At 36.6% G+C, this 61841-nt stretch overlaps 4 protein-coding genes and 1 pseudogene across 5 annotated transcripts; 4 read left to right on the top strand and 1 right to left on the bottom strand.

Annotated features, from left to right (window-relative positions):
• The first annotated feature begins 20047 nt into the window (after positions 1 to 20047).
• Positions 20048 to 20500, top strand: LOC113332328 (uncharacterized mitochondrial protein AtMg00810-like). The gene has a single exon (XM_026578878.1). It carries the CDS (start codon positions 20048 to 20050, stop codon positions 20498 to 20500), a length of 453 nt encoding a protein of 150 aa, XP_026434663.1.
• Positions 20501 to 24961: 4461 nt separating this feature from the next.
• On the top strand, positions 24962 to 25564 carry LOC113332330. Its single transcript, XM_026578879.1, has one exon. It carries the CDS (start codon positions 24962 to 24964, stop codon positions 25562 to 25564), a length of 603 nt encoding a protein of 200 aa, XP_026434664.1.
• A 4354-nt stretch (positions 25565 to 29918) lies between these two features.
• Positions 29919 to 30595, top strand: LOC113332551 (late embryogenesis abundant protein Dc3-like). Its single transcript, XM_026579093.1, has 2 exons — positions 29919 to 30279; positions 30420 to 30595. The coding sequence occupies exons 1-2, from the start codon at positions 30031 to 30033 to the stop codon at positions 30501 to 30503; spliced, it is 333 nt and encodes a 110-aa protein (XP_026434878.1). The 5' UTR covers positions 29919 to 30030; the 3' UTR covers positions 30504 to 30595.
• Positions 30596 to 35788: 5193 nt separating this feature from the next.
• On the top strand, positions 35789 to 39420 carry LOC113332532 (uncharacterized protein C1450.15-like). 2 transcript variants are annotated; one of them, XM_026579076.1, is made up of 8 exons: positions 35789 to 36032; positions 36139 to 36204; positions 36299 to 36341; positions 37869 to 37923; positions 38026 to 38074; positions 38269 to 38336; positions 38493 to 38601; positions 39038 to 39420. In XM_026579076.1, the coding sequence occupies exons 1-8, from the start codon at positions 35847 to 35849 to the stop codon at positions 39152 to 39154; spliced, it is 693 nt and encodes a 230-aa protein (XP_026434861.1). In that variant the 5' UTR covers positions 35789 to 35846; the 3' UTR covers positions 39155 to 39420. The 2 variants fall into 2 exon arrangements, with proteins under 2 accessions (XP_026434861.1, XP_026434862.1); XM_026579077.1 differs by lacking the exon at positions 38026 to 38074.
• Positions 39307 to 48134, bottom strand: LOC113332331 (annotated as a pseudogene).
• Between the last annotated feature and the right edge of the window lie 13707 nt (positions 48135 to 61841).

Here is a 61841-nt window from a genome sequence, read left to right on the forward strand (position 1 = left end):
TACATGATCCATATAAGCCGAACAGTTCTCTGAGTTTGCAAACTTTATTCTTACTTTGTTGTTTCCAAGTAAAAATTGTTTCTATCACTTCAATTCCTTTGATTTTTGAATGTGGTTCTTTGGATGTAGGTGTGGATATATGACCATTTCCCAATTTTGAACTTGGCCAAAGTATTTGATAAGGATGTCGATTATGTTGATACAGAGCCAACTGCAGCACGGTACGAGTACGAGGACTCGAAGAAAAGGAACAAAAAACACTTGGTGGCAAGTTTGAGAGAGACGTTAGACCTATTGGGTGTTGATGATGTCACTTTTCAACCATATGAGAAGGAAGATGAAGAAGATGAAGTTGTTGAAGATGAGGATATGCCGGTAGGTATCTATCATGGGCCATTGTGATATCCCGGTGGTTATGTTATATACGATCCTCGGCGAGTACTCCGTCAATTAGGATGCGTGCAAAAGGTTCCTTTATTTGATGAGAAATTCAGGTTGTTACCAAAGAGTGATACTGGAACTGAAAGCACCACTTCATCTTGGGAACCAAAGTATGATCCTGATCCCACCCTTGAGTTTTGGAATAACTTAGAAGATCACACATTAGATGCGTCCAAGTTAGCACCTTTACTTGATGATCCATGTGAAGAGGATCCGGGCTATATGGATTGGTATAACCAAATTTCTTATCCCTTCATTATCAATAAGAAAATTCAAAAGGTAGCTGATAAGGGGAAGGCGAAGGCAATCAAGATCACCAACAAGTCTACTTCCGAAGATGTAATAAACGCTTTCAAGATAATGGTAAGAATGACTTCACTTTATACTATTTTCATATATTAGTTATGGTAAAAATGTCTTCAACCTCACGGTTATAAGTTGTTGACAAATGAAAAAATAGGTTTCCGCGGGTAGGGAGATGTTGAAAAAAATGAAGGCCAAACTTGGTTGCAAAACACCAATGACCGTGGAAGAACAAAAATACCTCTACAAAAAGTGGGATGCAATCATCAACAAAGGAGAAGGACCCGAGGAACCCACACAAAAGCCTACCACTAAGAGGTCTCGACAAGTTGGTGAAGGTACAAACCAAGATGGTGCTACCGGCCAACCCGGTAATGATGCGTCGGAAGATGAAGACCAAGGTGGAAGAAGAGGTGGTCGCGCAACTAAGAAGAGGGGTCGTGGTTAAATGCCCTTTTATGTTTCCAAGTTCCTTTTAATGTTTTCTTAAGTTTTAAGTACACTTTTATGGTGTTGCAAACACCTTTGGTTTTATGTGCAGAACTTTGTTTTTAATGGTGCTGGGATTGTGTTATGGACACCTCGGATTTCATGTTTTAACTCTGGTTTGGCGTATCTTGTAATGTTAGTTACGCGCCGAATCCTTTGTCCTTCAGGTTCGGCTTAGATCTTCAAACTCGTATAAGCCGAATCTGTTAGAAGTTTTAAAATTTGAAATTCTAGCCATTACATAAACGGATTCGGCTTATGTTCAAACCTTCTTATGAGCCGAACATTGTCTATTTTTGCACAAAAATCTATGAACGACTCTTTTTTGAAATATATAGCCGTGGTAACCTGTATTATATATAGGCATACATGGTTTTTCATAATCTTCAGAGAATATACTAAAAAAAATGGCACCCTCAACTCATGAGTTTACTTTAGAAGAAGATTTGTCTCTTTGCACTAATTACGTAGCATACTATCCAAAGAAGGGTGAAGAACGACGAGTGAAGGGATTGATGAGTATGTACTACTTGGTTAGAATTCATGAAGCCTTCAGCACCGAAACGGGTAATCCTCACAACCGGGATAGTGCGGCCTTGTTTTGCCGAATTGGAACTATTAAAGAAACGGTGAAAGACTTTATAGCTTTAGTTCGGATTGTGAGTCTATATCGTCTCAAGGGTGAAAAAACTCTGAGATTGAAGATCGAGCTCTAGAGGAATGGAAGATGGAAAGGAAAAATTTCGAATACAAAGATCACTACTACATTCTTAGAAGGTTTCTCATTACCCGTTTAGGATATTAGAAGAATTCGATTAGAAATTTATTGTAACGCTATTATGTAACGGGTGTGTATCCACATTTTCTATGAATTTGAAAAGTATATTTGGAATGATATAATATTTTTTGTTCATGAATCATGAAAGGTTCGGCTTATCCTGTAATTCCAGTTATGCGCCGAATGTTGAAATCCATTGTTCAGCTTTCTTAAAAATATAATACAAACCGAACCTAGCCGAGTAACTCAGGTTTTTTTTTTGGTCAGGTTCGGCTTGCAGTGAAATAATATTATAAGCCGAACCTGACAAAAAAACTCTGGTTTTTTTGTCAGGTTCGGCTTTCATCAAAATAATACTCTAAGCCGAACCTGACAGAAAAACTCTGGATTTTCATCACTCTGTCGGGTTCGGCTTTCCTTGAACTAAAGTTACAAGCCGAACTCTCTGTGTTCATGGTTCCAGTTTCTAGAAAACAACACGTTCCATAACCAAAAAGTAAATCATTCAAGTATTTCGTTTTGATGGGTACATGTAATTGCAATTCTAGTCAAAATATCATCCTCATCATACACGAAAATCAAAAGACACAAAATACGCGGATAAATCCATGAAACATTTTTATGGAGATCCTAAACGAATCTCATCCTCTTCACTGACCTCTTTCTCATCCTCTTCACTGACCTCATTCTCATCATCTTCACTGACCTCTTGCTTATCATCTTCATCCTCATCACTTGAAAACGTAATTACTTGTCCACTTGGAGGCTGCACATTCAAAGATATCCAAAGATCCATTTCCGTCGCATAATTTGCACACCAATCCATCGCAAAATTATTTTCAAATCTAGGCCAAAAGGCTGCACTCATCAAGGGTGGTAATGGGCAAGCGGGTCTAAGTTTGAGGCCGATAAAATGACAATTTTGAACAAATCCAAGAACAAGTCTTCTATCCTTTACACCTTCATTGCAAGGTTTTGTTGGAGGCGCGTAAGTAAAGCTACTACCCGTCCATGAGAAACAATGTACGACGCAATCGAATGTCTCCGCTATTAAAAACCCACAAATGGGCATTGACATCCAATGTTCTTCGGTAATGATAAAATCCCATGCAAACACGTTCGAATGCAATGTACTCCGCTGCCACCCCTGCATCTCCTCTTGCACCTGTTCTCATCATTGTCTTATAGAAATCTTTGTTTTTACGTAGGGTTTGTAACATTCGTTTCCGAATATAGTTAACTTCATTTTCAGGGGGCACGAGATTGTTCTCTTCCTTAAAAGGACCAAGTTGTTCCGCGTGACGTGATATCCACAATTTCCATCACCTTGCACGTCGTCCATTGCTACAATATGCTCATGAATTATTGGCGATAGATTTCCAAGTAGTTATCGTATATAAAATTGATAGGCCTCAAATACTTACCGGACTTATCTCTTCTAGGTCCTCTCATCCTTTTTGTCACCTCCTTTCATGTACTCCTTCTCTTTATCTTAGTTTGTGAAGGATACATCTTAGCCTTCCTCTTGACATCCTCTTTACTATCCTTTGCTTGTGCCGAACAATCATTATTATTCACCTCTTTGTTACTTGTTTCGGCTTTTTGAATACTTGGACGACCTCGTTTTTTTGGAACTTTGACTTCTTCCTCATCAACTTCTCAATTTCCTTTTTTGCCTTTTCAATCCTTGCATCATGGTAGTCAACGCCGGATGGATCCCTCTTATTACCCAATAGTTCCTTGTTGGCTTGTCTAGTTTGAAAATTATTCATTTTCTTACTCTTCCTACCTTTCGGTTCACTCTTCTCCGGCTCCAAAATATTTTCTTGGGTGAAAGGATACATGACCGGCATCATGTTGTCCCATAGGAATTTCTTTTGACCTCGGCCCATATTCCTATACATCTCCGCCAACTTTTTGCCATTTGTCGTGTCCCATATCTCTAGATCATCTTCGTCTTCGGTTGGGAGAGGATCGAAGCTTAATTGTTTCCAAAAATGATCAATATCCTCAAATGGTATGATACCATCCTTGTACCGAAGTAGGTCGTGGCGGCATGGAAGTCCCATAGATGTCTTCATTTTACAAACACACTCTTCCTCCAAGTTGGCGCCTAATGTCTTAATCAAATCCACTTCTTCCATCAAAAGTCGATGCATAGATGTGAGACTCTATAAGTTAATTCCCGTAGCCATTTACTACCATAATTCTTGTGTCTGAACATAAGGTTATGCTCGAAGGCGGCTTTAATTCTCACAACATCACTTTTGAAATATTCATCAATTGCATCAAAAACCGTGACAAAAGTGTCAACACATCCAAAAAGGTTCTTCTTTAACCGATAATGAGCCGACTCTACCATACTTGTGGCTTGGTTTCGAAGTGTTTGTGCCGATTTGTGAAACAAAACACGAACCTTTCTTTATTAGGTTCCAACACATCTTTGACCAAGTAAGTAATGACATCGGGGTAGCCGGTCTTCCAATGCTTAATAAGCATTTTAAAATTTTCTTCGTAGACATCCTCGGTGATTGACCATACCAAAGCTTCCCATTCGCCTTGGAAAGAAGCCCACAACATCTCATTATGTTCATATTCTTTCAAGAATTCCTTCTTTTTCTTACTCGTGTCTCCTCCGGTTGGATTTTAGCAATATTCCTAATTCCTTCAACTTAAGTGGTTGAATTTTCGATTGGCATTTTTTCCTCACATTGCACCATATGTGAAACGTACAAAGAAAATTGAATGCATCCGGAAATACCTTCTTAATACCATACATCAACGATGAATCTTGATCGGAAACGAACACTTTAGGAAGAGCACCCTCCCGGAAGATTAACTTCAATTGTTCTAACGCCCAAACATAACTCTCTTTCTTCTCGTTTTTCAAGAAACAAAAACCACGGTGAACGGTGCCTTTGTCGAAGTATGCCCCACAATGTTCATCAACGGCATCTCATATTTATTAGTCTTGTACGTGCAATCCAATATAATAACTTGTGGGAAGCATAGAGCCAATTGGACGCATTCCGGGTGGGCAAGGAAAAGGTGTGTGACTTGACCGAACTCATCCAACTTCTTTTGGCAAGCGTAGTTATTCTTCACCCCTAACCACATTACTTGTTGCATCACCATCCTACCTTGCAAATTGAGTCTTCTAATCTTTTGTCTTGCATTGTAGATAGTTTGCATAGTCGACTTGTTATTCTTGTTGTCCGCCTTCAATTTGCTAAGAATCCTAGACGGTGGCAAACGTGCTCGTGTCATTTTATCCACTTCTAGCATCTCACCGGGTTTGAGTCACGCTACTTTCGCATGTCCATGCAGGTCTTTGGGACGTGGGTGGTTATGACGACAATCCATATCTTTATTCATTATCCAATATTGATCTTCTTTGTTCAAGGACTTATTCTTGAGGTTGAAAACGATCTTGAAAGGGAAATTTCTTTTCTTCGTCTTCGTCCTATTCTTTCTCCCGGTCTTGCCAACGTATACAGTACCCTTTTTAACCTTGCTAGCGCTGGTTCCACTACGCTCACAAATCATTTCAAACCGATCCCATCGGCTTTGTTGTCCTTTAACTAGTACACAATTTATCTTCATCGCGTGTTCCTCAGTCCAATCCAAAACTTCAGGTTTAGTTTTCCATCTCTGCGTTCATTCCAAAACAAGTAATTAGAAAGGTTCATTCCAAAATTTGGAATATTCCGACAACATTCCGACAACATTAAGTTAAACAAAAGGTTCTTACATACCAAATCATTTTGGAAGTGATCCTTGGTATCCTCGTGAATTATGTCTACTGGATCAGGTTGATCTTCCATGGGTACGATCTACAAAGAATATCACAAGGTTCAAATACTTGAAAGGAAAAATAATAGAAATATTCGGCTCATACGATAATCATAGTATGTGCCGAACCCTGAACATTTAAAGGTTTCGGCTTATACGATGTTCTCAATATGTGCCGAACCAATAAAAATATTTCAACCCAAAAATTAAAATTTTATGTTCGGCTCATACGGTAATCATATTATATGCCCAACTATGAACATTTAGAGGTTTCGACTTATACAATATTCTCAATATGTGCCGAACCAATAACAATATTTTAACCCAAAAGATAACAAATTCATGTTCGGCTCATACTATTTGCGAAATATAAGCCGAACCAGTAATTGTTTTTTTTCCGGGCTATTCATGATGTTGTTCGGCTTACTATCACTACGGGAAAAATCATCATTGACGACACAAGATAAGAGTTGCAGTACCCCTACGACAACTTCCATTTCATGCATTGTGGAACGGGGGTATTGTAGAAAGTCCAAGTTTTTCTACAATGGTTGACAAGTGTTGTAAAGGGTGATGTGATTCATGGTTCGACAATAGTTTTTCAATGTTGTGATTCTCTTTCGATTTTTTTTGATAACCTAACACAACTCTTATTAGTATTGTGAATATTACAGTTAGTACACTTGTTAGCATTGTAGAAGTACCTTGATACAACTATACTATGTGTAGTAGGACTATCTTGGACAACACATAGTTATGATTGTAAATAAACTATTTTACAATACTTGTGAATAAGATCAAACCCATATTTCAGAATATATATTTCACTTTTGTCACTACTATTTGTGAAATATAAAGAAACAACTAGATTAAACTGAAATGTAAATAAACAATTGGATTAAACTGAAAGATTCATTCAAATTAAACCAACCCCAGAGTTAAAGCATTCACATACCAATGTGATATACACAAAACATACAAAAAGTGGCAGTGATATGTTTGTTACCAAAAGTTAAGTCTCCAAAAAGATCACAGAAGATTAAGAAGTCTATTGGTAGATTATTCTATCTTTGGGCCATGTGATAAAATTTGAAACAGCATCATGAACAGTTCTGAATTCTAAAGTAGCTTGGTAGACAAGAGCATCATCCACACAAGAAACCTTCACACATACAGTGTAGGCTCCAAGACCGATTGGTTTTCCATGTATCTGCTTACTTGGATCTGTTTCAGCAATTTCAGCCTCTGCAACCACCTCGTCCTCCTTGTACCAGCTTAACAACTTACAAACTTGGAATCTCTTTGGCACTTGAACCTCATTTTGTTTCTTGACATGACTTGGAGTGGTATCAGTTGAGTCTCTTTCATTACAGATAACATTTCTGCTAGTGCTAGCCTCATGATTGTTGCCGGGACTTAACATGTGAGAGGGTAAGACTCCATTGCAGACACATTTTGATTTCGTTCCCTATATTAAGACCAATCAGCAGTATGAGGGGCATTATCGAGTTTGAGTTTATCAAGAAAAGGAGACCTAATAAAAGACAAGTTAAATTCTCACCTCTAGCTGCACCACTCGATCACTCAATGCTTTATAGGATTCTTGACACTCTTTATCATCATCTTATAGTGGGACTTCTTTAACTTCTTTCTTAACAAGCTCCCAGCAAAGACGAGTAGTAAGGTCCTCCGTTTCTGCAAAGAAAGAAAATTCGTAAGGTTGAGAAAAATAATTCTCAAAAACGTTTCATGTTAAGAAAAATAACTAGCCATTCGAGGTAGAATATCCATAAATACATACTGTGATGATACCTTTCCATTGTTCCTGCAAGGGCAATTCATGCTTATAGACCGTCTATGCTGCCCAAGCAAAATATCCTCCACCAAAGAGAAAAAAATTGATATCAGTATAAAAATCTGAAGTCATGACAAATTTGAAAGACCAATTTCAGTCTGACATCTTTGTCATTTTTCTAGCTAGATGAGTAGGAAACCAATATGATATCTTAGTGGAGATTTTTTAGAGATCACCAACTCTTGAGTTCAAGGAAACAAAGGAAAACAATTTGTAACCATCACTGTCATACTATATAAGTGCAACAATCACATTTCTCTGTTTTAATTTATAGTATTTCATCGTGCAATGACTTACCATCACGAGTCCAATTGATTCTGCACCTTGAAAAATGTATCAACTCGAAAGCCTGGCTTGGATACATCAAACGTCGTGTTGTGAAAACTTCCACCATTGCGGCACGTCACGCTCGAGAGCAAATTGAATCTGATTCTCATGAACTCTTTTGGTGTTATAGATAAAGCAGTCACATTTCTTGAAAGCAAAAAAGCTCCAAATGTGACTGCTCTATTTATAGCTCCGCATCCAACGTCCAATACAACTCGAGTATGATTACCAAATGCAAATTCAGGACCCATCTGACAAGATAACATAAAATCTGAGTTAAGTAAAATCATAATAACATTTTTGTCAAATGTTAAGCTACTAGATTAAAACAGTTAAACTAACACTTCATCCATTTGATAAGTTGTACCTTGTCTCAGCTTTTTAGCTATGGAATCGATGTTTTATAACCTTCCGTTTGCAGAACTAAACAATTCAACCTCAGTTGATCTAAGCTTATCGATCATCTATTCGAGGACAATGCCATTCAAATTTCTCCTATTTCTCAGTTGAACTAAGTTTATTGATCTCTTCAACATTATCCAAACAAGGAATATAATCTCTGAAACCCTCAGAACAGAAAGAAAACTTGCTAATTTTTACTTTAGGAATATGGTATTGCAATTGTTCTCTATAAATTGCTGTTGATTGGTGTAGAAAACAATTTGTTGGTATCCATCAGACCAATGTTGTCCCAGATAAAAGAATACGAAAGCAATTACAACAACTTCTCACATTCGAATACTAATTCTAGCATCCTCTCCCATAAATCTAAGCATCCAGCTGCAACTGCACCATGAGCTCAATCATCTCTTTTGCGGTTCTTTTGAATTTCTAGCTCAGCAGAACCACAAACCACATTTGCAAATTCATATAAAACCCATCTCAATTCCACCGTCACCCAATTTGGTATCACCACCAACAAATCAACCACTGGATGCAACTTCAAATTCATTACTGCAAAAACCCATTAATATCATAAATTCCTTCTCAGACTCTCAAATAGCCATCCATTTCATCACAAACCAACAGCAAAAACAAACCCTAGATTTTCTATTCTTGATGGAAACCAACAAATCTTCAAATCGTCACTGTCAAATCGAATCACACCAACCCTAGCTTCTATTCAGAGTAATCCTTCTCTTCTCCTCGATCTGTAGCAGTAGCAATGACAAAATCTCCACCCTATTCAATCCTCTCTATTCATCACTCGTTTCTCATCTTCTTAACAGCAGCTGCAGCAACGATTTACATATCGGCTTGATTTCAATCTCAAAACCCCCATACTCATCTTGAATCATTCCCATGAAAATCAGCAACAATCACCTTCTTCGAATCATTTCTCCACCATAATCAACATCATCTCAGACCCTTGAAAGTCATCACATCAGACAGAGAACGGAGTAGAAAAGAGGATGAAATGGAGGAAATGATTTTCTTCATCTGTTTATGTATTTCTTATTTAGATCCAATTTCTTAGAATCTGATAGATTTGTTGAAATTTTGAAATCCGATAGATTTAATGGAGTTTTTTCCATCCGACAGTTAGGGTTTTCTTCTGTTTTAGAGAGACGGAAGGTAAGAGAGGAAACGAAAGTGAGTGAAGAGAAGTGAGAGAAAAAAAAACTTTATTTATGTATAAGAATTTGGACGGTGAAAGATATGATTTAAGAGTGTCATACGGATTATCAAGATTTTTGGACAGCAAAGATTTGATTTAAGAGTGTCATACGGATCAAGGAAAGTGTGTTTTCTTTGTGCTTTCTCTTTGTGTTAGTACGAACTCATGATTTTGGTTTAATTATCAACCTTCCACATGGAAAAAAATCCAAAAAAAATATTAATAAATTTATGACATTGTTATCGACATTCTGATATAAAAATATCCAAAAAATGTATAAGAATGAATCGGGAAAATGAAAAAATGAATTTGATAATTGGTGTGTTTCTTTGTGCTTTCTCTTTGTGTTTTTGTGCTTTCTCTTTGTGCTTCCGGTTTGAATTTCGACTAGTCGCATAGGTCATGAAGTAATTTTGACAAGTCATCCAGGTCATGAAGTAGCTTTAGTTTACACTGGTAAACTAAGGTTATAAGATTACTAGAGATGGACCACGAAATTCTGGATGGTCCTAACTTCAAACTTAGCTGGATACATCACCGAAATCGATAAATATGAAGCGCAGTGTCCATTCAAACTTCAAATGTGGTATAACATCATACAAACTATGAGACAAGAAGCTCCGGGAGGGTTCTGACTTCAAACTTACCATTATACATCATCGAAATAGATAAATATGAAGCTTAGTCTTGTCGAATTAAAATGTGGTATAACAACATACAAACTTTGAGCCAACAAGCTCCGGGAGGGTTCATACTTCAAACTAGTCGGAAAATTCGTAAGAACGACGAATTAACCAATATTCGGTAGGATTCCATGGAGTATTCTCTGAAACCTTAACACAAACCCTTTTCTGGTGACTTCGAGAAAGAAAGTGGCTCCGAGCTCGAAACTTGGACTACTACAAGTCGAAAACTTCGTAAGAACGATGAAACCTTAAGCAAACCCTTTTATGGCGACTTAGAGAAAGAAAGTGGCTCCGAGATCAAAACCTGGCTGTGAGTAGACTACTATAAGTCGGAAACTTGATAAGAACAATGAATCCATATGTTCATATGTAAGATTCCTTCGGGATATCCTCCGAAACCTTAAAAAAAACCCTATTCTGGCACATTGTATGCATACTCTGGCTTTGAGATCGAAACCCAGTCGTGAGTGGACTACTATAAGTCGGAAACTTCGTAAGAACGATGAATCCGTCCATTTACAGGTAAGATTCCTTCGGAATATTCCCTGAAACCTTAAACAAACCATATTCTGGCATATTGTATGCATACCCTGGCTCCGAGATCAAAACCTGGTCGTGGGTGGAGTACTATAAGTCGAAAACTTGGTAAAAACGATGAATCCATCATCTACAAGTAAGATTCCTTTTGAATATTCTCCGAAACCTTAAACAAACCCTAGCTATTCTAGCATATTGTATGCATACCCTGGCCCCGAGATCGAAACCTGGACGTGAGTGAACTATTATAAGTCGGAAACTTCGTAATTAAGAACGATGAATCCATCCATTTACAGGCAAGATTCATTTGGAGTATATTCCCCGAAACATTAAACAAACCCTATTCTGGCATATTGTATGTATACCCTGGCTTTGAGATCAAACATAGCCGTGAGTGGACTACTATAAGTCGAAACTTCGTAAGAACGATGAATCCGTCAATTTACAGGTAAGATTCCTTCGAAATATTCCCCGAAACCTTAAACAAACCATATTCTAGCATATTGTATGCATACGCTGGCTCCGAGATCAAAACCTGCCGTGAGTGGAGTACTATAAGTCGAAAACTTGGTAAAAACGATGAATCCATCATCTACAAGTAAGATTCCTTAGGAATATTCTCCGAAACCTTAAACAAACCCTAGCTATTCTGGCATATTGTATGCATACCCTGGCTCTGAGATCGTAACCTGGCCGTGAGTGGACTAATATAAGTCGGAAACTTCGTAAGAACGATGAATCCATCCATTTACAGGTAACATTCCTCTGGAATATTTCCCGAAACCTTAAACAAACCCTATTTTGGCATATTTTATGCATACCATGGCTCCGAGATCGAAACCTGGCCAGGAGGGGACTACTATATAAGTCTGACAGTTCGCAAAAATGATTAATCCAACCATTCATGGGTAAGATTCCATAGGAATATTCTCAGAAACCTTAAACACACAAAAATTCGTCAACATCGAGAAAGAAATGCCTCCGAGATCGAAACCTGGTCAGGAGCGGACTACTATATAAGTCTGAAAGTTCGCAAAAACGATGAATCCAACCATTTACTGGTAAGATTCCATGAGAATATTCTCATAACTTCGAACTTCCAGGTTCACGATTTGGTCCTGAAAAAAGTTTTCGGATATTTCTACCAATCTTAATAACCTTAAGTTAGTGATTTAACCCACTTTTTTTTTTTTGCAGAAGTGAGAAATTTTTTGCAGAACCGGATAACAAAATATTTTTTGCTGAAGTGAGAAATTTTGGCAGAAGTAAGAAAAATTCTGCAGAAGTGAGAAAAATTTGTCGTATCCTTACGACGACTTTCTTAAGAGTTGTGGAAAGGGATGTAGAAAAACTTTCATCACAACCATCCATTTCCATCTAAAGGGTCTATTACCCAGATCGATCAGTAATCTACTGAGGATATGTGTTGACTTTGGAACTTAGTGTTTTGAAATTTGAGTTATATGGTTTTAGAAGGGAAGTTACATATTGAACTTAACCCTCTTTGGTGAAGTTGTTGTGATTGCAGAATGTGCCAGATTTTGCCAAGGAATAGGAGAGCAGTTTGAGAAGTATTTGTCTTATGCGATGCCAATGCTTACAGAGAAGAATGTATGTGATTGTTTACAGAGAAAAATGTATGTGATTGTTTACATAGAAGGAATGTATGTGATTGTTTACAGAGAAGGTATGTATGTGATTGTTTACAGAGAAGGCATGTATGTGATTGTTTACAGAGAAGGCTTCGCGCTGTTTGCGGCTCAGTCACCTGAGCATTATTTTTGAGCATTACATTTTGTTTTACAACTTTTATGAAGGGTTGTAATAAAGTTAGTGTATTAAAGAACCACAAACTTAACAGAACATGTGATAGTGTAGGTATGGTTAGTGGTGTATACTTCTATGCAGGAGGATGAGGATCAAATCCCCCCATCCTCATTTCTTCCAACGTTCTATATTTTTACTTCAACAACACTTATAAGTGTTGTTATACATTCTTATTAAAAAAAAAAGCCAAAAATTATGAACAGTAAGGATGGTTGATGAGCTAGACTTCCACAGTAGATTCATGTTCGAAATCTCCCCTACCTCATTTTTTCCAACATTCTATATTTCACTTCAACAAACACTTATAAGTATCGTATACGTTTTTATTAAAAAAAAAAAAAAAACAAATCAAATTGTCAACTTTAAGGATAGTTGATGATCTAGACTTCCATGCAGTAGTTCATGTTCGAATCTCCCTCTAACACTATTTTTCATCATCATATTTGGTTTCTTCAACAACTCTTGTAAAAATTGTGATAGGCTTAGTCACTTCCTTTATGGAACAGAGTTGTTATAGCTAAATGTCGTCACAACTCTTTTGCTTAAGGAGTTTTCGTTTGTTTTCTTAGCGCAACCCCTTGTTTCCTAAGGGTTGGCAGTGATGATATACGACAACTCTTCCTTTGAAACCAGTTGTAAAACATAGGACTTTCTACGATGTTTAGCGAAGAGTTGTAAATCTCCAGTTGTAGATGTATATTTTTCCCGTAGTGTATGAAACTTTCATATAAGCCGAACCGTTCATCAATTGGTAGATTCGGCTCATAGATGTGAGCCGAACCTCAACCTGTTTCGCCGAACCATGATCCAAAAAACCTAACTTTTGATAATTAAGAGCTATAGAAGTGAGATTAAGCATAGAATGGAAGTGTACTGTGTATCAAAAGCATTGGGTTCCTCATCAATGTCTCCATCATCAGGATTTAGCTCATAAAAATCATCATCTTGAGTTTGAGCTTGAGTTTGAGTGGGTGTAAAATCATTCTCATAATCTAAGAAATCAGCCATTTGGGAATCATTGTGTAGTTGATGTGTATTTTTCTAGGTTTTTTAGATGAATTATGACCCTCCTCATCCTCCATTGAATCAAGAATTAAAATTTTCTCATTTTCTCCTTCTTTTTCTCTCCTTCTCAATAAAAACTTTGATTTTTTTCTCCAAAATTTTTCATTTAAACAACCTTTATAATTCTGAAAATTATCTTAATCACTAAACAAAATATTTAATCACTAATTAATATTATTAACACTAATACGTAAAGGGCAGATTTGTCATTAAAAATATTTGGGCTAAGGGATTATCTGAATTTGCTATTTCACAACCTTTTTTATCTTTATTCAGTATGCCTAGAAAGATTTCAGTATGCCCAAAATCATAATTCTGTCTATCATTATATGCTCTCATTCTTGGTGGGTTCATGAAGCTAGGAAGAGTCTCACTAGCTTGAGCCTATTAATTGTATACCGAGTAAAATTATGTTTGAATGATATAGACAATCTGGTGAAGTTAATATCGTTGTCATGTAATATATGCCATGTATGTATTAAGTGTGACCCTGTATGACATATTTATGGAGTTTAGCCGTTGGATTGGATTACCAAAGTAACCAACCATCAAGGGGTAGACTTATGAATGATAAAATAAATAGTTGTTTGCTTCTTGAGCTAATTCAGTATCAAAAATAAAATAAAAAATGATACCATTAGGTGAAATAATTAGCTCATATATTCTTATGTAAAGGTGATCTTGATGCCCAAAGGTATCATGCTGTATGAACATTTAAGAATACTATATATATATAGCAAACTGACATTTTAGGTCATATATGTTGGATAAAATTTATGTATAATTCTTTTGATGTCCCAGTTTATCCATTTTCGGTGCATATCATGAATGTGACCTGAATGGTATATGGAGTCTTACCAGTAAAATTGTGCTGCCAAAATAGCAAATTGTAAGTGGTAAACTCTCTTAAGAATTACGGTGACAAAGTCGCTTGTATATCCTAATTATGTTATTAATGACTTGTCCAAAGACATCATTGGTTAAAGTAACTAGGTGAAATATTCTCTCTTAAGAGCGGTTTGATATCCAAAGGTGTCAGGCTAATGGTATAGAGGATATATGACAAGTTTGACATTTATGTTTCCATTGCTTTGGTTGCATTTGGATGCTCCGCATTTAAGGTTGGCATATTGATTGCATGTTGATGTCATCTGAACCGCATCGAGTTCAGCTAATAAGTTGATTTTGGTAAAATAAACCTTGAAAAATAGTGAACTCAGTAAGAGCTGTGGTTCGTGACGTTGTCAATTGCATATTCTAATTAATTATGGTATTAGTGATTTGTCCAAAGACATCGCTATGTGAAGTAATTAGTATATGCTGTCCTCATGGTCTTACAAACTAAAGAAGTTAAAGACCTTTTAGTTTTGAGGACGGATGATACATTGAAAATTAAAGTTAATGGGGCAATAAAAATGAAGGTTATTTACGTCGAAATTTCGTCCCAAAGGACAAGTTTTGACGGTATGATTTGTTTTGAAAATTTGTGTTTGTTGTCTGTTTGATGCTTATGCATTCAATTGTTTTGAATGTTGATTCTTGATCGCATCATGCTATTGTTATCTCTTTAATCTTGGTGTTTAATGAATTTCGTGCAACTGATTAGTTTTAGTTAGCACACAAAAGGTCACCTTCTATCATGAAATATGATAAGAGTGGGATCATACTTAAAAATACTAGGATATATTGTTGTAACTTATCCACATTATTGATATAGTGGCAAAATGAATGTGTCATTGTTATTTTTTAGTTAATGGATTTTATGTTTCGGTCCATGTAAAGTTTTGGTTCGAGATATAGCATGATTTAAGCAACACGGAAATGTATTTGCAATTGTTGGGATTAAATAATTTCTTGAGATTTCGTGATGACTGTTAGGGAATTTCGGTAGAATATTTTTCACCATATTCATCAATAAATTTCACATTATAGTTACATCTGCTTGATAGTTAGCTACATGTAGTAAACATGGATAGTAGTGTTTGTTACTGGGCTTGAAAGCTTGTCAGATGGAAAGGTGAAAGTAGTAAGTTCAGATGAAATGATGAATATATGTTTTCGAAAATATGACGAGCTAAAGATAACATTCTCGTTTTATAGATGGATTCCTAGAATTTTGTATTGTGTGAAATGCACAATGCTCAAAGTGCATAATTGTTTCCGCTAAGAGTAATTGTGCTATGTGTTGACATAGTTAATACCTACCTCTTGTATTGTGGGTGAAAACTTATAAAGTCTTTGCGGAAATCATAAACTTAGTTTCTGGTAAGTTTATCTCAAGAATGTTATCAGTTTTTGAGTATATGGAAACCTAGTTTAGGATGATTACATTGAGCGACGAAAGCTAGAGTTTTCCACCTACATGAAAGAATTGTATTAATAAAGACTACTAATACAAGGGGCATGTGTATACGATTATCCTGATTATAGTACAAATATATTTGAAATTAGAGACACTTGATAATGGTTAATCTAGTGGGAGTTGTAAACTATGAAATATAGTTTCACTATTTGAATTATTATTCCCATTATGATTTGATATGATCCAATGTATGAATAACTGCAATTAGTTGAGCTACTAAAATTTCAGAAAGTAAGGAAATTCGATGTTTCTTCTGATAATGTGGTATCTCTTCAAAAAGTGTTAATTATTGGATCAAACAAGTGTCCGTATTGAATTTAATGATTATTGAGTTTGATGACTCATAATTGTTTGGAGTTTCATCAAACGAGAGTAGGAACAATTACGTTTGTTTGGAATTTAGGGATAGAGAGACTGCAAAGGTTTCTCTGAATGGAAAGTTGACTTTTAGCATGTCATCTTACGTGATCAGTATATGAAATTCTAAAGATCCATCTTAGTAGTATTCTTCAGATTTGAGAAATTTTTTCTCGACTAAGTTATAAATCTGAAGATCAGTGGGAGTAAGTAAATATATATATCGATTTGTATGTTGATGACACACTAGTCATTATCCATTGGAAATCTTGGTTTTTTGTTCAAACCAGGAAAATCCTCTTTAAAAGAACTTCTGAACGAGATGAACTTGCCATTAGTGCAAGAAAAAGCATCTTAATAAAGGAAAGTTCTTATACTTATGACATGGACAGTTGCTCTGCTAGTGTTGAAATTACACATAACAGTAAGAAATCTCAGTCCTATATAATGAAAGTTTAAAATTCTCAACAAAATGCAAGGAATACCTTATGCTTCCGCAATTGAGAATTCATGTATAATGCGTTTTACATGAAATTATGGAATTCTGTAATAAGTATTCTTGGTTGTTACCTAAGTAACCCAAGAAAATAATTTATTAAGGAATATTAAAGTAAATGTATTCACCTTCTTATTATTGATTCTTTGAAGGTGGTAAATTGTTCAGACTCATCTTTGAAGCTCATGATTCATAGAGTCCTTATGTGATATGACTTTATGCTAATGTAGAAATGGTAACTACTTCATTGACTTTGGAGTCTGAATTTGTAGTATATGATAATTCCACAATTTAAGGTTGTGCAACTTTATCTCAAGACTTGGATTATGTTGACATTATAGCCAAGTGGTTGAGCATATGTTGTGCACGACAATCTCTTTCTGTTAAGCGATACGTGGTGAGACTTTATATGCGTATAAGCGTATGAAAATACAGTTTCCCATTGTACATAAAGAGAATCGGGAAAACAACGTGTTGATGTGGAAATGCGAGTACAGAAACTTGTGAATGCATACCCATTGATGAATACAAGGGTTATCACTTGATGCGTTAATATTGCATCCTAATGTACCTGACCCTTATAATAGTTGAAGTATGGATAAATTATCGATTTCCACATCACTCTTTGAGATCTCATAAAAAGTGTTATTTCTGCATATCCTGTTATTCCATATGTGCACACAATTATTGATAGAATTAATGCAACAAGAATATTTTGGTAATTCAAATTATGGTATTACGGCTTTCATGTGTTTAGCCTTATGAACTGAAAAGAACTTATGTTCTCATTGTTTTGTAATGTATTAATGTTGTAGTACATGGAAGGGAGTATGTCGATAAATGATTTATGACCGCCATGACTTGCATTAGTGCATTGCTAAATAATGATATTATGACTTATTGAAATGGAGTAAGCTCTTTCTTGCGGTTACACGCATAGTTTGTTTCACACCAAACCCTTTATGAATGTAACAGTTATGTATGGGTCATATGTGCCAAGTGGGAGAATATTACATTTTGTGGCCCACATGCCCATATCCATATGGGTTTTCTTTATGAATTATAGAGCATTATCCATTTTAAACTACAATTCTTATTATTGGCGGCTGTCAAGTGTGAATGTCACAAGAGGAGATTCTAGAATTGCGACTGTTAAGTAGCTTACTTAGATATTAAGTATCTTTGATGGAAAGAAATGCTACAACTATAAATAGCGCCTCAAGAGGTGATAAACCTATTCCTTGCCCTAGAAAGAAGTTTCCAGAATACCATCAACTATAAAGGAGTGGTGAGAGGAATAAAGTTTACAACTCTCCATAATCGTTTCAGCAGCTGAAAGAGATACAACGGGTTAATCAGAAAACTATGGATTATTAACCAGGTTTGTTGTCGAAACTTAATTTCAATAAATTTCATGAGCAGTGAACTTTATTGTCCTAGATCCATGATCATGTTCTGGAAAGTATTATTAGTGATTAACATGATAGAATTGATCCAACATGAGAAAGTCACTAGAGAGGAAATGCTTATTTCCGTGTTGGATAATGAAAAATTAATATATCAGATTGACCAAGAAGTTTGTTATCCCCAATGAGATTTATCTGTTTACACAATTTCTTGGCAGATATGTTAATGGAAGAAATAAACTTTGATCGAACATCAGAAACATCAAAAGGCTTGTGCACTCTAAAGATCGGCAGTCCAGATTTTGGTTCAAGCGGTGGCATATTATCCATTTTCCCCAAGATGTGGTTTCCATTGTACCTACAGAATCCAATAACAATAATCAGAAACCAAGGGAGGGAGCTTCAGTTCCTAACGAAGAATGAAATCATGTAACAAAACACATCAATAAATCATGGGCGGAGCCAGGTTTCCAAGTGAGGGGGTGCAGACAAAAATACACACTACAACAGAAATATCAAACCAATTTTCTTCTTCTTCCATAGCACATGAATAATTGTACTTCAACAGCAAATAGTGTCCGATAACAACAAAATATACAAAATAAGAGACAGCTTAACTAGTTAATTATCATGTAATGTACTCTTATTTTATGCTTATATGTATCGCACAAAAAAAAATTTAGAATTAGATCAAATATATGTTTCGCCTACGTTATTTGGACAAAGTTTCAACCTTGACTTATATTTTGGCCAATGATACAGAATAAACAACTATAAGATTCCCCGCAGATTTACCATCAATACCCTGTTCCTCTTCCACTAATTCAAACACTATTAATAAAAGGTCTAAAATGGGTACTAGGAAACCAAAGCTTTTACCTGATTATGTAACTAACTATACAGTAAGATATCCTGTTGCAGATGCTTTTACTTCTCTGCTACAGTTGGTTGAACCAAATACTTACAAGGCTGCAAATAATGATCCAAAGTGGGTTGTGTCAATGGGAGACGAAAATCAAGCTCTTAAGGATAATGATACGTGGGACTTAGTAAAATATCATCCATCTATGAATGTGTTGGGATGCAAGTGGGTGTATAAACTCAAATTGAATGCAGATGGTTCTATTTAGAGAAGAAAATTTAGATTGGTGGCAAAAAGATATAATCAACTTGAAGATGTAGATTATTCAGAGACTTTTAATCCAGTGGTTAAGGCTACTACAATTAGGTGTGTCTTAACAATTGTCTTATCTAGGAATTGGCTGGTTAAACAATTAGATGTATCCAATGCTTTTTTGCATGGACATCTAAATGAGTGTGTGTTTATGCAACAAACTCCAGGTTTTGTAGTTGAAGGAAAATAGGATCATGTATGCCATTTGAAGAAGTCATTGTATGGGTTAAAGCAAGCCCCAAGGGCTTGGTTTGAAAGGTTTTGAAAAACTCTACTTCAGTATGGTTTCAAACAGTCCAAGTGTGATCATTCCCTGTTCTTATTCAGTTCTTCAGAAGGAGTCATACTTCTACAACTTTATGTTGATGATATCATCTTAACAGGTAGATCTTCAGCTCTATTATCTTCTCTTACTACTTACCTTAGTAAAGAATTTGCCATGAATGACTTGGGGGATCTCCATTATTTTCTGGGCATAGAAGCTACCAGGAATTATTCTACAAATCAAATTCTGTTATCACAGAAAAAGTAACAATGGACTTATTAACAAAGGCAGATATGGTGAATTGCAAGCCCTGCAGTACTCCAGTTTTAAAAGGTCCAAGATGTTCAATTTTAGATGGAGAATTTTTAGAGGATCCTCTCTTTTATAGAAGTTTGGTGGGAGGATTACAATATGTTACTATGACAAGACCTGACATAGCATTTGCTGTCAGTTATGTGTCCCAATTTATGCATCAACCTACAACAGTACATCTACAACTTTTCAAGAGAATTCTTAGGTATTTTAAGGGTAGTCTTGGTTCAGGTATTACTTTGGGCTCCTCTGATCTTAATTCTCTTACTGCCTACACTGATTGTGACTGGGCTGGTTTCCCTGATACTAGAAGAAGCACTGCAGGATATTGTGTGTTTCTTGGTTCTTCTTTATTGTCTTGGACTTCAAAGAAACAACCAACTGTTTCTAGATCAAGTGCAGAGGCATAGTACAAGGTTTTGGCAGTTGCTTCTTCAGAATTACTTTGGGTTTCTTATCTGTTAAAGGAATTGGGTATATCTCTGCAATTACCTGTGACACTTTAATGTGATAATATGAGTTCTTCTAGTCTTGCAAGCAATCCTATGTTCCATGCAAGAACTAAGTACATAGAGATTGATTCCCATTTCATCAGGTACTTAATCATCTCAAAAATTTTGCTGATCAAGTTTGTTCCTTCCTTGAAGCAATTGGCTGATGTTTTTATAAAAGGAAGGCCTCAATCACTCTGTTACACACTAGTTTCCAAGCTTATGTACTTTACTGGTACACAACTTGGGGGGGACTATGAGTACATGTAAATGTTAGAGTATGGGTGTCTCTTATAATGTGTGCCTCTATCTGTTTATAGACTGCTTTAAGTATTTTTGTCACAGACAATTGTTGTGACTTTACATCTTCTGTAATAATGAATCTATAAATAGTTATGTAATAACTTTTCCTGAGTTAATGCTTTCGAAAATAATAAAACATTTCTTCAATTCATTTAGCTCTGATCACAGTTGGTTCAAGGACTCTATGTTAAAGGATTGTCTTTTTATTCTAATTGATTTTAGTTATATTAAAATTGAGAATATTGTTAGTAGAATTTTTAATGGTTTGGGAAGATAAAGCAACTAAATATAGTAGAAGATTCAATGTATCAAGTGAATGGTCGAACAATTATCCTCCACTCATCAATATATCTTCCTTTTTTATCAAAAAAAAGACAAACTAGCAAGTCAGAATATATGAAGCATCTCTAACATCTAATTTCTGCAAAAATATCTTCCTTTTCTATCAAAGAAAAAAAGAAAAAAAACTAGCAAGTCAGAATATATGAAGCATCTCTAACATCTAATTTATGCAAAAAGAAAGGATACTATAAATTAACTTACGCAAGGATTAGCTTTTCCTCCTCGGATAGATAAGCAAGAACAATCTCATCAATTTCCTTGCCTATTTCCATGACACTCAGCATCAGTGACGGACCTACAGCTGGGCTAAAGGGGGCTTTAGCCCGGGTAGGCTTCCCAGTCCACAAGCCAATTTTTTTTTTGCTCGAACAAGGCTTCTAGCCCGGGCCTTAAAAGAAAATTTATCTTTCCTGGGTTCGTCTCTGCTCAGCATCCTTCTAAATTTTTTATGATTGATCCCGAAGGATATTGGTTCATTTGTTTGCACCAGAACTTCCATCGTCTAAAAAAAACACGAGGCACAACTTTAGAGGAAACCAGAAAAATGCCAAAAAGGAAGCCTATCATGTTCACAATTCGATTGTTATCTATTTGACGATCTTATTGACATTCCTAAATCCAAGCACTATGGTGCCATATTTCTCTTTCCCATCCCTCGTAGGTAGGGAAAAACCAAAAAATCCTCCACTATGATCTCTCATATCCCTTCACTAAGGATATACCTCCCTACTACTCATAGTAGATCAGATCTGTTCCCTCTTGTAGGGAAAGGAAATGAGTTCCGTGTAAAACTCTGGTTTACGTGACTTTTTCTATGGAAACTAAATATTTGTTTCTGGTTTTCCTAGTTTTACCCTAAATCTTTCCTTTTACACTTTTTTTTTACTGAAACTTTTTTTTTTACCTACCATATCTCCCTTTTACCTATTATGTCTCTTTTTTTACTCTAAATTATCTTTTTTTTTAACTATACAAATTTCCAATGTAAAATAATTGGGTAAAAAAAAACGGATACTCAGTTTCTGTTTGGCACTATTCACACGAAAACAAACTGAGTTTCCATGTCATGTAGGGAAGGGATAAAAGGAAACCATAGTGAGGCTGCCATATCTCTTCCCTTTATTTGCGGATAGGGAAAGAAAACAAACTGAGTTTTCGTGTCATGTAGGGAAGGAATAAAAGGACACCATAGTGAGGCTGCCATATCTCTTCCCTTTATTTGAGGATGGGGAAGGGATACCCTCTCCCATAATGCTTGGCCTAACATCATCAACAACAACAACGATAAAATCAACAATCTCAGTCTTACCAGCCTAAGGATTAAAGCCTAATTCACTTTCCTTACCGGTCAAAAGGAATATGATGTAATAAAATAGAAAAAATTATACCTGGGGATGAGAAAGTCACCAAAGAGGAAATGCTTATTTCCGTGTTGGATAATGAAAAAATCAATATATCATTTTGACGAAGATGTTTGCTATCCCCAATGAGCTTCAACTGTTTGCACAATTTCTTGGCAGATATCTTAATGGAAGAAACAAACTTTAATCGAACATCAGAAACATCAAAAGGCTTGTGTACTCTGAAAATCGGCAGTCCAGATTTTGGTTCAAGCGGTGGAATATTATCCATTTTCCCCACAAATATAGTTTCCATTGTACCTACAGAATCCAATAACAATAATCAGAAACCAAGGGAGGGAGCTTCAGTTCCTGACGAAGAATGAAATCATGTAACAGAACACATCAATAAATCATGGGCGGCGCCAGGTTTCTAAGTGAGGGGGTGCAGACAAAAATACACACTACAACAGAAATATCAAACCAATTTTTTTTCTTCCACAACACATGAAAAATTGTATTACAACACCTAATAATATCCTGTAACAACAAAATATACAAACTAAGAGACACCTTAGCTAGCTAATTATCATGTATTGTACTCTTATTTTTTGCTTATATGTATCGCACAGTAAGCAATTGTATAGTGACACTTCATGAATCAAGGCAGATACGTTGTTGGATTTTAGAACTAGATTTTTTTTTATCAAGCATATTTTTAGAATTAGATCAAATATGATTCGCATACAGCATTTCGACAAAGTCTCGAGTTATATTTTAGCCCATGATAATAAACAAGTATAAGATTTCCAGCAGATTTACCATCAAATGTCCGGAGAAAGAATGAATCACCAACTTGAAATCTTAAACATGAAAAACATGATAAAGAAAACTAACAAAAACAAATGGTATAATCCAAAAAACATAACCCTTGCATAGGGTTAGAGATCTAAGATAACGAGCAATTAATAAGCATGGTCTTCAATCATAGAAAACTAAAAATCATGATCAAGAACATAATCGGCGATCAACAGATCAGAGAAGAGATGTATAATAGAAACCCTAACCTGAAACGGCGGAAACCAATGGCTTCTTCACAAATCTAATAGTTGACACGATAATTTACCGGGTTTTGACACATCGTATCGTTGGATTTGTCTATTTCTGTTCCTTAAAGGCAGTTTCTATGGCAATTGGGTCACGTGGATGAACAAACTGCATTCCCAACTATATGAATCAACGCAAAATGAATAAATCTTATATTTTTAGGGTCCCACTAATGATATTATTAACATAAACTAATAAAGGTTGGGTCCCACTAATGATTTTATTTATATAAACTAATAAGAGTTCGGTCCCACCGATTATTTAACTAATAAAATAAATAATAAAAATAAATCCTAATTATAATAACCATTTTGGAGAGAAAATATGTGAGGGGAGATCTTCCCTCCAACTCCAGCGGTCTTCCCTCCAACTCGGCGTCTATGGCACGATCGCCCGACCTTTCATCAAGCACGCGCTGGGTGTTCCATCTCAATGTTCAAATGAACATATTAGTTTGAACATCCATTTTTCATGTTTGTTTATTCCAAGTGGGAGCAAAATGAACAAACTTAGAATTTGTTCATTCCATAAGAATTGCTCTAAGATATCTTACTAAAGAACGCGGGCTTAAGCGCAATATAGCAATACCCTTGTAAAAATAGTCTACAAGCGCGTTTGTAAGAATAGTCAAGAACTCATTCTGCAACTTGTTAACATGATTTTCCATTCCAGGTCTAAGCAAAACACCATAGTACATGTTGCGGAGTTGCCGGCAGACACCCGATCCGCATCTTATCTACATCCTCCCAGTTAGTAGATTGGACACGGATGGACATGTCAAAACTCATTGGACACCCAATCCTCCCTATCATATATATAATTTATTTTTCCTATAAACTGAAGTAATAGATTAGATATTATCTTATTTCCTTTCTTAACATTATTCTCAATTACTGTGAGATACTCATTGACATTCTTTTGACATATAATAACGAATGAGAAAAGGGAAAGCTCTCATGGGAGTTTCACCATTATCCAAGATGGTATCATCCTAAAATCGATTCATCAATCCCTCTTCTTCTCTTACATAAAAAAATAAATAAATCGAATGGCCGGTGAAACGAAAAAGTTACATCCAGCCTTTGTTGTCACCAACATCAAAACTCTTATACCCATTCTCCTGGACATCAAACAGGACGAATATTCTTCATGGGTTTTCCTTTTCGAACTCCATCTCCAAGCTCATAATCTAGTTTTTCTCATTGACGGCTCAGCAACTCCAATAGATCTTGATGTCGCTACCGTAAAACAGCTAGATGCACTCAGTCGCCAGTGAATGTTCTCTACCATGGCCAAAGATTTGATGCTCACTGTTCTCAAATCAGGCAAAACTGCTAAAGAAATCTGGGATCACCTCAAGAAGCTCTTTCAAGACAACAAAGGAAGCAGCGCATCAACCCTTAAAAGTAAGTTTGTTAACCTTAAATTTAATGACTGTAATGGTGTTGATGATTACTGTGATAAACTTAAATCGTTCTCCGACCGATTAAGTGATCTCGACTTCCCGATGAATGACAAGCGTTTGGTTATTCAACTTGTCAATGGCCTTCCGGAGGAATACAACACTGTTGCATCTTTCATTCAACAGTCCATGCCTAGTTTTGATTCTGCCAGATCTCAACTGAGAACGGAAGAGATAAGGTGTTCTCAACAAACCCTAAATCATACACCGACGGCACTGGCTGCTGCTGCCTCCCCTGTGCAGCTCCAAAATCAGCGACAACATCCTCCCAGCAACAGCAAACGTGGTCCACGACCACCCTCCAGCGGTAATGTTAACTGGACCCAAAGCCCAGCGGCCCAACCACCTCTCCTGCCAACTCCCAACATGCATCGAATGGCCCAACAGACTCCAGGATACTCCCATCAGCCCAACTACCATCCTCACTGATCTCCCTACTGGCGTGTGCCTCCCCGCCCATACCCTACATCCCCTGCTTGGAAACCACGCCCTCCACAACAACACCAACAACGCTCCCCACGCGCACGGTCACCTAGATTAGGTCGTGGCCAAGCTTACTTCACTCCGACCACTGAAGTTCTCCAACCAGATGATATTGCACAGGCATATAGCTCCATGAGTCTTCAACCTCCTGATGAAGATTTCTATATGGACACCGGCGCTACCTCACATCTTACTTCAAATCCAGGTACGCTGCATAACGTTTTCAACTCTAGCAATGTTCGCTCTATTCTAGTTGGCAATGGCAGTAGTATACCAGTTACGGATAGTGGTACCAAGTTCAAACATCTTCCTTCTCGTCTTCTTCATCTAAAAGATACCCTTTTTGTCCCTGACATTATCAAAAACTTAGTGTCTATCCGCAAGTTTACTACTGATAATCATGTGTCTGTTGAGTTTGACCCATCTGGTTTCTCTGTGAAGGATATGATTTCGAAGAAGACAATTCTACGATGTGACAGTTCTGGAGAGCTCTATCCTATCACCAAGTCCATCGTATCTCCTCTTACTCCGCTCTTGCCTCAACCTATCTCTCTTGTTGTTTGTTCGCCAGATGTTTGGCATAACTGGCTTGGTCATCCTGAAAAATCTATATTAGATGTCTTACCCACCAAAAGTTTTATTTCGTGTAATAAAAATTCATGTTCTCAACTGTGTTATTTTTGTCAAGTTAGCAAACATGTTAGATTACCATTTTTTGAGTCCAATTCCAATACTTTTGCTCCCTTTGATATTATTCATAGTGACTTATGGACCTGTCCATCACATGTTGAAACAGGTTTTCGATATTATCTTATTTTATTGGATGATTTCACTAATTATCTATGGGTTTATCCTTTAAAATTCAAATCTCAAGTTTACACCAAATTCTTGGAATTTCACTCTTTCGTTAAAACTCAATTTGAGCGTGACATCAAAAGTTTTCAATGTGATTTAGGTCGTGAGTTTGATAACTCATATTTTCATAATTTTTCTCATACAAATGGATTTGTCTTCCGTTTCTCTTGTCCTCAAACCTCCTCCCAGAATGGCAAGGCTGAGCGTATGATTCGTCGAGTTAACGATATTACTCGTACTCTTATGTATCACGCCTCAATTCCCTCCAAATATTGGGCCGACTCTCTTAACATGGACGTCTATCTTCATAACATTCTTCCTACCAAAATTCTCCATTTTCGATCTCCTGTCTTTGCTCTCTATGGTCGAAAACCTACATATGATCGTCTTCGTATTTTTGGATGTCTTTGCTATCCTAACCTTTCCTCCACCACACCTCACAAACTTGCTCCTCGCGCTACCAAATGTGTCTTTTTCTTGGTTTTCCTGTCAATCATCGTGGTTATCGTTGTCTCAATCTTACCACACATAAAAATCATTATCTCTCGTCATGTAACCTTTGACGAAACTGTCTTCCCTTTCGCAACACCTACTCCCACCGGTCATACAGACTCAGAACCCTCTCTCTCACCTATCCACCACTCTTTTGCTGACACCCTTTCCTATCCGTCAGCACCTCCCTCATCCCCTTCGTCTGATGTCCTCAGTTCCCCTATTCCATATATTCCTCCTCACAGGCGTAGACCTACAGTGCCTCCCACTTCTTCCGCTACCACATCTACTAGTCCAGCTCCCACTTCTTACGCTACCACATCTACTAGTCCAGCTCCTACTACTTCAAATGAACAGCCTACAATCTCCACTCCATCTGCCTCCCCTAGTTCAGTTTCTCCAGTTCCCACTCTTGTACATTCTCCCACTGTTACGGCTCCACCCATCCCTCCTCCCTCTCGTCCGGTCACTCGGGCCTCCCGGGGCATTTTTTGCCCCAATCACAAACTCAATCTTCATGTTCAGTCCAAATATAAGATCTCTCCGTTGCCTCGTTCCCATCTTTATGCTCTTAGGGACCCTAACTGGAATGCAGCCATGCTAGATGAATACATTGCCATTTTGAAAACTAATACTTGGGAACTTGTTCCTCGGCCACGAGATGCACATGTTATTCGTTCTATGTGGCTTTTTCGCCACAAATTTAATGCTGACGGTTCCTTGCAGCGTCACAAGGCACGCCTAGTTTCCAATGGTATGTCCCAACAATTTGGAGTTGATTGTTTTGAAACGTTTAGTCCGGTTGTCAAACCAGCGACTATTCGTACAGTGCTTACTGTTGCCACGTCACGTTCTTGGCCTATAAATCAACTGGATGTCAAGAATGCGTTTCTCCACGGGGATTTGACTGAGACAGTTTATATGCATCAACCTCCGGGGTTTGTTGATCCTGAACACCCTGATTATGTATGTCGACTCTGTCGTTCACTTTATGGTCTAAAGCAGGATCCTCGTGCATGGTTTCAGCGATTTGCCAAGTTCATTACCAATTGTGGTTTTCGGGTAGTGTATGTGATCCCTCTCTCTTCGTCTACCAATCCGGATCCGAGATGGCATACTTACTTTTATATGTTGATGACATCATTTTGACAGCAAATACTGATCATCTTCTTGGCAAATTTATTACATTAATGAAACGAGAGTTTGACATGACTGATCTTGGCCCGCTGCATCATTTTTTGGGTATTTCTGTTAATCGCTCATCTTCAGGCCTCTACTTGTCTCAGTCAGTTTACGCGAAGGACATCATTGCTCGTGCATCTATGACAAACTGTAATCTTGTGGCCACACCAGTTGATACCAATTCGAAACTAAGTGCAACATCTGGTCCTGTGATCGAGGATCCTACTTTATAACGAAGCCTGGCTAGGGCTCTTCAGTACCTCACCTTCACTAGATCGGACATTTCTTATGCAGTTCAGCAGGTATGTTTGTTTCTGCATGACCCTCGGGAGCCTCACATGCAGGCCCTTAAGCGGATCCTTCGTTATCTTCAGGGTACACTTGATCATGGCTTGTTCCTGTCTGCTACTACATGTGGAGATTGGGATGGGTGTCCGGATTCCCGTCGATCCACTTATGGATACTGCATCTTTCTAGGTGACAACCTAGTTTCCTAGTCTTCTAAGCGTCAGGCAACTGTCTCTCGCTCAAGTGCTGAAGCTGAATATCGGGGAGTGGCCAATGCTGTTGGAGAGACTACTTGGCTTCGCAACTTACTTCTTGAGCTTCATCTACCTCTACGACGTGCCACCATTGTATACTGTGACAACGTCAGTGCCGTCTATATGTCTGGTGATCCTGTGCAACATCAACGCACCAAACATGTGGAGATTGATATACATTTTGTTCATGATCGCGTTCGTATTGGTGATATTCATGTACTACACATCCCCTCGGAAAATCAATATGCTGATATTTTTACCAAGGGCCTTCCACGACAGCTATTTACTCGTTTTCGTGCTAATATGAGCGTCTGCTCTTCTCCCGCTCCGACTAAGAGGGTGTAATAGATTAGATATTATCTTATTTCCTTTCTTAGCATTATTCTCAATTACTGTGAAGTATTCTCAATTACTGTGAGATACTCATTGACATTCTTTTGACATATAATAACGAATGAGAAAAGGAAAAACTCTCATGGGAGTTTCACCATTATCCAAGATGAAGGTTTCATTAAAAATTATAACCACTATCGGAACACGTTACTGTCATGAAATAGTAAAGTATAAAATCCTTTATTTTACTGCTTTTGATAATCCCCCAGCATATTCACCCATTCGAGTACAAACAAACCATTTTACTGCTTTTGATAACCTTCCGGCGTACTCACCCATTCGAGCACGAACAAACCGTCCCTAGTACAGTTGAAATGAGCCAAAGATAGCCTTATCATACACTCTTTCTTTCTTTTCTTAATAAAATGAAGGTTTCATTAAAACTTAAAACCACTGTTGGAACACATTGTTACTATCATTTCTGTAGGTTAACAGCCCAGCATACTCACCCACTCGAGCACGAACAAACCGTCCCCAGTACGGTTGAAATGAACAAAAGATAACATGATAATGCATCCACATGAAAACACCCCTTATCACTATACCTGTTTTGGTTTGACATTGGGTGTCCCCAATTTGTGGGGTACCACCCAGACGAGGGATCTTATTTTTATGTCCCAACGAGAATACTAATATCTCTGCATGGGATATTTTTTATTTTAATTAGGTCGACATAACGTAGATAGGATATAGGATCGATCCTCCGTGTAATAATATAAGCCAATTGTCAGTTACCCTTCCATTTTTGTTTTTAATCACAAAAAGAAAATCAACAATCATTTCAACCACAAATCAAATGACATGGGTTACCACTAAAAAATCTATAAATACTGTACATAAAGAGGGATATAGATAACAAGAAAAAGAAAACAATCTCTCTTCATCTCAGTACATCGTATTATACAGCTAATACCAGATTTTATCTCCTTTCTCTCTAAGAGTGCGAAAATGTATGCCGACCAAAGAGCGGTTGACAAAGCTGGGGAAAATATTGCCAGTGCAGCTCAAGCAACGAAAGAGTACGTAGTCGGTGCAGCCCAACCGGAAAAGGAAGCGACCCCTGGATTCCTTGAATCAGCTAAGAACACAGCTAACACAGCTGGGGGACATGTTGCCACTGCAGCTCAAGCAACGAAAGACTACGTAGTCGGTGCAGCCCCGCCGGAAAAGGAAGAGACCCCTGGATTCCTTCAACAGGTAAATAAAATAGGGTCCTATTAATTAACAGTCAACACGCCGCACACAAGTTTAATTAGATAAGTGTATTGCATTCTTGTTGATTGATTTTGAGTTGTTGAGAATGGTGTATAACTTTACATGGTAAAAATAATATGCAGACTGGAACGGCGGTGGTGAACACGGCACAAGGTGCAGTGGAGGCTGTGAAGAACACAATCGGAATGAATGATGAAAAGAAATGAAGAAGTAATTGTATTGATTTTGCTAATTTCATTTTTATGATGTTGTAGTAAATGATTCTCCAAGCGTAATGGAAAATGTTTGATTCAGAAAATACCACTGTTCATAACCTCAGCAACTAACCGTGTCATAGTCTGGATATAATCAAAATTCTGACCGGAAACTGAAAAAGAAAACATACAAAAAACGAAAAATATGTGGGTTACAGTGAAGAACCTGACCATAATTAAACAACAAACAAGGGATACACAAATACCAATTATGAACACGTTGAAAAGGATTGTACATACACAACGTCATCCCGAATTGTGTGAAGGTGGTTCAGCCGTAGGCCTGTAAAGAATTTTTAAGCAGTTTAGGAAGTACTAAATCTAGCTAGCTACACATGTTAAAATACATAAAGAAATTAACCCAGATTGGTAAATCTATGGTTGAATTGGTTTTTAGAATTTTGATTCTAAGCGCATAAGTTTTTGCCATAAATACCTTATATTCATCGGAAAATGGGTCATTTGTCCAAATATTTTTAAATCACGGTTCAAATGGACGAGTAAAAAATAGTTTGGGTGAAATGGCCAAAAATAAAATAATAAGGATGAAACTAGATACATCCTGTGTAAATTAAAAATAAGAAAAATATTTGAAAATGGGCACGATGAAACTGGTTACATCCTGCCTATTTTTATATTTTTGTCCATTTAAACAGTATCAAAATCTAACTGTCCATTTCACCCAAAAATTGTTGATTTTGGTCTTTTTAACCAATTTTGTGTATATTCATAGTATGTAGTTGTACGTGTTTTTGTTGATGCTAATTATATTTAATTGCGGATACATACGGCGATAAACTTGGTTCTTGCGGAAAAAGCCGCTCTCCCGGTCTGCTTTCTTTAAAAAGATCTTGCGGAATGTTGGAAACAATAGTTTTCCTACATCATGAACGACATAATAGTCTCCAGATGCGGATGCAAATTAAGTTTCTCTTCACAAAATTTTATAGGGTTGTGTGTATGAACCTTGAAGTAAATTATTACCACAAATGAAAAATTATGAAACCACGAAAAAATTACCACAAATGAGCTTTTTCTTTCTTAAACTCTTCTTAAACTTTTATTCCATCTTTATGAAACATACAAAGAGGGAATTAAAAACTAAAAGAGCAAAAATACAAAGCTAAGCATATTTCACAATCTCTTATAATGTTACACCCAATGACATTTGATTTTCTAAAGAATCTCAAACATGAAAATCTGCAATCTCAAACATCCATTAGGAAAGATAATAACAGTAGTCGCCTTGTATGCAATCAATCTATTCCGGTCAGTCTCAAGATACTACTCTCAATTCTATATATATATATATATAAGATTTTTGTTATTAGGAAAGCTAAAACGTTTAGGTAAAAATCTGACTTTTATTCAATGAGAGATGACCTAGTGGCAATTAGGGGGTAAATAGAAAAACAGTCTGTGAAGAGATCTTCTCCTTCTCAAACTGTAACGAGACAACCATCGTCGAGACTCCCAACAAACAATGACATTTTTCCTCAAGATTAGCCGTATCCATTTGACATGTAAAAAGAATGAGTTTTGTGCCAAGTAAAACAAATTGATCAAGTATTTTTATTACAAAAATTCATTTTCAACGGTACATTGATTTGATTCATCTCATATACTCCAATTACTACTGTTTTTTGTTTTTCCAATTTTTCGTGTAGAATTCATCGTGTTTCTCGCGAAGGCCTTTCTGAGAGCATATTCTATTTTTTAATCTTCAAAGATCATCCTTTCTGATCGGATTTCTAGCCTATTCTATCATTTTCTTGGATAAAAAGCCGATATTACAGTTCAATAGTGCTATTAGTGTTGGGTTCTTTTGCTAGTTAAGTTCAAAAGTATCAATTGTCAAGTTCTGTTAATGAAAAATCAATAGTATTATCAAAATAATCTCTTCGTACTTTCACAGCACCAGCACGCGTATCATGCTTGGTTAGCGTTTTCTCCACCGTGTATATTAATTTGATCAGTAATACTGTTAGCATTCGAATCAAAAGATGACTCAGATTATAATTAACAATTGTGAATTCTAATAATATGTCAAGAACTCTAAAATAAAAAGATTATGTCAGCTTTCCCCAAATCCGTTTTAGCTTATCCTATAACAAAAATCATATATAACATACTCATTACATGAAGCTAGTATTCTTATCTTCCTATCTTTTTGTCTCATCTCATCTCCCACCAACCCTCACCGAATCACGACAAACCAAGCTTCCCAATGAAACACTGATCTAGTAGTTTATGTGAACTCTATAGACGACAGATGCTAACACGGTTTCCATATTATGGACTGCACGGTCTAGGAATCCACTTGTTTAGGAACTCTTGTATTACACAATCTATACAGAAATTAAGAATAAGCCGTGCATTTAAAACGGATAGGTAGTAGAGAATTAAAGTGTTGTCCACCGATTATTAAGTGTGAAAAAACTACATATATTTATTTATTTTAACGATTTGGTTTGGCACGGATCCCTCAACGGATATTTTTTTTTAGTATGTCAACTACTTCCTTTTTTAACATGAATTCCTTTTTAAGAGTTTCCCGTTGTTCTTTTTTTCCTTTTTTATTAAATTTATTTAACGGTTTAACTAAATAATTCAAGTGTAAATTCTAACATAAGTATTGTCTACCTACCTTTTTTTCAACACCATTACTAACGGACAGTTAAATATTTGATGTATCCAAATTTTAATCAAATTTTAATTATTACAACCAATGGAGTTATGTCAAGTGTCCTCACCATAAGTTCTGCATTAGAGAAGGCCTTTCTAGATCAATAGGAAACGAGGGTTTCATCACCGTTTAATGTGAGAGTTTTATTTGTAAGGCCTTTAGGAATCCACTTGTTTAAGAGAGCTACGCAACGAGCACAAACAAGAATATCAAATTTTTGTTTTTCATGAAAAAATCGGAAGTGATCACCAATTTCTGTAAATTTTTTGAAAACTTGATACATAACCATTATGCAGCCACCAAAAAAGATGCATAACACATTCTGCAGACGCATAACGACTTATGCAACCATTTGCTCGACTGCATAACAAATTATGCATCTGCATAACAAAGTTATGCATATATAACAAGTTATGTAAGCATTGTTTTGGTTGATTTAGTGCGTACATAAAAAAAAATGATGCATAGTGCAGTATGCATCCATATTTACGGATGCATATCAGGTTACGCATCTATTTTCTCGATGCATAAAAGATTGTGCAACAATTTTCTCGATGCATAATGCATTATGCAGCAATATTTTGTATGCATATCAAGTTATGCATCCATTTTCATCTATGACAAGTTATGTAGCCACTGTTTTGGTTGATTTTAGTGGATACAGAAGAAATTGATGCATAATGCATTATCCAGCCATATTTTTGGATGCATAATGCGTTATGCAGGCATATTTTTGGATACATATCAGGTTATGCAGCTATTTTCTTGATGCATGAAAGATTATGCAGACATTTTCTCGGCCGCATGACATGTTATGCAGTCATAACAACGTGTCATGCATAACTAGCCACCAACTTTACAGCTCCCCATCTATATCTCGATAAAAATCAGACTCTTCAATCTCGGATAACAAGCACACGCTCATATCCATTGTTGCAGACGTAGAATAAAACAGCACAGATTCAAGTCAAATCCTGGCAGCAAACCAAGCTGCCGTTGATAATTCTTCTTCTGTCAAAACCTGATGTGCTAAACCCTGTAATGTCGCACCCTAAACCGCCTCCAACAATCCTTGTTCGGTACAAGCACTAAACACCACCAATCTGCAGCCATTCATCTCATAAAACTGACGACAGCTACACTCTTTCTTAGCTATTTTCAAGGACCCAAACTCTACCAGATGCTGAAACAAATTGGTACCCAAGTTAGCTCACCCTACTGGCTTCTAATTAACGCCACATTTGCTGCAAACAACCCCTGTACTCATCCCACAAACGCACAGCAAACTAGCAAGGAAATGGTGCGGTCAAGCAGCTGCAGCTGGTTATGTTCTTGTTGTTTAGCTTGACCAAATCTTCCACAGCACTAACCAAATTTTCGAATCACTCTGCACCCTTTTCTTCCTTATTTTCTCGCTGCCAGAACTGTACCAAACCCTCACCATAGACACCATGTATCCTTCGATATCTTGCTGGTTTCAAACCCACGACAACAGCACACAACACCCACACAAACATCTGCAGCAGCATTTGTTTCTTCTCCTCTTCTTACACGACCCAGATAATCAGAAATGCCCATAGCAGCAACCATTGTAACAGCTGCGAACTAGGTGGTAATAAGATGGTGGTTCAGCTTTTCTGTCGAACAGTTGATATACGCTACCTGATGGCGTTGTTGTATGTTGAGAAACCATCTCCTTCAGCTCTCCAATTTCTGCAATTTCACATTCAACACAACCCAATAACTCCACTTCTTCCAGGAATTATAAACTAGACTCAATCATCATCATTTACTGTCACAATCAACCACAACATCAACATCTCTTGGACAGAGAAAAGAGGGGATGTAATAAATTCTTCTTTCTTGGCTCTCTTGAGTTAAAATACAACCCAAACTTCTACATCATCTCGAGCTCCCGATTCTTCGAACACAACCACCAAAACCCATTTAGTCAATCAGTCCCAGATCCCCTTTTCTTTGTTGATTTCAGTTTTGGAACTTCACCAAATTCCTTATCTGATCTTCTAAAACTTCATTCACAATCAATTACAATCAATTACATCAACAGATCAGATCCTAACTTCTTCCTCTCAAACATTACCTCAACTGTAGATGATTCGAATCACAAACGAACCCTTGAATACACCCAATCCAGTTGACAAACGGACCCAACTTGGTTGCTGCAATTTCTAATCTCAATCGAGATTTTAGACTCCGTCGGCAGATAGGAAAGAAAGGTGTAGGGAGATACGAATCTGAGAAGAAGAAGAAAAAAAAGACCGAAACATAATTTCAGAAATTATGGGTTTGAGAATGATTTTCTTCCAGAAAATGGGTGCGCGCCTGTATTTTTCTGAGCGTGGTTTTCATAGTGGAAAAGTCTGGGAGAATGGATTTCCCCGTAGTTTTCACTTTCACATTCAACTTTCATGGTATGCCTGCAAGATCTTTGACGGGCCGTTTGAAGAAATTTTCGCGGCCCAAGCCCATGTCAGGTGGAAGAGTACATTCACTAATCCTCTCGCTTCCGACTTTCGTCTGAAAACAACATTTTCTTTTTTGAAATCACTGAGATCTCTCAACAAGTACTACCAATTTCTCAAGGAAAAATGGAGAAAAAAACAGGCACAAATCAGTCAATCAGAGGCCAACATCCCAACTCCGTTACGGTTTCCGCATCGTTTTTGTTACATTCAAGCTCTGTTTTAGGATTAGCAATTACATACTGGGTTGCTCAAAATTTCTTCTCTATTAATCTCATCTCTAATCCAACTCAAACCCTAATTTTCCTCTGGGTAATTAAAACTATACCTTTCCATCTTCATTATTCTTTTCTTTTTTTACTGTTCAATTTTACAATTTGATTAACTTAGCTAAGTTGTTTCTGTTGGGATTTTAAAGGTTGTTCAAAGTCCAATTCTGATTTTACTATACAGTCTCTTACGACAAGATCCTCAACAATGCTCTGTAAGTTACAAAAGTTAAACTTCTTCTCTTTTTTTTTTCCTTATCAGAATTATGGATAATTTATTTTGGAATTTATTAGTGGCTTGATTAACAGTATGGGAAGGCAGTTGGGCGAGGAATCATTGGTCTACCCATTGGTATGTTATAAACAATGTTATAATTGCTATTCGATTGTTCAGAAATTCAGTTTGTATTCATGTTTTCATTTTAAAAATGGTCAATCATGGACGGAAGCTGTTTGATTGAAGTGCTAGATAAATATGCTTCAATGAGCTAAATGTGAAATGAAAAGTTTAGGGTAGTCATGAATTGGTAACTGTCTGACTTTAATTGGTAAATGTTATCATCTTTTTTCAATGGGGTATAGCAGAGGCACACGCGCGATGCGATTGCCATTCTTCTTGGCTATTGTAAATGGATATCTCTATGATTCTGCTGTTCGTTATCGTTTTTCACAGGAAGTCCAGCTAGCCCAATGGTTCTAGGGCTCTGACAATTTAAACGTTGTTGTTTTCCTGTTGAGGGAGGATAACATAAAGTTTTGTTAACAGAAAAAGTTGGCACAAAGCTTAAACTCCCATTATAACAATATTACATCCAAATTACTGTATCCTGGTTTATGATATTTTTGTACATTGTCGTTGATTCTATTTTCTGTGCGAAGTTGAGCTAGGTAGATGAGTCTAGACTCCGGTGAACCCCAATCTGCATCTAATACATTAGTAATGATCAAAACATAGCATAATGCCTTATGTAATTCTCGAGTTCCTATTAAGCATTTCCACAGAGAGTTCAAGTTCAAAAAGTACCATTGGGTTAATTCATTAATGACCAAAAAGATCGCGTAACGCTAGGCATTTCTACGGACAATTAGAGTTGAAAGATTTAAATAGTTGAAATAAGCTGACCAAAAACATAGCATAATAAATAAGCAGTCACCTGACTTCCTGCAAGGCATTTCCATAGACAGTTAGAGTTGACATATCCATTATAACTATAGCTTACATTATTTTGTTCCAATATCCTGTCTAAGTGTAAGTGGGAAAAAAGAAGTAAAATACATAGTCCAATATCATGTCGAGTTCTTTAAATTGTTATTATGCGTCTTCAAATACTGTATTTTTCCAACTCCTCGGACTAAATGATTATGAATACCCCCAAATCTAGAGTAAAAACTTATAAAGATGATAGATTTATAGAATTTATTATATGGGTTCCAAAAATGAAGCTGCTATAAGTATCAATGTCGGTGGATTTTATACGAAGTCATGGTTGAAGATTTTAAGCCCTTTTGATCTCGAACTCTCTTTTTCGCACCACCACCACCAATGTTCTCAGTTGCTTAAACTGGTTTAGAATCACAATAACTACTGAGAAAAAGAATTTCATTAAGATAAATTGAGATTGCGATATGAAATTTGATCCAGAGAGATGATATATATGGGTGGTTCAACGTGTTGTTTTAAATGCTAAGATATCCTAGGAACGTAAGTAAAATGGAAGGAATAATGTAAGTTGAAGGGTATTCATGTGATCTCAAGTTCCATGTAAAAATCTCTCCGGTCAAAATCGACCTTTACAATATTATAGTGAGATGTTTATGTATGAATTGTTCTTAATGCTTGTACTGTGTTTACGAAGAAAATGTTGAAATAAACTTGCAGGGGCACTGATAATGGCATTTTGCGGTGTTATGTTGGGCGCACCAATTGGTATTCAGTGAGTAACAGATTATTATCGTGGAGTCTAAACTTAGTATTGTACAGGGTCTTTAGTATTCTCCCTTCTTGAGTTAAGCTGTGTGTTTTGCCATTGGGACAGGGATTTAGGAAAGACAGTTAACTGGTCTCTTCTTATGTCATTGTTCAGTGTGAGTACTCAATGCAGTTCCCTTCTTCTGTCCTTTTTGAATTCTTCGATGTTTAATTGTATTCTTAGTTGTGATTTTTTTTTGTGAAGTTTGGATACAAAATTGCCGACTTCTGTTTGGCTTCATTTTTTAGTTCTTTTTAGACTCTTAGTAAGTTTTTGTGGTAAGAAGTGGACTTTTTTTTGTGTGTGTAGATTGTTCCTACTGCTTGTGTTTTTGGGTCATCATGTAAAGATTGGCTGCGCATATTTGCACATACTCAGTAAGCCTTCTCTCCTATGTTTCCCGTTGCTTCTTTTTTCCCTTCTCTTTTTATCATTGTATTGGTATTGGTGCTGTAGATTTCAAAACCTGGAGTGATTTTAGTTTTGCAGTCTTATTTGCGATTATTATTAAAGATAGAATAATCTAATCTCAGGCCTGGTGGAGTTATTGATATTATCATCTGTGTACCATCTCATGGTGCTCTTCTTGGAGCCTGGTTTGGAGCTTGGCCTATGCCACTTGATTGGGAAAGGCAATGGCAGGTGATGATCACATCTCTTATAATTATCATTTGTCCGTCGGTCAGAAATGTGTTTTTGTTTCTTATAACTACAAAACGTTGTCTCTTCTTTTCGGTAAGCACCTTATTTTCCCCAGCTTAAGGTGTTCCTCTTATGTGTGGGTTAAACTTGTTCCAAGTCCGTCAAACCTGTTGAAGCATTCAAACTTTTATTTTTAACATGATAAAAAGCAATAATTCCTCTGTCCTGGGCAACTTATCAGTTGCGAAAGAAATATAAATGCATAGTTCGTTAGAGTATCTTAAACTCAGTTCCCAAATTTCTTCTTATGCCTTCACTGCAGTTATTTGTTTGCTGAGCAAGTTGTTATTATAAATACTATACTTATTCAATGTCTGGTTCTTTGTTTATGCTTTCAATTTAATCAATTCTCAAACGTTACTTCTTCTTTGTGTAGGAGTGGCCCGTCTGTGTCAGTTATGGAGCCGTAGCTGGCTATTTGATTGGGATTGTGGCTTCTCTAGGGTTTGTTCTTGTGTTTGGCGAAAGAAGAGAACTTGTCAAAGAAGAGTGACCTAACTCATAGCTTAATCAATGTAATCCAATTACTCTTCCAGTTGAATTTCATTTGCCTAATCCAACAGATGGGTATAATCTAGACAAAAATTGGTCCCAGAGTGCAAAGGCAGAAGGAAGCTCAACTGATATTGGCATTTACTCACTGCCTTGAACAAGAAATTAAGAGATAATAACTTTCAGAACCACAACGTGGTATAGTGTTGTACAGATCTTTTATGACTAATTACATATACTTTAATTACACATGTATTCCTTGAAGGAGAATCACTTGTATGGTACAACTTACTGACATTGTGCATAATAAACTTATCTCCCAATTTTGACCAGCATCAAGGACATCCCAGTTTAGATCAGTATCGACGCGTTGATCATACTTGGCTGCATTAAAATCATCGAAGTTGGATTTTTTTTTTAGAGCTTCATCTGATGTTGCTCTTTTCTTCAATAATCAAGTATACTGGTGAATCCATCATCTTCCACTTTAGAACCCTGACTTGATTGTGCCAGTCAAAGTTCTCCTCCTCTTGCTTGCCTCAGAACTAGTACCACTGTCACTACTACTACTGCTGCTACTTCTCTTGTTTATACTATAATATTCTGTTAAACTTCTCTGGTTTGCTCCAGAAGTATGACCGCTACCACTGCGGCGTCTCTTGCCCTTACTGTAGAAGTCCTTGATTGTACGCTCGATCAATTCCAGTACCCGGTCACCATATTTGGCTAGTTTTGCCCTAAATTCAGTGGAGTTAACGAATGTAAGATTTCACAATAACACCCATAATGATTCCTGTACAAATGCAAACAGGTTTACCTTCCTATGATCTCGAGAAGTTCTTCTCTTGTTTGGGGAATTCTTTCGCTGATACGTTGTAATGTAGGCCTCCTATTGTGGGAGTGAGGGAGTGAGAGAGAGAGAGAGGTATCATGATTTATTGATTTTCATATATCAATTGGGACAAATAATCTAAGGAAATAAAGCCCTTACGAAAATGAACGGGAGGGAGAACATACGTGAATATGTGGTGAGCATTAACACCTTCAGCAGCAGTATCCAAAATATCACTTCGAAGCAACATCAAAGCATCAAAGATCTTGGCAGAAAGAGGCTGCAAAACGAAGACAAACAAGTGTTTTTAATTGATAATGCTCAAGGGCATGGAATTTACTCAGGCATCAAAAGCACAAAGTACAGCAAATGGACTGTAATTTACCTTGTCAGCTTCATTTTCCTGTGGGTTGTTCGTCTTCCCTGAAGAGGCAAGTGGATCTTTTGCCACCAGAGGTTTAGATGTTTTCATGGGAGCCGGGAACCTAAAAGGTATATCAGTGACAACAGAAACAGAATACATAAGCCTATCATGGCAGCTTTATAAGCTGGATTTACCAGGATAAAAGTAAGCCTACTTCTAAAACTTAGTTAGCATTTTTCTGGACTTGCATAGTGTTGAACGTTAATATCTATTCAATATAAGATTAACCTATTACTAAAAGATAGATGCATCTATATCTTACAAACAAAAAGACATTCCATTAATAAAAATCAGTTTCATCAAAGTAAAGCTTCAAAAGCACATACTACAATTTCACAGCTCAACCGATATTTGTAGTGAACACTACAATTTGAACTGATGATGGCGTCCAATAATTATGAAGTGGAGCGGCATGTAGGAATAAGATCCTAAACATGTCTGCATTTGGTGCCCATAGGGCCTCAAAATATGCAGACAGTCTGTCATTCCTTTCTCACATTATAATAAGCAACAACATGGCAAACATCGAATGAAATCCTAACCTCTTCAGTTTTCAGTCTTCAAACTTCAAAATCTATTTTCAATCAACTTTGATGCTGTAATTACTTAGATCAACTAAGGGCTTTCCATAAGCCAAATTTTGCAGGGATGAGCTAAACTTGGGTCAAGCAGCTTTGTTGTTGGATCCCCTGGTGATATGAACATGAATCTGTCTAGGTTGAAAGTTAATGGACTAAGCTCTGTCTAATTTATATTTGCCAATTCAATAGATTGAGATTTATTTGCCTATGTAAGTCACTTGTCTCATTTATATTTCTTCTCATTTTAATACGGCAAACATGAAAAATGCATGTTTACCCTTGCATGAAAGCTTGTGAATATCGGCAAAGAAGCATATATAGGCTTCCTAACCCACAAAATCCAAATATCTATCTTAGCACTGCTTTCCTGTCGCACCCCTCTTCTATGGATGGCTACTTAAACAAAGTTCAACTGATATGGGACAGAGAGCTCTTGAAAATAGACTCAAAGTGAACTTATCTATAAAATATCACATATTAAGATGCCCGACTACTTGCTCCTCGAAACTACTACTTATTGGGTATCTTTTATTGATAACGAGAATTAATGAGCAACACATGACGCAAAGCTTGACCGAAGAACAAGCAACTCCGTAAGGAATGAAACAAGCAACCAAGAGAAACAGTTTTCGCACCTTAAAATAATTTTCTTTCCACCATGGCAAAGATTGTAGAACTTGGACTCATTTACCTAAAGACCAGGATAAAGACAGTAAATAGTTAAAGCAAGATTCAGAGACTAACAATTTTGTGTGCAGAAATTGAACTAAAGGACTGCGGCACCTTCAACACTGATGATACGGATCCATAATCACTTCTCTTAACTTTCTCCACAAGAAATTCCTAAGTAACAAGATGATGCAGAATTCGGGATGCTTCGCCCTTTTCAAGGTGTCTCCCAGCTCCATGATGCTTCACCAAGTCGTATCGATGCTTCTTAACCTGAGTTTTTAATCGCCAGTATCACCAAGGTCAGTTATATGAAGCCAGCAAATTGGAAAACATTTTTATCATATCAACTTACAATTTGGCTCATGGAACCTCTGAAGAATTCCAGGATATGCGATGATGAATTTTTCTGTCCTGTTGACTTAACTAATTCAACCTGAGGATCAGGAAGAAATAAATGATTACTTGAACGAGTCCAAGCACTGCAAATGCAAATGCAAATAACTAGAGAATTGATTTTCACCAATTGCTTTGCTACGCCTGTTACATCCTTTTCGATATGAGTTAAAGACTTGGAACAGTTATCACAAGTTTTATTACACGCCATAGGATCAAACTTTTCCCCAAAATGAATAAGTTGTAAGAAACGTCGGCAATCAACATCATTTTCGCAATAGCTAACCTGTTGCACATTTTAAAAAAAATCACTTCTGTCAATCCTCAATCTAAATCACATAACAAACAAAAAAAAGAAGATTTCTGCGCTACAGACCATTCGCAAAAGATTGTCAATATTCGTCTCCAGTAACTTTGAATTTGTCAAAGAAGTGCGCCTAGATCCAGCTGCAAATGGACCTGGCTCCACGGCTCCATGAGTAAGCATATTCTTGACTCGAATCTGCCCAAATCAGAAAAAGCAGTCTGACAAAAAGCGGAACCCAAAATTTATAAAGATAATAATAGATGGAGTACTTATGTCCCTTGGCCTTTCAAGTAATTGATTGTAAAGAAAATTTTCTGCTAATAAAACGGGAATGTTCTATTTCAGACGCAATACTGTCATTTTGAAGGTGAACAAACAAGATATACGAGTAATTTGACAGGAATAAAAGTCACAAGTTATAACTACTATTATAATTGAATGGGAGGATACATATCTGAGATGCTTACGTAATCAGTGTAGCTGTAATATAATACACACGATGACCGGTGACCATCTCTACCAGCACGGCCGCACTCCTATAAGTGGAGAAGTATAGTAAGCCAACTATTACTTAAAAGTATAGCTTGTGTATTATTATAACTACTAGTGAAAACTACCACCAACCGCATACTATAAGCGAATCACTGAAGTCTGTCCAAGTCAATTTTCAGGTTTGCGTTTAAAGTATGACCTGATGGTAACCTTCGATTGATTTTGGAAGTGAATGATGGATGACAAAGCGGACATCAGGTTTGTTAATGCCTGCAATATGTAATTATGTATAGGTCAAAATACGAAATATATATGAGCAATGGCAGAGTAAATTAGGAGAAAAATCAATTTTACCCATTCCGAATGCTATTGTTGCACACATTATATTGACCTTATCTTCACTCCAGTGCTTTTGAACAAATGCTCGTTGGTCAGGGTCCATGCTACCATGGTAAAACGATGCTTTGTGACCACACTCCTGAACATCAAAACAACCTTTAATTGTAAAATCAAACCTAATGAGCAAATTTCTCGATACCAAACTTTTGGATCCACATTAAAGCAGTTTTCACTAGTAGAACTCGACTGCCATTCAAGGTAATGACACTAATAAATTAGGTAAGTCTTCCTGATTATGAAATATGATATGAGAATGGTTACAACTTCTTGTACAGATGCGGTTAAGAACGCACATTTTCTTCATCCACCTCAAAACTTTCTCAGCCTAGGAGATTCTGTACCTCAATTCCCTTCTATTCATTCTATTATTTCTCTTATGAATAGAGCAAACATGACAGAATCTAGAAAGTACAATAATGCACAAGCAGGAGACGTGGAAACTGTAGTTGTGATGGATCAATGACCATGTCAGGCATGCTTATAACTTCATTTAGGAGGATTGCATGTGTAGAACAGGATAGTGTGCCAGTGTCCCAGATAGAAGAGTAAATAAGGATCCAACTATGTGCCACACTCACTGACATTTCGTAAAACAATTCTCAAGGAATGACTTTGTTAGAAGAACTGATTTCAACAGATGAATCACATCCTAAGTTCAAAACAGTGTAAAACCGTGTTCTCCTCTTTCCACCCAGTTCAAATCTATCAATGTGGTGTTTGGACATTAATGTGGTGTTTGGACATTAAAAAAGTAACAATTGCATACTGCCCGCTGCCAGCACTAGGTTGAAGAGTTTGGCTTTGAAAACAATCTAAGCCTTCAGTGTCATCCAAACTCTCAGACAAAAAAGAGAAAGAGAGAGAGAGAGAGACAAACCTGCAACTTCTCCGCAACTTTTTCACAGTCCATTCTGGAAAGACAATATATAATGCCACATTCATCAAGATGGTTGTCTCTAATGAATTTGTCAATGTCCTCCAAACAGTTATTTGTCTTGGGAACCGTGGAGTACCTGCAAGTCGCCATTAGTGAGGCTTGTCAAATATGGAGTAAAAATATTGCAAAGCATATAATATATTTTGATACTTGCCACAAATTTGGACGATTGAAACTCTGCGTAAAAACAATGCAATTTACAAGACCAAGAGCTTGGACAACATCTTCTTTAACACTTGCTGTTGCAGTAGCAGTTAAAGCCAATACTGGAGTATTCGGAAACTTTTGTTTCAAAATGCCAAGACTCTGGAAAGAGAGCAAAGGGGAAATGAGATCTCCACTCATATTTTACATGCCAAGGACACATCAGTGAAAACATACGCTTGCTATCCACTCTATTATTAGCTTAAACCAGCTATGGTAAGCATGGGATGATCCTTGAATTGTCATAGATTATGTCTCAGAATACAGATCAAGATCCGCTATCTAGGTTCTACAGGCAAGTGTAAACAGCATGTAAATGAATTAAAAACAAAAAAGAAAAAAGAAAACTGGGTGCAAGTTGATTTCCATCTCTAAAAATGTAAATGTACATATATCTCAAGAAAATGACAAGAATTCCCCTATGTGCATGTCTATACTACAAAATACAAACGCATTATAGGAAACAAATCGAACGTACACAGATATGCACAAAGCAACCATTACAGTATGAAAATGAAAAGACTTTTTAGTCGAACCTGATAGTCCGGTCTAAAGTCATGCCCCCATTGGCTTACACAATAAGCTTCATCCACAACTATCCTCGAAAGAGATTGACGTGCATGCAAATTTTCCAATTGTCTCAACAAAACATCACTCCTGCACTCAAATCAGTGTCATGCGAACATTAAGGACAGTACTAAATTCCAAGGTTTCTCATTACAGAAAAGGTTCCCCAAGCCTCATTAACTCTTTTTAATATTTATAGAAAAGTGCAGCTCATTTAGTAATCATACCAAAAGCAATTTTGTACTTTCTCTAATTTAGGGTAAGGTAACAAATGGCTTATTAAGTACCTCAATGGAAGCAGAACTGGTTTACTGAGGGTTCTGTTACGTACTTAGATGAAATGAAAGCAAGGTGAACATAAAATAAACAGGAAATGCGGCCATTAACTAATCAGCACATTCATATATATCTAAAAATTAGAGTGAGAAAGCACTCACTTAGCAACTTTCTCAGGAGTGACGTATAATAACTTGTATTTACAGCAACCAGAGCTCAGTTCTCTAAATATCTCTTGCTGTTCAGTCCAGTCCATATTGGCACTCAAATGAGCAGCAGGGATATTGGCCTAATTCAAGCAATTCAGATGAATTGTCAAACTAAAATCTGATAGGAGAAAGAGAAGTCAAAACCATTAATTAATAGAAAGTAACATAAATATACAGTACCTGATGCAAATGCATAATTTGATCTTGAATGAGAGAGACAAGAGGTGAAATCACCAAGGTTACACCCTCACATATAAGAGCAGGAAGCTGTGGAGAACACCATGGAGTTTAAGAAAGGAACTAATTGGGTTAATAAAATACACGATATAACTTGATATGCATTTTCTGCTTCCGTCAGATTTTTCGAGACCGCCAAAGAAGGAGCATTCAGTGTTGTTGCTTATGTTGAATGACACCCAATAACTCTTTCTGGCGAAAGAGAAGAGTGGAGAGCAAAAAAATGAAAATGACATCCTAAAGAATCATAATCACTAGTTTTTATGCAGTGTGCGCCTTTAACAGTTTAGTTTCATCCAAGAGAAGACTAAGGCCACTAGCAAACCCTATTAACCTAGTGAAAACTGAGATAAAATTGTTACCCACTTTCTTTATGGAACATGTCTCAGGTTACACCAGAGTCCAGGACAATGTGATATAATTCTTTATTATGAATGGTCATTGATTTATGCACAGGCATAGAAGCTCATAGTTATTTTCCTACCTGGTATGTCAAACTCTTTCCGCCTCCAGTTGGCATCAAAACAAAAACATCACAGCCGCTCATTGTAGCATTAATCACCTCCCTCTGATTGAGGCGAAACGAACGATTCCCAAATACTTTCCAGTTATTGGCCTGAAGCAATGCACTAAAATTCAGAAGAAGTTGTAAGACACTTGTATAATACTAATTGTCAGAAGAGATGTATCTTAGATATATGACTACAGACAAACAGAACTGCATGCACTCTTCAAGTACTAGCTTCCCATGGGGATTGCGAACATTGTTACCCGCTACAGTTAGACTTACACGAACTTATTATGAGGATATTAATATGTTGCCAAAACAATCTTATAACTTTCAGACTGTTTCCATTAGGATGGACATCTGTTGATACAATAAGTCGATGATCTGCTGCTCTTGAAAGATACTTCAAAAGAAAAACAATAGATAAGCACCACCGATACTTATGAGTATCTATATACCTTACTCACTGGAATTTGAATATACCTTTTGGTGGGATTCGTGGAGATAACGTGCATACATATAGGCATACCATTAGATTCACTTATGTAGTTTAGAAACGAACCTCCAGCTCTTCAGTCCATGGAAAGTTACTACTACTCCAACATCCCTTGTCATTCGATCCGTCGACATATTTAACATCAATGATCTTTTGAGTAAAGGCTTCCCTTTCCAGAGAGCCTGGTGTGACAGCTACCCACAGAAGATAATGACAATGATGAGGTCGCCCCACTAATACAGTAGTTAAAATCGGTATGCATATGGACTGGAGCATCAAATCTCAGAGGACCAATCCTGGATGTGGTTGCTGGTGTCTCAGGTTTGGAACCCCTGCATGCAGTGGTGGATGCTGAAAAACGTAAATTCTGTCTATCTTCATTCAGCGATGAAGCCTGGAGATAATTTCAAGAAGCTTAACTTCCTTGCTCAACTGCAACCTGGTTATGAGTGAAAAGATAAATTAATGGTATTTGATAGTTTCTCTTAGAATCAATGAGTGTATTAGGAAAGATAACTGGGGAACAGTACATACACAAAAGAGGGACTAACCTATCCTGGCTAAGCTTCTTTAACTGAGGTGAGTTTCTTAGATCATTTGATATGGAAATTAGTAACTCCTTCATCTCCTGCAAATGAGTTGCAGCTTCCGGGCAAAGTGCTACCTGGATCAATTTTAGTAATATGTATCAAAAAAAAAAAAACGAGAAAATGAGATGGGCAGAGTTGATCAGAACACAAAGAATATAACTTAAGTCCATGAACACAGTTCGCGGATAACTCTGGTGGCAAACATGTCCCTTCAGCACTTCTACAGTTATCCATTTGTACAACTGGGGTGAAAGGTGGAAGCTCAGGCATTGATAATTGTTGAGTGCAAGTTGAGCGGAATTGTTTGTGAATGATTTGATCCACATCAAGATTCTGAAATCAAGAAATGAAGAACAGAAAAATTTTAAGCTTCAGATTGAAGTTTTATTACAATACTACTTACATCATGAAATATGATAATGAGCGCATGTTACCTGAAAGAACTCATCATCATCAAAAACATCAGCAAAGCTTTCACCTAGCCCATGGTCAATAAATTCATTACTAACAGGATCTGGGAAGATCATTGCTTCATCTCTCCCATAAGGCATTTTTTGAATCTCTGAAAGTTACTGCAGCATTAGACCTTTCTGGCAAAGAAGTGCTAGTGCTTACTACAGGTTTACCAACCATGGAATTGGAATCAACGAAGTTCTGGTGATTTAGCACTTTTTCAGGAATTGAACTTTCAGAAGATTTCCGAGACGTATCAAATGAACTCCATACAGTAGTTTTCTTTGGTGTATCATAACAAGAATATGTTGCCGTGGATGGTGAATTATCTGCACCACTAATACAAACTACAGGTGAACTTACTCGAGGATTCAAATCATTCCTGCACCCTGCCTTCAGGGTGCAAAGACTATACCAAGCCTGAACCATGACCGACTCCTACACCAACAACAACACCTACTAAACCATAACCAGCACCACCTCCTGAGCATAGCCAAGTCCTGAACCGTGACCAACTCTTTCACCAACAACATTACCTCCTGAACTGACAAACTCCTCCACCAACAACACCTACTGAACCATGACCAAGTCCTCCACCAACACCACCACCTCCTGAACCACAACCAACTCCTCCACCACCAAAACTAACAATTAACTAGATCCTTAACTCTAATCTATTAAAACCGCAACTGATTTGCATTTAGCTCAAACAGCTCATGAAAACAAATCGTACTAATTAATCAAATCTAGTCAAACATTTCAGAATCCTTTTAACAATTATCGAATCCAAATCTACGAAATAAATTTTCAAAATAAATTCAGAATTTTCAAAACCTAGCATCAGCTTAAATTAGTGAAATTGAAAATTAAATAGAAAGAAGACAGGAGAAGAGGATTCAGTGAGAACCTGGCGTTGATGCTGTTAAGGGAGATGGCCTATCACAAAGCGTGATCGACGAGAAGATGACGAGATCTGGTGTTGAAATTCGTCGATTTTGAGAGAGAGAGAGCGAGAAAGTGATTTTGAATTTGGGCGGGATGAAAATGCGCCACATTGTAATGAAAATGCATTGGGGTTTTGGTGTGAGTCTTGAGCATCAAAATCAGCTGGGAAAGCAATCGACAGCTTCGTGTTGGATCATGAACTTGAACAAATTAAATCTAAGAAGATGCGCCGAGTTCTTATTCAGTTCCATGATTTGGATTGTTGTACGATTTTCTTTCTCGCTATCATGTGGACGTGGTGGAGCCAACTGGCGTCACAATGTAGAGTTATAGCACGCTGATTTTAAAAAGTTACTTTTAGATTTCTTTAAGTAAAAGTAAAAAGCTAATTTATAGCTGGTGTACAAAAATAATTTTTCGATAAGTAGAAGTTAAAAGCAAAATTATTTTGTTTTATAACAAGTTGACTTTTCAGTTTTTGGAAGTCGTTTTAAAATTTCATAACCAAATTAACTTCTTGTTTTTTAGCTTCTAAAAATCAAAAAATGTGTATCCAAACGGTTATAAAGATATACAATTTCAGAATGACTTCAACAAACAAATAAAGATATATAATTTCAGAATAACTTCGACAAACAAAAATTCTATCATGGCTAGGAAATTTATGGCGAATTCAACACTACGGGAAAAATCATCATTGATGACACAAGATAAGAGTTGCAGTACCCCTACGACAACTCCATTTCATGCATTGTGGAACGGGGGTATTGTAGAAAGTCCAAGTTTTTCTACAATGGTTGACAAGTGTTGTAAAAGGTGATGTGATTCATGGTTCGACAATAGTTTGTCAATGTTGTGATTCTCTTTCGATTTTTTTTGATAACCTAACACAACTCTTGCTTGTATTGTAGAACAATCGTGGACAACATAAGTAGCATATCATAGAAACATATGCAACAACAATTACCAGTATAGTCATAATGTCTAACACAACACCCTTAAGGATTGTAATATTTAAAGTAACAACTTCTGTTTTTAGTAGATGAATACGAAAATACAACTTTTGTTTGGAGTTGTGTGCATAATACTATTTTGAAAAAAAAAATTAGGGCCGAAACCGAATTGCCGAAAATAATTCACATTCGCATTAACGTACCAATGTAACACATTTACATTCATTCAAGTTAACCTGCTAGTCTTAAACACACATTCAAAAAATGGCAGTGATATAGATGTTTGTTACAAAAGTGGAGTTTCCAAAACACACTCTAAAAAGATTAAGATGTATATGAGAACATTCACCCTAGTATGCAACTGTGTTGATTCGAATTTGGAATCGTGTAACTTCTCACCATTGACTTGCTGGTATCCGTGATGAGAATCCCAGGCAAACACAAACCTTTCGTGCCCATCACCATCAAGAGGAGATGCTTAGTTTACGGAAAAAACCATTTAAGCAACAGCAGCTGCTGCAAAATGTTGTGCACCAATAATCTTTCTGTTACAGAAGTTGTTACTTGTTGCTGCTGCACCACATCCTTGAGATTTTGTGAAAAGTCATGCACTATCAGTTGACATTCCGTAGACAAACTAAGAATATCTCGGCACCAAGGCTCAACGACAGGCGGTGTCTGTATTGGAGTTGCATCTCTTGAACGCATAGGAGATTGTAAACCAGATCTCCAAGCCATGTTCATCCAGTTAAGATTATGGACTTTGAACTCGAGACCATGCCTGCTGGTGTTCTAAATCTCTAGCATGAATGGCATCCCTGCACAACCAGAAAAGGTCACGCTCAAACAAACATATCACAGTTTTAAAACCCATATTTGCACTTGACCAACCATTAACAAAGAAACTGCAACAGGGTTAAGGCATGCAATAATAAAAAAGTGAAGGAAAGAAAAAATATTCCACCAAAACTTTGTAATGTCATTGTCTCACACAAGCCATAAGCGAGAGCTGAAGTTGAAACAAACTCGAGCTTAAGCTAATAAGCTCACTAGAGCTGAAAATGTAACACTTCTGTGCAAGTACTGCAAGGTTAATGTTTATAATCTTTAGCTACTCTAAAATATTCAGACTTAAATCTTCTTCTTAAACAAACAAATTTATTTGCTTTATAGATGACACACAAATGTTCATAGTATTTAACAAACGGCAGGGTAGAAAAGATCAACTGCGCCTCAATTAAAAAAAAGGCAGTGCATCTCTCAATAGTTAGCAGATGTCAATACCATAGGCTATAATTATGGATTGTTAGACTCAATCCATGGACAATCAATAAAAAGCCACATTCACTACTTAAGATCAAATGCACCTACAAAAAAATAAAACATGGAACTCCTGTATGTGTGTGAACGAAGAACATAGTACAACTACAAATGATGTGATATACGACATTTTAAAATGCTGAAAAAAATCAACTGCACTTCCAAAATCTACTCAAAGAATTATACCAACTAACATATCCAGTGAATACAAACAAAATAAGTATGCGGGCGAGCAACAAACCTGTTTGTGCGTCGGTGCTCCACCATATGCAACAGCGACTTTAACACCAGTCTGATAAGAGAACTTTTTCGCTTCATCATGTATCTACAGGACCACAAAACCAAAAATGAGTAATTAGAAATTAGAAAAGTGTATCTACATCACTAATAACAATAATTAAACAGAAACTCAAACAAAGAACTTAGCAATTTTCACCTGGCAAGACAACTCTCTAGATGCCCTCCTCTCCTCCTTCAATTTCAGTAGCACTTAATTCAGCAAATTTGTCAGCAACATCAAATGGCTTAAGCAGATACAACCTCACTGCAAATACCCATTCCAATTCCATTGCAACATCACCTGCAACACCAGCTTGCCATCACATGTAACAGCAGAAACAAACCAAACCCATCCTTCTTTCACTGCATACAACAACACAACACCACCAGAAGCTAATCATAATAAGTCACCACTACCATATGGACTTCATCTTTGTTGTGAATTAACACCACCAACACATTGTTCTTCATCTCTGCAATATTGTTTACAACTCACACAGCATCACATTCTGGAGCTTCACCTGTCCTAACCATACATCAAATTCACTCTATTTCGGTTTCATAAACTTAATCCTACTCTTGTTCTTGAGATCATGACAAATCTACCTTCTCAGTATATGTATCTTCTTCATCTTTTGTTCTTGACTAAAAAAATATGAAACCCCCATCGATCTCAACTCCAAACTAGTCCTCTTTCCCATAAAAACAATTGGTATAAAACACAGCACCACCTTCTGCAATCAAATCCACTACCATCTCTTCTATCTCGGTTCAATTCATCAGCTCAAATTCATTCAAGCCATAACCCATATCTCAATCAAACCCTGTATTTTTTGTTCTCGGCTACAACAACAATCAAATCGAGAGAAACCCCCAACTTTACTCTCAAACCCTCACTCCTGAGAATCTTGAATTCTTCTCCTCTGATTCTTCACCATCTTTAATCTCGAGCTCACCTTTTTACTGATTTCAGAACTAACTTGAACCCAATCTTCAGTTTCCTTATAAACTTCGAAATCTAGTCATTAACAGACCCTTAAGCAATCTCCATCAAATCCACAGTATCATCTTAAAAAAAATCCTAACTTCCCATGAATATCAACAACAACAAATATGCAAATTCATCCAGATTTGATCCCTAAATCGCATATTACGTATTGAAAGGGGTTCTGAGATTGAATCAGTGAAAGAAGAAATCGGTAGCATATTACGATTAAAGTTGGGTTTCGTTTGATTTAGGGTTTGTAGAAGGTGGATCTGAGGTATTCGATTGATGAGTTTCTGTGACTGAGGTTGTGATGTTTTTCATCGGAAATTGCAGATGAGAACTAATATGGGTCGATTCAATCAAGAAATGAAGATGAAGAATAGGTATTGAGAGAAGAAGAGAGGTGTTCTTCGGGGGAGAGGAAGAGGAGAGGAAGAAATAGAGAAAGAGATAGAGTTCGAGTGGTTGAGGGAGGGTTTGGTGGGTGAATGAAAATGTTGGACGGACCAGATTTTGTTTGATCCACTCATACGGATTGGGAAAATAATTTCACGGTTGAGATTGTATTTTGGGATGCTCATACGGATTAAAAAGCATGTGTGTTTTTCTTTGTGCTAATACGCACTCATGTATTCGGTTTTATTATCAACCTTCGACACGAAAAAAATCCAAAAAAAATATGAATAAATTTAGCATATTGTTATTGACATTCTAATATAAAAAAATCCAAAAAATGTATAAGAATTAAGCTGAAAAATAAGAAATGAATTCAATAATTGGTGTGTTTCTTTGTGCTTTTGTGCTTTCTCTTTGTGCTTCCGGTTACAATTTCGACTAGTTACATAGGTCATGAAGTAATTTCGACTAGTCATGCAGGTCATGAAGTAGCTTTAGTTCACATTAGTAGCATGATACATCATTGAAATCGATAAATATGAAGCTCAGTGTCGATTCAAACTTCAAATGTGGTATAACGACATACAAACTATGAACCAAGAAGCTCTGAGAGGGTTCTGACTTAAAACTTAGCATGATACATCATCAAAATCGATAAATATGAAGCTCAATGTCGATTCGAACTTCAAACTTTGTATAATGGCATATAATCTATGAACCACGAAGCTCTGAGAGGGTTCTGACTTCAAAATTAGCATGATACATCATCGGAATTGATGAAAATGAAGCTCAGTGTCGATTCAAACTTCAAGTTCGGTATAACGACTTACAAACTATGAACCAAGAAGTTTCAAAGTGCACAAAAACGATGAATCCAACCATTTACTGGTAAGATTCCATGGAAATATTCTACGAAACCTTAAACACACACAAAACTTGGTAAGAACGATGAATCCATCCATTTACAGGTAAGATTCCTTCGGAATATTCTATGAAACCTTAAACAAAATATATTTTTGCATATTGTATGCATACCAGGCTCTGAGATCGAAACCTGGCCGGGAGTGGACTACTATAAGTCAGAAACTTGGTAAGAACGACGAATCCATCCATTTACAGGTAAGATTCCTTCGGAATATTCTACGAAACATTAAACAAACCCTATTTCTGTATATTGTATGCATACCAGGCTCCGAGATCAAAACCTGGCCGCGAGTTGACTACTCTAAGTCAGAAACTTGGTAAGAACGACGAATCCATCCATTTACAGGTAAGATTTCTTTGGAATATTCTACGAAACCTTAAACAAACCCTATTTCTGCATATTGTATGCAAACCAGGATCCGAGATCGAAACCTGGCCGCGAGTTGACTACTCTAAGTCAAAAACTTGGTAAGAACGACGAATACATCCATTTACAGGTAAGATTCCTTCAGAATATTCTACGAAACCTTAAACAAACCCTATTTCTGCATATTGTATGCATACCAGGTTCCGAGATCGAAACCTGGACGGGAGTTGACTACTACAAGTCAAAAACTTGGTAAGAACGATGAATCCATCCATTTACAGGTAAAATTCCTTCGGAATATTCTAAGAAACCTTAAACAAACCCTACTTCTGCATATTGTATGCATACCAGGCTCCGAGATCGAAACCTGGCCGCGAGTTGACTACTCTAAATCAGAAACTTGGTAAGAACGATGAATCCATCCATTTACAGGTAAGATTCCTTTGTAATATTCTACGAAACCTTAAACAAACCCTATTTCTGCATATTGTATGCATACCAGGATCCGAGATCGAAACATGGCCGTGAGTGGACTAGTATAAGTCAAAAACTTGGTAAGAACGACGAACCCATCCATTTACAGGTAAGATTCCTTCAGAATATTCTACGAAACCTTAAACAAACCCTATTTCTGCATATTATATGCATAATAGGCTCCCAGATCGATCCTGGCCATGTGTGGACTACTATAAGTCAAAAATTTGGTAAGAACGACGAATCCATCCATTTACAGATAAGATTCATTCAGAATATTCTACGAAACCTTAAAAATTTGTAAAGATGAACCCTTTACATCTAAGATTCCATCAGAATATTCTCTGAAACCTTAAACAAACCCTCTTTTGGATATTTCTACCCAATCTCAAAAGGCCTAAAATTCTAGAATTTAGTGGGGGGTGTGAGAGAAAATAGTTTTTAGCATAAGTGAGAAAAATTTAGTAGAACCGGAGACCAAAATAATTTTTAGCAGAAGTGAGAAAAATTTAGCAGAAATGAGAATCCCCCAAACCTCATTTTTTCCCACATTCTATATTTTAACTTCAACAACACTTATATTTTTATGCGTTTCTATTATTTTTATAAGTGTTGTTATGTGTTACTATTAAAAAAAAAATAACCTAAACTTGTGAACTGTAAGGATGGTTGATGAGCTAGACATCCATGCATTAGGTTCATGTTCGAATCTCCCCTCTAACGTATTTTTCATTATCATATTTTTGTGTTCTTCAACAACACTTGTGAGAATTGTGATAGGCTAAGTCACTACATTTATGAAACAAAGTTGTTATACCTAAATGTCGTCACAACAGTTTTGCTAAAGGAGTTGTCGTTTGTTTTCTTAGCGCAACCCCTTGTTCCTAAGGGTTGGTAGTGATGATATACGACAACTCTTCCTTTGAAACCAGTTGGAAAACATAGGACTTTCTACGATGTATAGCGAAGTGTTGTAAATCTCCAGTTGTAGATGTATATTTTCCCCGTAGTGCAAGCTTCTCATAATACTTGTGATGATGAGTTCTTCATATACCAACCGTAATAATAAAAATATATAACTTCAGGCTGGTCATTTCTTGGCCATAACTTGTTGTTTAGGGCTAGGAGTTCATCAATTCCTAGTCAGGGCCTTCCCTCCCATTAAAACAAGCAAAGCCTTGCTTGAGGCCACACATGGGAGGGGGCCACAAATTAACGAAAAGTCAATATAGACTTAGCTGCTCAAATCTAAGAAAAATATAAGGTGAAAAGCTGTTTTTATTAAAGATAGTTATTGTTTTGTATATATAAGTAATGAATAAAATGGTGGGTTTTTTTTTGTAAGTTAGATGCATCCCAAAAGAATTAACTTAGAGAGTTAGTAACCCTTACATTTCCAAGAGTAGAGCCATCAAATTTTAAATTGTTGGAAACCACTCTAACATTTGATTTATCTACTTATAAAGCAGATTTAATACAAGCAGGAGGAACATTTTCCCAGTTAAGAACATTGCTAAAAGATTTGGCTTCCTTTGCCAGAGTATCTGCCACATTGTTTGATGTTCTTGGAGCAAAATGAAAGCCCAAAATTTTTTGACAGGAATTGAAAATGTTTTTAACTTCATCCAAAATAGACTGATTCTCCGTTCCAATTGAGATTCTCTTCCATTCAGGTAATCGAAAAGGTTTTTGCAGTCACCTTCTACTGAAAAGTTTGATAGTTCTTCCTCAACTGCCCATTGCGCTCCTTGTAGTAATCCTAAGGCTTCCGCTTCTTCATAGGTAAAAGCTGAGAATGAACCTGCTCTTCCAGACTTGAAGTCTCCTGCATCATTCCTAAAAATTAAAGAGAAACCCGCAGGCAAATTCAAAGAAGTTCAAGTTGCGTCTATGTTGAGTTCAAGTTGAGCTTTCCTAGGGGGTATCCAACCATGTTTCTTAGTTTTGTTGAGAGTTGATATATTTATTGGGATATCATCCTTATACCAATAATCTAGGTTTCTTCGTATTTCTAGGCCTAATTGGACACTAGTTTGTTGTTTCTGTTCAAATACTATATTACATCTTTATTTCCAGATAAATCGTGCTTTTGTCAAAATGATTTCTACAATTATATTAGGGTCTTTTTTTCCTATCCAAGCCTTGAAAATATCTAAGAAAGATGTCGAACTATCTATGTTATGGACCACAGGGAAGGTTCTGCAGCCCATACAGAATTAGCATAAGGACAGAATATAAACAAATGTTCCACAGATTCTACTGTATTACAAACGAAAGAGCAGTTAGGTTGAATATCTTCCATGAAAGAACATAGCTTCAGATTTGTTGAGAGAGCACCCTGTAGACATTTCCAAATAAAGATTTTAATTCTTTGGGAAACATTTCAAAGATTAAAGTTAAGTTCCACTTCTTAGTGAAAGGATCAATCAGGTCCTTCACAAGTGTTAAGTAAGAGTTACTAGTAGTTCTAAATCTACTTAGGTTAGATTCCAAATTCAATATCCATCTATCAGACCAGATATTAGTACTAATTCCATCTCCAATTTCCCAAATGTTGTTTTGTTTAATTAGATGTATGCCTTTGCTGATACATTTCCAAATCCAAGAGCTAGTATTGGGGGTTTTGGCTTTGAACACAGAGTTACTTCTGAAGTATCTAGGCTTTAATTGTGTTACCCATAAAGCATTTGGTTCTGTCAGCATTATCCAATCTAACTTAGTTATCATAGCTAAGTTAAAAGTATGAGCATTTCTAAAACCTAGACCTCCTTTATTTTTTGGTTTACAGAGACAAGAATATGATTTAGGATAATAACCCTTGTCATCTGTTTCCTTTCCCCACCAAAAATCTCTTTGAAGAGAATCTATTTTATTAGTAATTTTCTTTGGTAAAATGAAACAACTCATTTGATAGCTGGCCATACTTGCCAAAGAAGACTTATTAAGAGTTAACTTACTAGTTTGGGGCAGAATCTTGCCCATCCAAACTTGGATTTTGTGTTCCATCTTCTCTACCAGACTTTCAAAAAGTTTGATTTTTTTCTTTACTTATAAATAATGGGGTTCCTAAGTAAGAATCTTGAGGATTCATTTTCTTAATTTTCAGGATTTTGCTAATCATTCTCTGATGCTTAGGTTGAACTTTTTTACTGAAGAAAATCCCAGATTTTTCAAGATTTATTAATTGTCCAGAAGTTGTACCAAAGGAATCAAGCAAAGATAAAATATTATGACATTCTCTAAAATCAGCTTTAATGAAGAGGAGACAATCATCAGCAAAAAAGAGATATGAGATGAGGCTATTCTTGGGAGTTATTTTGACCCCATTTATAAGTTTTTCTTCTTCACTAGCTAGAAGCATTCTAGAAAACATTTCCATGCATATAATAAACAAATAAGAGATAGAGGATCTCCTTGTCTAAGACCCCTAGAAGGCTTGAAATAATCTCCAGGACTGCCATTGAGTAAGACTGCAATGGAAGAAGTTGATACACATTGATAAATAAGACTACAAAAGTTGTTATTAAAACCAAAGGCTTTCATGGCTGTAATTAAGAAATCCCAATCCACCATATCAAAAGCCTTTGACATATCCATCTTGATTCCCATTCCAGCATGTTTCACTTTCTTTTTCTTGAATGAGTGAATTATCTCTTGGCAAATTATGATATTATCATAGATTTTCCTTTTAGAGAGGAAAGCTGCTTGAAATGGAGAAATGATAGAGTTAAGAAGGGGTTTAATCCTATTAGTTAAAATTTTAGCTATAATCTGTAAATTGCATTACAAAAACCAATCGGTCTAAATCCACTAGGATCAATAGGATGCCTACTCTTAGGGATAAGGAAGAGAAAGATATTGTTGAATTCAGGATGCAAAATTCCTGATTCAAAAAAATGATGAATAGCAGACACAACTTGTTCCCCCAAAGTCTCCCAATTTAATTTAAAGAAGCTAGCAGGGAATCCATCAGGTCCAGGGGATTTGTTAGCCTTCAACTTTTTAATGACTAACCAAATTTCATCAGCAGAAGGAACAGAGTTTAATAAAAGGTTATCTTCTAAGGTGACACAAGGAGAAATATTATTAAATAAGCTAGGATTAGGAGCTGGGGGAGGAGTGGGAGCAGAGAAGAGATTTAAGAAATAATCAAAAAGTGATTTTTGCATTTCATTTCTCTTGAAAGTAATTTCATTATCACTCCTTCTAAGACATTCAATGTTGTTCCATTTTCTTCTCTTCATTGTCTTAGTATGAAAGTATTTAGTATTTTTCTCTCTAAGGTGGACCATGTTATCTCTGGATTGTTGCTTGGCTATGGCTTCTTGGGTAGCATATAGGTTCTCTAGCAAAGAAAGTTTATCTCTAAGTTTTTCTTCCTTCCTGTAAATAGAGGTAGAATTATTCAGATTACTAATTTGAGACAAAGTTTGTTTAATTTTCTTAGAAGGAAGACCAATTTTTTTTCCAAAAATCTGAATTAGTTTGTAAAGTTTGGAGGTTTTGAATCAAAGACTGAGTTGGGTTTTCTCTGATGATATGATCCAAAGATTCCTTTATGGTTTGAACACATGAGGTTTCTTTCTGCCAAGTGTCATAGAACTTAAAGGTGTAAGAAGATTTGATGCTAGCAGTGTCTAGGTTTAGTGAATTAGGACAGTGATCAGATCTTGCTGCTACAAGATGAGTTAGCTCAGCATTAATGAAATTTGAGATCCATTCTACATTAGCTACAACTCTGTCAAGTCTTTCTTGGATATTACCATTATCGTCTCTTTGGTTGTTCCAAGTATAACATATCCCTTAAATCCTAAATCTAGAAGGCCAGCATTGGACAAAACATTATGATAATAAATACTATCAGAGTTCTTAAAGGATAAGCCTCCTATTTTGTCTTCTTGACTAAAAATCATATCTAGATCTCCTAAAAGCATCCATGGCATTGAATTGTTATCAACTTGTTTAGAGATATCAGTTAAAAAATCCCATGCCTCTTTTCTATTATGGGGATAGGGACTTCCATAAAAGCAGGTGAGAAGCCACTTTTTTGACTCAGGATTGGTCTGAACTAAGATATTAATCATATTTACATTCCATTGAACTATTTCAAAGGAGAAACCATCTACCTAAGCTAATGCTAAACCTCCAGCAGCACCTATTGGGTCTACAATGTGAGTGTTTGGATAATATTTAAGCAGTGACTTAACTAGGTGTTTCATAGACTTAGTTTCAGAAGGGAATAAAATTTCTGGTTTATCCCCGTTTATCAATTGATTAAGGTGGTTTTTGGTAAAATGATTTCTACAACCTTGAGTTTTCTGTGCAATAATTTTCATGATGTGATTAGAATTAGAGCTAAAGAAAGACAAAAGGGATTACAGGTATAGCTAGATTTTAAAGAGACTAAAGCATATATTGAATCTATTTTAAGAATTAAAACAAATTATAGGGATTTAGGATTACCTGAATTTCGCCATTTTTCTCGGATGGAGAATTAAGGGTAAAGGGAATTGGTGAGAACCCATCCGTTGCTTGATTCTGTTCTTTAAGATTTGAGCCATACTAATTAATTTTAAGCTGATTGTCTGAATCAGTTACCAGAATTTGAAGCCCTTCAGAGGAGGAAGAGGATGGAAAATCGGGGACTAAGAGTTTGAAAGCCGACTTATGCATTGATGCATGAAATGCTGAACATGTATGCGATGTATGCTAATTTAATGGAGTTTCATTATCATGAGATGCAAAGTTTGAGGATGCAAAGGACTCAGAAGAAATTGGTGATGTAAGGTGTTCATGAGCATCTTCCAAATAGGGCGAGGAGAAAGAGAGCCTCCTATTAACTAAGCCTTGTTCCGGTTCTAGTTCAGATCCAGAAATGATATGAACAGGGTGAGAAGGTTCTGTTTCAGAACCAAAAAGAGATTCCTCAATGGTCTGAGCTATAGAAGCTAAAACTCGACGAGCCTCTGAGTTGCTCGAGTTTCCTGAGTTCACCGATTCAGAGTCATCGCCATGAAAAGGGATGAAGTTTTCAGGTAAGTTAAAAGGATATGTTCTCTTTCCTAGAATAGAGTTGGAAGCTTCCGGCATGTCTTCATCATAGATCACTGGTCCCAAAACTTCATAGTTACGATTCACTTGAATTGGCAAAGAATTTGGTAACTCACCTAAAGGGATCACTTCTCAGAAAAGTTCATAAAGAGTCTCTCTATTGCAGGGATGTTCAAGAAATTTTCTACAGGCTCCATGTTTCCATATGCATCAGTATTACTTGAGGGTTCCAAATCTGTATAGCAGTATTGTCTAACCAATAGATACCATCCGCTGGACTAGGGGAGTGCATTGAAATGTCGTAAATATCTTCTAAAGGCCTGTGCTGGAGAATGGTGCATTGAGTGTTCTTGTGGCCAAAACGGAAACAGTGAGAACAAAATTTTGATGGAAGGTTATGGTAGGTGAAGGACACCTCTATAACAGGAAATGGATCTACTTTCACTAGGATTTTCATCACAAGTGGCTTTTCAATATTTACCCAAACCAATACCCTCGGTGTACAATCAAAGCTACCCTTTTCTACTCGACTCACAATACTTATTCTGCTAGCAATTAATCCAATACGTTCACCTAATCTATGTTCATGCTTAGAGTTCGAAATACTTGCCCAAAGAGGTATTTCTTTGACAACATCGGAAGAAATTCGCATACCAGGATAAGCCAATCTAGAAGAAAGCACATTTCCATATGGATACCAAGGACCATTCAGCGCTATCCACTCTAAATCCTTAGTATCACGGAAAGTAACGATAAAAAGGTTTGGATCTACATCTCGGATTTGAAATCCAATGTTGAGACCCAAAAATTTCCGCAAAACGCTTCTTATATCTTCAATTTTATAAGTATGGACTGAAAAAATTCTGGCAAGGATGTTGTTGTCTTTATTGCTGAACTCCCTCATTAAGGCAGGAGGAGTTGGTAAAATACTGACATTCGTATAGTCAGCATATCTTTGAGCATTATAAATATCATTTAAATGTTTATATAAATCATAACTTCTCATAGTGAAAAGGATCAGAAGAATGAATACTCACAAATACAAAACACACAAGAGATGAAGGAAGAATAAAAGAATTGACGGAGATGGAGTTCTGCTATCTAAGTATAAATAAGATGTTTACTTTATTCCAACATCGGAAACACCTCGAAAAACTAACCTTAAACTAGTAAACAAAATATAATTCAAATAAACCTCGATTAATCAAAATTCGATAACAAAAAGAAAAACTAAATCATTCAGTAGCAGAAAGTTATGCCATAAATTCCTTGAAAAAGGCAAAAAAAGAAGATCAAGACAAGAGATGCACGACTTGTATCAGAACTGAGGAGAAATAAATGCTGAGAAGATTAGACAAGATGCAACGATATCGAAATAAGGGAGAGATGCATGAATTTAAATTTGAGAAAGGCT

This window comes from Papaver somniferum, unplaced genomic scaffold (genome assembly GCF_003573695.1).
Source record: "Papaver somniferum cultivar HN1 unplaced genomic scaffold, ASM357369v1 unplaced-scaffold_131, whole genome shotgun sequence".
In the NCBI taxonomy this organism is placed as follows: Eukaryota; Viridiplantae; Streptophyta; class Magnoliopsida; order Ranunculales; family Papaveraceae; genus Papaver; species Papaver somniferum.

What these genes read in the sequence shown, in the direction of transcription:
- LOC113332551 (XM_026579093.1), top strand. Translation starts at nt 30,031, where the DNA reads ATGTATGCCGACCAAAGAGCGGTTGACAAAGCTGGGGAAAATATTGCC. An exon ending in CCCCTGGATTCCTTCAACAG is followed by an intron (nt 30,280 to 30,419) that starts GTAAATAAAATA and finishes AATAATATGCAG; the next exon opens with ACTGGAACGGCGGTGGTGAA.
- LOC113332330 (XM_026578879.1), top strand. Translation starts at nt 24,962, where the DNA reads ATGGCCAAAGATTTGATGCTCACTGTTCTCAAATCAGGCAAAACTGCT.
- LOC113332328 (XM_026578878.1), top strand. Translation starts at nt 20,048, where the DNA reads ATGGACTTATTAACAAAGGCAGATATGGTGAATTGCAAGCCCTGCAGT.
- LOC113332532 (XM_026579076.1), top strand. Translation starts at nt 35,847, where the DNA reads ATGGAGAAAAAAACAGGCACAAATCAGTCAATCAGAGGCCAACATCCC. An exon ending in AAGATCCTCAACAATGCTCT is followed by an intron (nt 36,205 to 36,298) that starts GTAAGTTACAAA and finishes CTTGATTAACAG; the next exon opens with TATGGGAAGGCAGTTGGGCG. An exon ending in AATCATTGGTCTACCCATTG is followed by an intron (nt 36,342 to 37,868) that starts GTATGTTATAAA and finishes ATAAACTTGCAG; the next exon opens with GGGCACTGATAATGGCATTT.